General features: G+C 36.7%; 2 protein-coding genes and 1 long non-coding RNA gene across 7 annotated transcripts; 1 reads left to right on the top strand and 2 right to left on the bottom strand.

The window, feature by feature from the left end:
• Nucleotides 1-32,908: 32,908 nt before the first annotated feature.
• LOC103716658 lies at nt 32,909-45,321 on the top strand. Of its 2 annotated transcripts, none has more exons than XR_005512052.1 (5): nt 32,909-33,084; nt 33,223-33,276; nt 35,447-35,516; nt 35,617-35,697; nt 43,472-43,970. It is a non-coding gene; the product is annotated as an uncharacterized LOC103716658 (long non-coding RNA). The 2 variants fall into 2 exon arrangements; XR_005512053.1 differs by lacking the exon at nt 43,472-43,970 and adding an exon at nt 44,971-45,321 and having other exon boundaries at nt 32,921-33,084.
• A 45-nt stretch (nt 45,322-45,366) lies between these two features.
• LOC103716670 lies at nt 45,367-55,158 on the bottom strand. Of its 3 annotated transcripts, none has more exons than XM_039126951.1 (5): nt 54,759-55,155; nt 51,589-51,684; nt 51,449-51,497; nt 50,798-50,920; nt 45,367-48,493 (listed from the first exon to the last, which is right to left on the bottom strand). In XM_039126951.1, the coding sequence occupies exons 1-4, from the start codon at nt 55,089-55,091 to the stop codon at nt 50,826-50,828; spliced, it is 573 nt and encodes a 190-aa protein (XP_038982879.1). In that variant the 5' UTR covers nt 55,092-55,155; the 3' UTR covers nt 45,367-48,493; nt 50,798-50,825. The 3 variants fall into 3 exon arrangements, with proteins under 3 accessions (XP_038982879.1, XP_026664093.1, XP_008802989.1); XM_008804767.3 differs by having other exon boundaries at nt 48,123-48,493; nt 50,811-50,920; XM_026808292.2 differs by lacking the exons at nt 51,449-51,497; nt 51,589-51,684 and having other exon boundaries at nt 50,811-50,920; nt 54,759-55,158.
• Nucleotides 55,159-59,607: 4,449 nt separating this feature from the next.
• Nucleotides 59,608-64,809, bottom strand: LOC103716657 (growth-regulating factor 5-like). Of its 2 annotated transcripts, none has more exons than XM_008804749.4 (5): nt 64,675-64,809; nt 64,279-64,535; nt 63,183-63,567; nt 60,181-60,551; nt 59,608-59,991 (listed from the first exon to the last, which is right to left on the bottom strand). In XM_008804749.4, the coding sequence occupies exons 1-5, from the start codon at nt 64,752-64,754 to the stop codon at nt 59,954-59,956; spliced, it is 1,131 nt and encodes a 376-aa protein (XP_008802971.1). In that variant the 5' UTR covers nt 64,755-64,809; the 3' UTR covers nt 59,608-59,953. The 2 variants fall into 2 exon arrangements, with proteins under 2 accessions (XP_008802971.1, XP_008802970.1); XM_008804748.3 differs by having other exon boundaries at nt 59,655-59,991; nt 60,079-60,551.
• Nucleotides 64,810-72,089: the final 7,280 nt, after the last annotated feature.

Here is a 72,089-nt window from a genome sequence, read left to right as displayed (position 1 = left end):
TTGAAAAAACTGTTAATACATCTCGGAAGGATTGGTCTCTTAGGCTAACAGATGCATTGTGGGCCATATCGGACGGCTCATAAAATACCAATGGAATGTCTCCATATAGAAACTGTCTATGGCAAGGCCTGCATTTACCTGTCGAGTTAGAGCACAAGGCCTATTGGGCGATTAAAAATTTAAATTTCGATCTTGACAAAGCGGGAGAATGATGAGAGCACAAAAGTGCGACCTAATGTTACTAAATTAGTGTTTTGTTAACCGATAATGATAAATTTACTGGATTAATATTATATTTGGGTTTAACATAGATTAGTATAAAATTAAGGATAAATGCACATTGAGTACAAATTTGACTTCAAATCGGGTTTGGGTCCGAATCAGGTCCATTTCTTTTGTGCTTTTAGAAAATAATTTTGGGCAAATCTAAATTGGCTATGTCATAACTATAAGGTGCTGGGTGACCCATGACTTGAAAGAATTGCACTTGACCTCCAGCCAGGATAGATGACCCGTCTACAAGCCAAATTTCATATCATACTATTTTTTTTATCTATATGACTAATTGGACAGAACTTGGTGTCTCCCAGCTCCCATCTTACGAGGGAAAGGAAAATCCAAGCCGCCTGCATGCATCACCGCCCTTCCCTTGCTCCCGATCCAAGCGCGCCTGTGATCCCCGTGCGAAAGAAGGGGAGAAGAAGGAATTCACCAGCCCGCGTCCCCACCTCCCGGAATCCCATCGTCCATGGATCACGCTTCATCATCAGTCCACCGTGCCAGCCACCGTGCCAGCAAGCATCCGTGATGCAAGCCGAGATCCAGTGCCAGCAACGCCCGCGCGTCTCTTTCCTCCAGCCGATCCGCACTGGATCCCTTCCACGATCGACTCCTCCCCGTCGATCCCGCTCCCAAACCAGCAACCAAAGAAAGAAGTCCTTCCGCGTGCCAGCCACCGTGCCAGCCACGCCCGAAATCCCAGCATCCAAAGAAGGAAGCCCCAGCCGTGATCCAATCTCCGGCGATCTCGAAACCGCATCTCACCGCTTCCCGAAATCAGCATCCACCGCATCTGTGTCAATCTCCTCCACGGATCATGCCAAGATCTCCTCCTCTGCCCAGCAGCCGTCCACGAAGCTTCCGCCCGTGATCACCGCATCCAGCTCCTCCCAGCGCCCGATCACGCCAAGATCGACCTCACCGCGTCTGCCATCTCCCTTCCACATCAGGCAACCGTCCGCGGCTATAAGAAGAGAAGGAGGAAGAGAAAGGGGGGTGTGCTCGGTGGAATCCAAGAAGGGATAGAGAAGAGAGAAAGAAAAACAGAGGAAGCTCTGTTTTGGGAAGAAGAGAGAATTAGTATTTTCCACCGTGGGAGAGAGAGAGAAGAGATTTGTTTTTGTTTTATTTTCTTTATTTTATTTGCAAAGTAGAAGGAGTATTAGGCCTCTAATCTCCATTTTTATTTGTAATCAGTTTTTCTTTTATGAAATCCATCAATTTTCTTTCATGCAATCCCTGTTCTAGATTCAAGTTAATTTCTATTTTTTTTTAATGCAATCTTTTATTTTTTTTTATGCAATACATGTTTAAGTTTTAATTTAATATTCTACAATTTATTATATGCATTCTAGAATTCTTAATTTTTAAGATAACCTTTGGAATGAATCTTTGCAGTTCGATTGACGATTTTAATTTATATTCTATCTTTAGAAATCGACTCCTACTCTGCATCAAATTTCAATTACAAGTTTTCTTTCTTTTCTTTGTTTATTTTCAAATAGAAAACATTCTCTAATAGACTGGAGAATCATTTAACATCCTCAAAATAATGTTTTTTCTCCCATCATTCCAAAATCAATTTCGAATCCAAGTGAACGTTTTAATTTTTATGCAACTCCAATCGCCTCCCTGTGGATCGACCTCTTACAACCGCTATTCTTCAAGTAGGAAAGGTAAGAGTAGAAATTTAATTTAACTTTTGTTCATCGGTTCTAACAACGATCGGTCCTAGCATATTTTTAGTTAGACAGAAAAATGACGAACAAAATTTTGGCGCCGTTGCCGGGGAGGCAAATCGAGAAGCAAGAACGATCACGAAGATCAAATTGGATTTTGGATGCCCGGAGTGAACGCACTCCGGTAGTAAGTTTTTATTTTTATTAATTTTCCTTATTTTGATTAGTTTAGTTAGTAATTCGTAGTTATTAAATTCTGAAATTTGAAATTCGTAATTAAAGTTTTCTAAAAAAAAAGTAAAAAAAATTTAAAAAAATTTAAAAAAAAATTTCAAGAATTCAAAAATTTAAATTCAAAATTTGAATTCTGTGATTCGAAATTTGAAATTTAAATTTAAAAAAAATAATTAAATTCAAAAAAAATATTATTTTTGCTAGTAATTGATAGGGTGCAATCCCCCGAGGTGATCATACCTCTATTGGGACTCCTCACGGAGTAATCTCCAGAGCTTATTCAACGGGCATTCGGAGATTGACTGACGCATAAGGATTAGTTTTAGTTTACATTCAAGTTATTCCTATATTAAAAATTAAAAAAAAACAACATAAAATTAAAATTAAAAATTAAGAAAAATAAAAAATAAAAAAAAATTGCTTGCTCATTTAATCAGTACAACCTAATGACATTGCATAAACTTTAAAAAAAAATATATTGATTATTTGCCGGCATTTAGTATTAAGCATTTGCATAAAGTAATTAAGCGCAAAACCCATTAAAAAGATAAGGTCGGAAAGTCATTACCTGTCCTTAGCCCAAAAATCACCACCTTGCATACTTATCCTAAGCCAAATTAAATTAAAATCAAATTAGACGTCGGCCTTAGGATTTTCGAGCTCAATTAGGCTCTTGGAAAGAAGCGGCTGAAAGCCACTCCAGTGAGAATTTAGTAATTGGTGATGTCTAGGAAAGTTTTACAACAGTGAAAACTGTTACGGGTATTGTGGTATCGGTGTATCCCTTCTGGCACCACTGCACACCCCGGGACTTTCCTGGTCACTGGTTACTGGATCACTTAACTGGTAAGCTCAAGCTTAATCTGAAAGGGAGATTAGGAGCTGTCTAATCTAGAGAGAATTTCAGGAACTTTTTTTAACCTGATAAGTCTCTATGCAACTAGATTTAAGAACCTACTAAACCTCACTTAGCTCTCAGACTAATAGGGTCAAATTGTTGTGTGGTGTTGATTGTGGTCATCTTGGTCTAGCCCTTCTTCTTATCTTTTAGGATTTCGTTTAAAAAAAAATTGAGTCTAATTAAGTTGTGGAAAATGTATGCATGGTAGAAGGTCATTAAGGGATAAGTTAACCCCATTTGATCCTAAGATTGACAGAACTTTTCATCATAACCTGCGAACTGTAAACCAACCGTCGATCTCTACAATGGGTGAACATATTAGAACCCTGAATGAATTATTCGCACCCGCATCTGCTAGTCCCCCTACTTGCATAGTATTACCAATCAATAATGCAGCCCAATTCGAGATTCGGGCTGCAACAATAAACATGTTACCCAAGTTTCATGGGTTCGAGAGTGAACAACCCTACATTCATCTGAGCAAATTTTTGACAATCTGTCAAACGTTTAGAAACCAAAACTTAGATGAATAGGGTATTAAATTAAGGTTGTTTCCCATGACTTTAGAGGATCGTGCTGCTGCATGGCTGTATTCCCTTGCTTCAAATTCCATCACATCATGGGAACAACTATCTAAGAAGTTCATGGCTAAGTTCTATCCTATGGTAAAGACTGAAAAAATTAAGGATGCCATAAGAACTTTTAGAGGCAAATCTGAGGAGGAATTTTTCCAACTTTGGGAAAGATTCCATGACTTGTTGGTCAAATGCCCACACCATAGGCTTGATAAGGCTGATCTGGTCCACTTCTTTTATAAAGGACTACCTCCAGCACATAGAAACATGATTGAGTCCATGCACAAGGGTAGGTTCATGAACCAAACCCCGGATCAAGCCTATGAATTTCTTGTTGACTTAGCTGAAAATGCCCAAAATTGGAGTAGCTATGGTGAGGAAGTAAATAGAGATGAGTTCGGGTCTAGAAAACCAGGTAATTATGAAATGAAAGCAGACCCAGAACTCAAAAATGTCATATCCAATCTGGTGACTGGAATGAACAACTTAAGTAAAAAGTTTGATGCTTTCACTGTTTCCACTAGTTCGAGTTCATACAAAGAGTCAAATCCCGTCATGAAAGTGGATCACGAGTCATATAGTTTGTGTGTTTTGTGTAACAGTCCTGAGCATCTAGTGGAGTGCTGCCCTAATCTGCCCACCATAAAGGCCGAGCAAGCAAATGCTCTAAATTCATATAGTGCCTTTAAGAAAGCCCACTCCCAAACTCGTTCAGCCCAGTTTATCACCCTGATAATAGGTTCCACCCAAATTTCTCATACAAGCAAAATGAACCTATTCAGCATCAAGGTGGTCCACCAGGTTTTCAGAACAACTTCTCCAGGATAGGTCTACCACAAATGAACCAACCTTTGGTTCCATCTGTACCGCCTTATAATGCCCCTATCCCACAGCAACCTTCACAATTAGAAACCATGATGGCTAATATGATGAAACAACAACAAGATTTTATCAAGCAACAACAACAGACCAATACAGCCCAAGCCCAGACTAACCAATTCCATGCGCAAGCAATTGCAAAACTTGAGGTTAGTCTGAGCCAAATAGCTAACTCTCTAGGGGATAGGAAGAAAGGTGAACTACCTAGTCAACCAGTGCCTAACCCTAGTAGACAACAAAATCAAGGTCAGATAGGTCAATATCAAATCAATTCTAATGGAAATCCGACCTATGAAGTCCAGAAAATTACCACTTTAAGGTCTGGCAAGCAAGTGGACAATAAAGTCCAACTTCCTGAACATGAAAAAGAAAATAAAACTGAATCCGATAAGAACCCTATTCAGAAGAGGGGTCAAGAACAGGACAAACCGGAAAAGAGGGAAGAACCCATAGAAACATACAAACCCAAGGTTCCCTTTCCCAGTAGACTTCAGGACTCCAAGAAACAATCTAACTTTGATGAAATCATGGAAGTCTTTAAAACTGTTCAAATAAATATACCTTTTCTCGATGCCATAAGACAAATTCCCTCCTATACAAAATTCTTGAAAGACCTCACCACGGTCAAAAGAAAAACCAGTATTCCTAGGCAAGCTGTTATGGCTGCACAAGCCTCATCTCTCATTCAACAACAGATTGCCCCGAAATTCAAAGACCCTGGTTGCCCAACTATTGAAATAAAAATAGGAGAGACGATCATTCCAGAGAGCTCTATTAGATTTAGGAGCCAGTGTAAACCTACTTCCCTACTATGTGTACCAAAAATTAGGTTTGGGGGAATTAAAGCCTACAAATATTACCCTTTCCTTAGCAGATAGGACAGTGAAGTACCCCAAGGGGATTGTAGAGGATGTAATAGTGAAAGTAAATGAGTTTTACTATCCTGTGGACTTCGTTATCCTTGAGACTGAACCTGCAATACATCCAGACAGTCACACACCTATAATTTTAGGTAGACCTTTCTTAGCCATAGCAAATGCTGTGATCAACTGTCAAAATGGGATGCTGAAGTTATCTTTTGGCAACATGAAAGTCGAGCTTAATGTCTTCAATATAAGTAAACAACCACCAGACGACAAAGAAATCAATGAAGTTGACATGATTGAAAGTCTGGTTCAGGAGACTTTCTTACAAACTTATAATAAGGACCCTTTAGAAGCTTACCTTGCCCATTCCGAGGAAAGGGTCAAGCATGCGCCTCTTAGTTCTGTTCCCCTTATGAGCATAGATCGTCATCAGCCGACTGTTCTTCATCGGACTCTTCCAAAACCATTCTTAGATAATGGTTGAAAAAAGGAGGATTTACATTTTGTCTGGCTGAAGACATAAAACTTAGCGCTCTTTGGGAGGCAACCCAACATGTAAGTTTCTTTTATTAAAAAAAAAAATCATCAATAAATTACTAACATGCAGGTTTGGGGGATTTTGCCCCAACTTTCAATTTACCCACCCATATCAGGTACTTCTCCTCTGTCCTCTTACTGCTTTAAATTTTCTTTAACATTGAGGACAATGTTAGATTTAGGTTTGGGGGTATTTTTAAGCATTTGAAATTTTATAAAAATTAAAAAAAAAGAATTTTTATAAAAATTAAAAAAAAAATTTAGGTAAAATTTTTGAAAAAAAAATTTACAACACACAAGGTATATAAAATCTAAGAGCCCAATGACTAGTTGGAAGTAGTGCAAAGTGAGTTCTTTTTATTAAGTTCCTTTTAGTGAGTTGTAAGCTAATTAGTGCTTTGAATTTCACAACACATCTGGCCTGCACTTTCTAAGGTATAGGTTCGACATTGTGTTGAGAATATGGTAGCAATCTCGAATCCTGATGAACCATCTTTTTCTGATCCAAAAAAAAAAAAAGAAAAAAAAAAGAATTTAGTCAGGTACATCGAAAAGGGCTACCTATTGTCAAAGATCAGCGGGCTTGTGATGAGGAACCCGAGCATAGGTCCGTAGGGGAGTCTTGATGCCCGACACCTCATGCCAACTGGTGTGAGAATTGTCGACTAATTGCTCGCTACATGGAGGAATCATCACAGGAGTAAAAGTGCACAATATATACATTATCATTTCTCTTTCAAAAAAAAAAAAAAGAGAGAAGAAAAAAAATGAAAAACAAAAAAATGTATATTGACCTTAAAAAAGACAATAGTGTGAAAGCCGTCGTTGTAAAAATTCGAGTAAACTGGAATATTACATATAAAGCCCATGAGGTATTAAAGTAAACATCCACAGCTCTCGAAATCCTGCAGAAAAGATGATTTTGAATCAGCAAATAGGTCTTGTCCGACCAATTCTTGGAAACTACTAATATTAGCGATATTTGGAGATCCAAAACCTTAGCTTGTGCATGGTCCAAACTTCACTGAGCACTCAAGTATAAATAAGTTTTACAACTCCCTAACGGAAAACTTAATGACTTCAACTTAAATTGCATACTAACCTAGAATTTGGGCTACTTAGTAATTAAAACCTTGTGTGCTTTTGAAATTCTTATCAGTTATGTACTTGAAATAAGACTTTCATTTCACAAACCAACTTTTGTTTTGGGATTGAAGTTTGTGGGTGACTTCACTGCAAACCCTCACGAGACAAGACTCGTCCACTAGGGTAACCTAGGGGTTTAACGGCTTATTGCACGTGCTAAGTGCAATCGTAATGCTCTACGAAAGTGAGTATTTATCTTAGGATATTTATATAATAAATAACACTTTTGCTCTCTCATTTTATCATTTTCATACTGAATTACTAGAGACTAGCAATAAGCTAGTTGGGGGTTGTGATGAGAGCACAAAAGTGCTACCTACATGTTACTAAAATTAGTGTTATTGTTAACCGATAATGATAAATTTACTGGATTAATATTATATTTGGGTTTAACATAGATTAGTATAAATTAAGGATAAAATGCACATTGAGTACAAATTTGACTTCAAATCGGGTTTGGGTCCGAATCAGGTCCATTTCTTTTGTGCTTTTGGAAAATAATTTTGGGCAAATCTAAATTGGTTATGTCATAACTATAAGGTGCTGGGTGACCCATGACTTGAAAGAATTGCACTTGACCTCCAGCCAGGATAGATGACCCGTCTACAAGCCAAATTTCATATCATACTATTTTTTTATCTATATGACTAATTGGATAGAACTTGGTGTCTCCCAGCTCCCATCTTACGAGGGAAAGGAAAATCCAAGCCGCCCGCAGTGCATCACCACCCTTCCCTTGCTCCCGATCCAAGCGCGCCTGTGATCCCGTGCGAAAGAAGGGGAGAAGAAGGAATTCACCAGCCCGCGTCCCCACCTCCCGGAATCCCATCGTCCACGGATCACGCTTCATCATCAGTCCACCGTGCCAGCCACCGTGCCAGCAAGCATCCCGTGATGCAAGCCGAGATCCAGTGCCAGCAACGCCCGCGCGTCTCTTTCCTCTAGCCGATCCGCACTGGATCCCTTCCACGATCGACTCCTCCCCGTCGATCCCGCTCCCAAACCAGCAACCAAAGAAGGAAGTCCTTTCGCGTGCCAGCCACCGTGCCAGCAACGCCCGAAATCCCAGCATCCAAAGAAGGAAGCCCCAGCCGTGATCCAATCTCCGGCGATCTCGAACCGCATCTCACCGCTTCCCGAATCAGCATCCACCGCATCCGTGTCAATCTCCTCCACGGATCACGCCAAGATCGCTCCTCCTCCGCCCAGCAGCCGTCCACGAAGCTTCCGCCCGTGATCACCGCATCCAGCTCCTCCCAGCGCCCGGATCACGCCAAGATCGACCTCACTGTGTCTGCCATCTCCCTTCCGCATCAGGCGACCGTCCACGGCTATAAGAAGAGAAGGAGGAAGAGAAAGGGGGGTGTGCTCGGTGGAATCCAAGAAGGGATAGAGAAGAGAGAAAGAAAAACAGAGGAAGCTCTGTTTTGGGAAGAAGAGAGAATTAGTATTTTCCACCGTGGGAGAGAGAGAGAAGAGATTTGTTTTTGTTTTATTTTCTTTATTTTATTTGCAAAGTAGAAGGAGTATTAGGCCTCTAATCTCCATTTTTATTTGTAATCAGTTTTTCTTTTTATGAAATCCATCAATTTTCTTTCATGCAATCCCTGTTCTAGATTCAAGTTAATTTCTATCTTTTTTAATGCAATCTTTTAATTTTTCTTTTATGCAATACATGTTTAAGTTTTAATTTAATATTCTACAATTTATTATATGCATTCTAGAATTCTTAATTTTAAGATAACCTTGGAATGAATCTTTGCAGTTCGATTGACGATTTTAATTTATATTCTGTCTTTAGAAATCGACTCCTACTCTGCATCAAATTTCAATTACAAGTTTTCTTTCTTTTCTTTGTTTATTTTCAAATAGAAAACATTCTCTAATAGACTGGAGAATCATTTAACATCCTCAAACTAATATTTTTCTCCCATCATTCCAAAATCAATTTCGAATCCAAGTGAACGTTTTAATTTTTATGCAACTCCAATCGCCTCCCTGTGGATCGACCTCTTACAACCGCTATTCTTCAAGTAGGAAAGGTAAGAGTAGAAATTTAATTTAACTTTTGTTCATCGGTTCTAACAACGATCGGTCTAGCATATTTTTAGTTAGACAGAAAAAGGACGAACAGAGAACATAGGAAGCTTCAACTCGATGAGCTTGAAGAAATTAGAAACGATGCTTACGAGTGTGCCAAGAAGTACAAAGATCGCATGAAGATCATGCATGATAAAATGATCATTCGTAAGGAATTTTACCAAGGACAAAAAGTCCTTCTATTTGATTCTCGATTACATCTATTCTCTGAAAAACTTAAATCTCGCTGGACTGGCCCATACACAGTAGAGAAAGTGCACCCGCATGGTGCAGTAGTAATATGCAATACCAAGGATGGTAGGTCCTTTCAAGTCAATAGACATCGTTTAAAATCATACCTTGAGTATCTGAGTCCAGAAGTCGAGGAGACACTTCTGACCGACCCTATCTATCATGAATGAATTAGAATTGTCTGGCTGAAGATATAAAACTTAACGCTCTTGGGAGACAACCCAACATGTAAATATTATAAAAAATAATAATAATAATAATTTCAATAAATTACTAACATGCAGGTTTGGGAGTTTTTGCCCCAATTGTCACTTTACCTACCCATATCAGGTAACTTCTCCTCTGTCCTATTACTGCTTTAAATTTTCTTTAACATTGAGGACAATGTTAGATTTAGGTATGGGGGTAAGAATATTTTTGATTTTTTATGCAATCAAAAAAAATGATTTCAAATTTTTAACTCAAATTCTAATCTTTTTGGCTGTACAAACTAGGAATTACTTTGACAATAGCTTTAAGTTAGGAATATGATAGCAGTTCTAGCTTGAGTTTTCGTCCCACCTATCTCCTGCTAATATGATGGAAGATGATTTAGCACCTACACGTAAGCACATGAATAGTGGGGTATGTAAACTTATAACTAATATGAATACTTTTAATCTTCTGGATAATTTAAAGTTATATGTGTGATGAACATCCTATAATAATAAAAAAAATAAAAAAAAAGAAAAAAAAAGAAGAAAATAAAATGAGTTTATTTTAAGTCTTCTTACTGAGTAACCGGGCCTCTTGCTTGGCAAGCAGCGAGTGTTCGTGTAAAAAGGTGAGGATGACTGAAATTAAACTCTGAATGACTAATTCGGCCTTGGAGCCTAGTTGACTTGAGTTATTAAGCCTGTTAGGGTGTCTTTACACCTAGTGCCCTGAGCCATCTGGATCGGAAGTCATTGGCCTAACACTCGCTACATGGGTTAGCTAGAAAGCTTAATAAGGCTAGATATTGCACAAGTCATTCTTCTTAGCATTCAGTCTGAAAAAAACTAAATAAATAAATAAATAAATCTGGGGTGTTCATTACCATTTAACTCTAGAAATTCTTAAAAATTGGAGCGATCATGTTGGAAGTAAGTGAAAGCTACTCATTTATATGATACTATCTTGCACCTCACTACATTCTTGACTTGTTAGCAGATAGATGGGGTGTAATGAAACTTAAGTTAGAGTCTACTTAAATATGATAGCAACAAGTCTCTATTGTCCTTGCAATTCTAGTTTCATACAATAATACTTGTTCAAATTTCAAGTTAAAAATTGGAAATCCCTGACTCATGAAGTTTGTGGGTAACTTCACTGTAAACCCTCACGAGACAACACTCGTCCGCTAGGGTAACCTAGGGGTTTAAAGGCTTATTGTACGTGCTAAGTGCAATCGTGATGCTCTACGAAAGTGGGTACGTATCTCAGTTTTATGTACTTAGCTTCAATAAAAAGTTGTGAGTTAGACTATATCTTTTGTGCCCTCATTTTATCGTTTGCTCGTTAATTGCTAGAGACTAGCAATAAGCTAGTTGGAAGGTGTGACGAGAGCACAAAAGTGCGATCTACATATCACCTAAATTAATGTTATTGCTAACTGATAATGATAAATTCACCGAGTTAATATTATATTTTTTTGTTTGGCACAGGTTAGTATAAATTAAAGTTTAAATACGCATTTGGTAGGGTTTAGAGGGATGCATCATGGCTCCAAACCGCGCGGGCCCAATCCTGCCATAATATGATCAAGCATAATTGCACCCAAACATCCGAGCCTGCATGCGATCTTCCAGTGATCCTCACGTTCCCTCCTTTTTGGATTAGCACCCGCACTCTTCCGGAATAGAGATTTCCACTCTCACTTCATCACAAAGAAAAAGAACTTTTTAACCTCCAATCCCATGAACAAAAGCTGAAATTACTATTTATTCCCAAAATTTCTATTCATGGCTGAAATCACTGTTCATATAAACAGTGTTCCGTGAAAACACTGTTCATATGAACAGTGTTTGAGATGAAACTGTTCATATGAATAGTGTTACATAAAAACACTGTTCATATGAACAATGTTTCAGAAATGCTCTTTTCTAATCAATGTTCTTCTTCCTCTCAGCTGCTTCTTTCGCCCGTTCCAGCCGTGTCCGAGCTGTCCGGATCCTGCATCCGAGTATCCCGCAGTGTTCTTCAGCCTCCCATGTCCATTTCGAGTCATGATCTCGCTTCCAATCTGGCATCCACGAAGCTCCAAGTGATCCCGCATCCAGCCATCATCCGGAACCACCGCTTCTTCCGCATCCATCCCAGGCATCCGTCTATAGCTCCTTCCCAAATCAGCGTATCACACATCGCGGCCAGCTCGTCCCCAACGCGTCTCCAGCCCCTCAACCGCGTGTCAACCGCGATCACAGCTCCATCCCAGCGTCTCTTCCGCGTCTCCTTCCTTACAAGATCAAAATCCCAGCTCTTCCGTGCCATGAACGTCCCAGCCGGCACATCCAAAGAAGGAAACCCACGGATCAGCCCATCCGCATTCATCTTCCGACCCAGCAATCTCCCAACAATCAAGCCATGATCAGCTCCATTCCGTGATCAACGTTCCCAGCTGTCTCCCGGAATCCCAGCGACTGCATTCTTCACACGGTGAAAATCCCAGCGCTCCGCAATCACGGTGCTGCCAGCTCGTCCCCAACGCGTCTCCAAGGGCTATAAGAAGAGTGGAAGAAGGCAGGAACAAAGGGGGGGTGCTCTCGACTGGGTGTTGAGCCAAAGAACAGGGGAGAGAGGGAGCTCGGTTCGGTGGGGAGAGAAGAAGAAACAGAGCATTGCTCTTTTCTTGAAAAGAAGAAAGAAAAAAATATATATATTCTATGTTGAAGTTCCATCGTGGGAGAGAGAAGGAGAAGAAAAGTGATTTGTTTTTCTTTGTTTTTCTTTGTTTTTCTTTATTTTATTTGCAAAAGAGAAGGAGTATTAGGCCTCTAATCTCCATTGTTATTTGTAATTGATTTTATTTTTATAAAATCTATCATTTCTTTTTCATGCAGTCATTGTTCTAGGTTCAGTTTAATTTTCCTTTTTTTTATGCAATCTTTTTAATATTTGCTTTATATACAATATATTAATTTTTTTTATGCAATCCGTGCTCTAGGTTTAGTTTAATCTCTGCAATTTATTCTGAAATTCTTAGTTTTAAAATAACTCTGAAATTAATCTTTGCTATTCGACTGGTGATTTTAATTCATATTCTGTCTTTAGAAATCGACCCCTACTCTGCATCCAATTTCAATTGCAAAGTTTTTTTTCTTCTCTTTGTTTATTTTCAATTAGAAAATATTCAACATCCCCGACGTAATTTTTTTCTTTTGTTTACAAAAATCGATTTTTGAATTTGAGTGAATGTTTAATTTTTTATGCAACTCCAACCGACTTCCTGTGGATCGACCTCTTACAACCACTATTCTTCGAGTAGAACAGGTAAGAGTAAAATTAATTTAAACTTTGTCTGTCGATTCTAACAACGATTTGTTTAGCATATTTTTAAGCAAACAGGAATCCGATAATAGTTTTTATTAATTACCATATATTTTCTCTTATTTCTACTGATTATTCTACAGACAAATAGCATACCTCGCTAGCTGCTAGTATGTTGGCCCAAATCAAGACAAATTTGTGTATTAGAGAAGGAAATTTGAATTTAATATAATAAAAATAGTAGTGAAATAGTAAATAGTATGCTGAGAAACTTAATGAGTAAAATTTGAATTCAATATAATTAATGAATCATAAAAGAGCTCTCTTCTCAAATTTTCTTTCCCAGTCTCATCTAGCAAACATAAAATGGTTTTGTGGTTACCACACATGAAATCGATAATATTGAAATACATAACTTGAATGTTAGAATCTTGCTAGAATGTTAGGGGCACAGCGCATCTTGCTTGAGGGAGATTCAGCTATCGTGATCGATTGGATTCGACTAGAAGAGCCGAGGAGGCGTGACAACCCTCTGTTGCATGACAACTGGAGGATGGCAGGCAATTGCAGGTTCTTTCAAGCCATACATGCATACTGTGAGGTGAACAGTACTGCGGATTGGGTCGCATCTTTTGCTACTTAGCATTCCAGCGAGGTCCTTTGGACACACCAGGGGGTCTCCACTCCATACTTCGTCATTTCTTGTCTCTTGGTTCTATTGATTCTAGTCAAGCTAGAGTAATGTAAGTAGCCGTTGTAAAAAAAAAAAAAGTTAGAATAATTGAGGCATTCAAATAGAGAGCTATTTTTTAATTTGATATGCTTGTTTAGTATTGCAATTCCAAAATAGTTTTATGGTCATTATAGAGCCGAATTAAATTTGGTCATAATATATTAATAATTAAAAAACAACCTATGAAAAAATTCATCTCCCATGGTTCAGATAATGACCATAGAATGGTTCTTTGGCCACAATAAGGAAAGCCACAAATTTTAACTATTAATATAATACAACTAATCTAGTAAATGTAAAATGGTCTTCGGGTTACTGCACATGCCACAACGTCCCTTATATGCCATGTCATCAAAATAAAAATATCTATTTGTTATGCTACGTCATCCCCTATATGCTGAGAGTAGTTCCGACAAAAAAAAAGAGGCCACATCATCACCAATCAACCATGTAGTCATCTATCTAAGTGGTTTATACATGTAGTCGGCTATGTAATAACTGGTTAATGCCAGCAGAAATTTTCGGTGAGAAAAAGTAACCGAAATCAGGAGGATGAACCATATTAAAATGGTGGCAAAATAATAGGAGACCAAATTTGAGTTTTTCGAAGTTTAGGAACTTGTTAAAAATCCAACCTAAACTTAGAGGGCTAAAAGCATAATTTATCCAATATAAAATTTAGATTTTACAACAATTAATAAACAAGAGGAACATGTTAGTGACTTTTACTTTTTACGGTTTACACTTTGATACCATAATAGTTTCATAATCACTAGATGGGAACATGAAATTTGGGTCACACTATAGTTAGCGAACTAGAAGGTGACCTCCCACAAAGAAAACAAAATTCTCATGCTTGATATAGGGACCGTTGAATGATAATATAAAGTTAAGGATGAAATTTAAATTTTAGCGTAGCTAATCATTTTTTTTTGCTTTCATATGGCAATCTTGGAATAGTCTCTTGGCCACCATATGTCGCAAATATATGACATGTAAAATTTATTAGAATAATTTGTGAACAAGAGGAAGATTATTTTTTAAATCAAATTTTTAATATTTTGCATTGTGATCTCAAAATAGTTCGAGGATCGTCTCATGATACTTGGCTGGAAATTTGGGAATGGTCGGTTAGTTATTTAATAGTTTTTTGCGTGACAATCCACAACGCAGGGTTCTAGTCGGCTGGTTAGCTCGTAGGCTTCATAGCTCTTTGAGTGATGCTCAGGTCAAGAGTTCGAGTTTCTTTGAACCCTAAAAAAAATCCGATGGTATTAATGGGCGATGAGGACAAACAACGCACCATGTGATGCAGGGCGCATCATGACTGTCAGATTATCATCTGACGATAACAGCGTATCTGAGCTCTTTCATTTTGAAGTTTTGTTTTAATTAATTACCATATATTTTCTCTTATTTCTACTGATTATTCTATAGACAAATAGCATAGCTTGCTAGCTGCTAGTATGTTGGCCCAAATCAAGACTAATTTGGGTGTCAGAGAAGGAAATTTGAATTTAATATAACGAAAATAGTAGTGAAATAGTAAATAGTATGCTGGAAAACTTAATCAATAAAATTTGAATTCAATATAATTAATGAAGCATAAAGAGCTCTCTTCTCAAATTTTCTTTCCCTATCTCATCTTGCAAACATAAAATGGTTTTGTGGTTACCATACATGAAATCGATAATATTGAAATACATAACTTGAATGTTAGAATCCTGCTAGAACGTTAGGGGCACAGCGCATCTTGCTTGAGGGAGATTCAGCTATCGTGATCGATTGGATTCGACTAGAAGAGCCGAGGAGGGGTGACAACCCTCTGTTGCATGACAACTGGAGGATGGAGGGCAATTGTAGGTTCTTTCAGGCCATACATGCTTACTGTGAGGCGAACAGAACTGCGGATTGGGTTGCATCTTTGCTGCTCAGTATTCCAGCGAGGTCTTTTGGACACACTAGGGGGTCTCCACTCCATTACTTCGTCATTTCTTGTCTCTTGGTTCTATTAATTGTAGTCAAGCTAGAGTAGTGTAAGCAGCCGTTATAAAAAAAAAAGTTAGAATAATTGAGGGATCAAATAGAGATCTATTTTTAAATATGATATGTTTGTTTAGTATTGCAATTCCAAAATAGTTTTATGGTCATTATAGAGCAAGATTAAATATGGTCATAATATATTAATAATTAAAAAACAACCTATGAAAAAATTCATCTCCCATACTTCAGATAATGACCATAGATTGGTTCTTTGGCCACAATAAGAAAAGCCACAAATTTTAACTATTAATATAATACAACTAATCCAGTAAATGTAAAATGGTCTTCAAGTTACTACACATGCCACAACGTCACTTGTATGCCACATCATCAAAATAAAAATTTCTATTTGTTATGCTACGTCATCACCTATATGCTGAGAGTAGTTCCGACAAAAAAAAGAGGCCACATCATCACCAATCGACCATGTAGTCATCTATCTAAGTGGTTTATACATGTAGTCGGCTATGTAATAACTGGTTAATGCCAGCAGAAATTTTCGATGAGAAAAAGTAACCGAAGTCAGCAGGACGAACCATATTAAAATAGTGGCAAAATAATAGGAGACCAAATTGAGTTTTTCGAAGTTTAGGAACTTGTTAAAAATCCAACCTAAACTTAGAGGGCTAAAAGCATAATTTATCCAATATAAAATTTAGATTTTACAACAATTAATAAACTAAAGGAACATGCTATTGACTTTTACTTTTTATGGTTTACACTTTGATACCATAATAGCTTTGTAATCACTAGATGGGAACATGAAATTTGGGTCATACTATAGTTAGCGAACTAGAAGGTGACCTCCCCCAAAGAAAACACATTTCTCATGCTTAATATGGGGACCGTTGAATGATAATACATGGTTAAGGATGAAATTTAAATTTTAACGTAGCTGATCATTTTTTTTCGCTTTCATACAGCAATCTTGGAATAGTCTCTTGGCCACCATATGTGTGGCAAATATATGTGAGAATGATAGTGTTATTTTGATGATTAACAAGCATTTAACAAGAGTATGTTATAAGTTAAATCGATACTTCATTTATAAGTTCATTACTCTCAGTATATTTGTATAAATTGATATAGATACATTTCATTGCTTATATGAATGAATCTAACCTTGAGATGCAGCAAAGTGTGGATTGAGTCGACCCAAAGGATGATTAGGTCGACCCCGGCACATCAAGAAATCATTTGGCACACTTTTGCAAAAATAGCACAGATGAACAGTGAGTTGGGTCGACCCAAGGAAAGCATGAGTCGACCCAAACATCAAGATCCTCAAACAACTCAGAAAATGGTTCTCTGGATTTACTGAGAGGGTCGACCCAAGAAGAAGTTGAGTCGACCCAAGTAAACCTTGAGTTGACCCAAAGAAAGGTTGAGTCGACCCAAGTGAAGAAAGGCTGAAATTCAAGATTCTGAATTTTCTGAAAGTTGGGTCGACCCAAGAAAAATTTGAGCTGACCCAAGGTTTGAGTCGACCCAAGAAAAGTTTGAGCTGACCCAAGGTTTGAGTCGACCCAAAGAAAGGTTGGGTCGACCCAAGGGAAGGAAGGCTGAATTTCAAGTTTCTGTATTTTCTGAGAGGGTCGACCCAAGGAATGTTTGAGTCGACCCAAGTGAAAGTTGGGTCGACCCAAGGACAGGTTGAGCCGACCCAAATACGGGCTGAAGCATAACGGCTAGTTCTGCAGATGTACTTTTTGTCCTTCCCAAGGTCAGTAACGGCTAGTTTTTCAAATCTAACCATTGGGGCTTGACCAAAGGATGTAGGAAGCTATTTAAAGGGGCACTATTCATCAGATAGAATAACTTTTGAAAGGAATATCAAAGAGTACACAAGAAAACAAAAGTGCCCTAATCTTCTTCATTCAAGAGCTTCATTCAAGAATCAAAGAAAGAGGTTGAGCAGATTCAAAGAGTCATCAAGAGCTCCATCCTCCCTTGAAGAGTGAAGCATCCTTGACAAAAAAGAGAGAAGCCACTTCAAAGCGATAAATATTTTCTAACTCTTCTTTGTAGTTAATATTGTTACATTTGCTCATTTAGGAGTTTGAATCTTTCTTTTTGTTTGTCAAACTATTTGTAAAGGTTGGTTGGTTAGCCCGCAAAACCAACGGGATAGGTTTTTGGTGAGCTCGGAAAACCAAAGTGTAAAGGTTCGTTGGTGAGCCCGTAAAACCAACAAAGATTCGTTGGTAAGCTTGTAAAACCAACAAAGGTTTTTGGTGAACCCGGAAAACCAAAGTGTAAAGGTTCGTTGGTGAGTCCGTAAAACCAACAAAGGTTTTTGGATTGTGAGCCCGGAAAATAATCCAACTGTAATCCGCGGGATTATAGTGAATTTCCAAGGGGTCGCTTGGGGAGTGGACGTAGGTGCTAAGGAGAGCACCGAACCACTATATATTGTTGTGTTTGTGTTGTGCATGTGCTTACGTTTATTCTTGCAATATCTTCCATCTTTGTTCTAGTTTAACTCATTCAAATAATTTAAGAAAGCATCCACCGCACTTAATTAAGAAAACTTTTAAAACACTAAAATTTAGAAGAAACCAATTCATCCCCCCCTCTTGGATTGTCACCTTGGGCAACAAGTGGTATCAGAGCAAGGTGCTCTAATAGTACTCATTGATCTCACAATCAAGAGTTAAAGATCATGACAACCCAAGTGGGATGTTCTATGAGTGAGGGACAATTAATTGATAGACCTCCACTATTTGATGGTATAAACTACACATATTGGAAAGCACGCATGCGCATTTTCATTCAAGCACATGACTACGATTTATGGAGTATCATAGTCAATGGGCTACACACAAACACTAATCATGATAAAGAAAGGGCTCAGCAAAATGCAAAAGCCATGAATATTCTATATTGTGCATTGGATGATAGTGAACTTAATAGCATATCTTTATGCATAACTGCTAAGGAAATATGGAATATGCTTGAAGTTAAATATGAATGCACTAACGTTTCTAGTGAATTTGAAACTAGTTCCGAAGAAGAAGAGTATCAAACTGAAACTGAAAATCTATGCTTTGTAGCACATGAAGATGAGGTATGTACTCGAACACAAAGTGATTTCTCATTCAAAAATCAAGTACATACTGAAGCTCAATCTGATTTTACATTTGATGAACTTCATGATGCTTTTTCTGATTTATACTTAGAATACAAGAAGCTTAATTTAAAAAATAAGAAGCTTAGTTTAAAGAATAAAAAGCTAAATCTGAAAATGTCAGAAGAAAGAAATTCTACCGTTGAAATGAAAGACAAATTAAATTTTGAGAATGAACATTTAAGGTTAAATTCAGAAGAATTAATTCAGAAAAATCAGAATTTAATTAAAGAAAATCAAAACTTAAGTAAAAAGGTTAACCAACTGAAATCTTTTATTAACAAATTCACTGTAAGTTCAGAAAGATTAAAAACAATGTTTGAAAGCCAACATGCTGATTTTGATAAATCAAAACTTGACTGGACTTCCTTACTTAACAATAAACCCCTAAATAAAAAGGTAATTAATTCACCAAGCAAACCATCAAATAAGATAACTTGTTTCAAATATGAAAAGAATAGGCATAAAAACTTTACCTATTGTTTCAATACAAGCAAATCAAATGATAAAATTATTACAATTAAACAGATTTGGATTCCAAAAGGAACCATATGCACTAACTCCCAAAGACCCAAGCAAGCTTGGGTACCTAAAATGAAAAACTGAGATTATCTTGCAAATGTGTCAAAGCAGCCCTTGAAGCTCATGTGAAACTCTTAATTGGGTGCCATGGCACGTGACTTATAAATAAATTTTATTTCATCATTTGTGAATGTAATTTAAATTGTCATTTTATGTCTTGATATGCTTAACTTTATAAATTCAGTTAGCCTATTGAATATTTATTAAATGCCTTGTATGTATGACAAATCTTATCTACACGATCCTAGCATGAAATTTTCTAGTGCTTGCATGATGATAAGAAAACAATGAATGAATATGTATAACTTTCTCCTTCAAGTTTTCAAAATCTAAATTTTCTCTCTAGTATAAATGATTGATGCTGATTTCATGCCTTCATGTTAAAACTTCATTGAGCATAATCATTGTATCCATGATTAATATCTTTCTCTAAAATTATCTCAAATTCTACTGATTAATTGTAACATGTCATGCTTAACTTGATCATAAAAATCTTTTAAAGCATGAATATTAATTCTTTTAAACTATCACTCATAAGTCAAAATAAAATCCTAATTGCTCTAAAAGAAGATTGCTCAACTCCCTGAAACATGATTATTAGTGTTGAAAACTAAATCATAATCAAAATTTTTGATAGAAACAACTGTTTAAGATAATTTGATTAAAACTCAACTTGTATATCTTATTGATAATTATCTTAAGCAAATAGAATCTAAGCTAAATTAATTCTGAAAATAAAAAAAAAAATTTGATTTGACCTTGATGAATCCTTCTATTGCCTCACATGCTTGTCCTTGAACCATTTTACTTAATGAAGTTATCTCTTTAGTTCAAGTGACTTGTGCTTGCTTATATTTAGGCAATCTCTTGAGTAAAGTGACTCAAATTCAATTATTATCATGTCTCATGTTGAGTCATCTAGTTAAGAAATATGTTGTATGAATGTTTTTGTATCCTAGAGAACCTAATGAATTGCCTTCAAGAAAAGAAAAAGATTTAGCTAATGATACAGGACTTATGAGCAAGAAATTTCAACTTGAAGGACACCTCGATGAAAGATACAATAAACATCCCCTTGCAAACAAAAAAAAGAGAGATTTTCTTCAGCCAAGGATGTAAAGAATTTAAAAGATATTTGGCTTGAAGAATGCTAAATGCATTGGTAATCTAAACCCTTCTCTTGTGAGTTAGTTGAGCAAAATTAATAGTCTGAAATTATATGGTAGCATGATTAAACATTTAATTGCTAACCTTCTTGATATCATGCTTCATTCTCATGCTAATGATAATTGTTTCATGGTATGATTAAATTGAAGTTCACTTTTGCCTGTATAATGCATAACCATGAAATACACAAATTTATGCCTCAAGTTTCTAATTCAAAATAACTTGTGATAAGCTATGAATCATTGGGCATAATGAAAATGCTGTTTGCATGATATATATTTATATGCAGCATATTAGATTAATTCTTTATTCTGCTCTTTCATGTAACTACTTGAAAATGACAAAAAGAGAGAGAGATAAAGAAAAAGAAAATGAACATTGCTCAGAAGAAGTAAAAGCTAAGTAAATACTCCAATCTTAAGTAAAAGCAGCGCAAGCATAATATATTCAGCATATTTGTGAGACTTGTGTGAACATTCTTTTGGAAGGGATAAAATCCGTAATTAATTATATTTAAATAGGGAGAGTTTGGAGTGAATATCTTGTTGCTAAAGAGAACAGTTTAACATTTCTACATTGCTCATTATAGGGATGGTGCCAATGGGGAGGCTAGTGGTAGTATCCGGCACTATTTGACCCAACTATTCGGTGTAGGGTATATTAGGGACGGCACAAGAGGGAGGCTAGTGGTAGTACCTCGTACCCCTTCCAACTCCACCGGATAGGGAGCAAATAGAGTATAGAGCATAAGAAGGTAAAAATGAAAGTATATAAGAAGAATCAAGTCAAATTTTTAATCACTTGAAAACACACTTTAAGGATGAAATCAGTACAAGATTATATTTAAATAGGAGGAGTTTATTTGAAAAGAATTGATTTTGATCATTGACATGCTTGCTCTTAATATTTTAATGCATGACTTAACACATAATATATTTTGCATATGGCATGATGTCTTGAATTATGGGTTCTCAATATTTTGTAATGCTCCATGCTTGGACAATTTGATTGAATGTTTGAAATACTACATAAAATTTTTATTTGGTATTATTGAAAAGAAATTTTAGAATTGTCGTTCACAATCATCTTTAAAATCTGAAAGTTGAATAAATTTGTAAAAAGGAGAAGAGAAGGATATCTCTATTTAGGCAAAATGAATTGATTTTGTTTTATCCTTCAACTTGCTTAACTTTGGTATATAATGTTCAAATTCATACCAAAACTCAACATAAATACAAATATTCTGAATATGCTCTTATATGTTTGAAATATGTGTTTTCAATCGTAATGATTTAAGATGAGCTACAATGTGAAGATACATATCTCAAATTACAACTTTGAAAGCCTCCTTGAGAATCTTTATGAAATTCAGAATCTGATTTTGTATAAAAGCTTAAACTCAATATGAATTTCTAGATAAAACTACAGCTTAAGAAAAATAGAATAATTCTGATGCCTTGATTGCTTGCCCTGATACGCATCTGAAACATATTATTTCTTATCTTCAAAGTGTACTAATATTAGTCTGAATGATGTGTCTTTCGATGATCTTGATTGCAAACAAATATTTTTAAATATGTGATTTTATTTTGATATTGAAAAGATTTATTGTGCTTCATATATACATTGCTGAAAAACTTTGATTAAGAAATTGAGTTCTATAAATATATATAATTCAATGATCATCTATATATTTTTTTTTTCCTCTCCTACATTATTAAAGACTTCTATCAAAATATATATGTATATATATATTATTAAAAGAGTGAATGATCTTAAGTTTAGAAATATTTCAGCTCACTCAAATGATTCTTAAAAGAAAGAAAATGTAAATGCTTTTGAAAGAATTTGAGCTTCAAATGAATTATTTTCTGATTAATATTTCAGTACATTTTCTCAAAGATTAAGAGGAAGCATAACTTGTTCTTAAAAGATTAAAAAGAGTGATTGCTATAAATTTTGAATAATTCTAGATCACTCTACATTCTTGATATCATAAAGTTTCAGTTTTATTCACGTTTATCATTAAAATCTGAAATTCAACAAAAGATAAGAATAATTAAAGAAGAATGCATCTTTTAAGGGAAAGCTTTAGATATTCAGTATCTTATCCTAAAGTTACTTTAATTTGATGCATACCTTGAATTTTATGGATTGATTTTGATGAATCTCCTTATATTGCAAGACTTGCTTTAATTATATAATAAGTTTATACCTTGAGATGAGTTCTATAAAGGTTGTCTTATCTCAAACCTTGAGTCTTATGAAAATAAAATATATTTTCGAGATTGACAATTTTATTGAACAAATTCTAAAACTCTCAAATGGAATGATTAATTAAGGGGGAGAAAGAAAATTTCAGAGGGAGAGATCATATAGAACTTAATCATGTAAATTCACAACTAAAGATGAGAGAAAGAATACTAAATGTAAAGTGGTATTAAACTTTGTGCCTCATTGAATATCTTTTGAAAGTTGGATTTTCATCTGTACTTAATTGGTAAATCACTTGTTTTGAAAACTAAGTGAAAAGGATTTCATTTGTCTTAGTATTGGAAATTTACTTTGGAATCTACTAATGAGCTCTTATTGGCTTGCACTTTAGTGTTTCAATCATGAGCCAATTCATTTTAATTGATTTTGATGATATGATCTTTAAAGGAGTAAAAGAAAGTCTTTAAGAGAGCTTTCAAAGAACTTTCAAAGCCCTGAATTTTATGTATCCTACATTGCATAAATTCATATTTTGGTATCTATGCTCCAATACTTTTATATTATGAAAGAACTTTGAAGTCATTAAGAATTAAGGATTCAACATAATCTTATGTTTTTCGAGTATATAAGTTTTGATCTTTATCTGCTCTTATACTATACTCTAAAAATTAATTAGATTGCTCTCATGTTGCTATATACTTAATATATTAAAAAAAAAAGGTATTGAAGTTTCATTCGTGCTTTCTTTGAATATTATTCTTGATACTCCTTGAAATAACTTGAAAAAGATTCCATCTACACTTGATTTCAAAACTATCTTTGGAATCTACATTTAGAGATCACTTCTGGCTTATATCCTAAATATCTCATTCCTAAAGCCAAACACATAGAAATAAGATATGATTTTATTAGGGATCATGTGCAAAATGGAAACATATGTATTGAGCATATATGCACTGAAAAACAATTAGCCGACATATTCACAAAACCCTTGAGTGAAGATAGATTCTGCACGCTAAGGAGAGAATTAGGTATATGTGATCCTTTTTATTGAAGAAATATAAAAGGGAGCAAGTAGTCTCATGATACATTCCTCCAATTTCTAAAAATCCATGAAACATGAGTCAAACTTGTTATCTATAGATTTCTTACTCATGTATCATTGTCCCAGAAAGAATTTATAAGGATTGGAAGCAAGGAAAATTTTTAGAAGCAAAAAGGAAGAGAAAAGAAAAATTCTGCACTTGGGTCAACCCAACCCAGAATAGGGTCGACCCAACGTTGAGTCGACCCAAGAAGTTTCTTGAGTCGACCCAACGTCGGGATCCCACTGTTAAAAGGGGGACCCGTGAGCTATCTAGGGCACTGTTTACCCTTTGTCCTCTTCCGAAAACCTTATTTTCCACTCTCAAATCTTCTCCAATCATCTCCAAACAGTAGATTACTTCAGATCTTGGAGAAATGGGACCCGAGAGAGCCGTAGCCAAGCGATCCGGGAGAGTCTCACGATCTTGTTTAGAGACTAGGATATGTATCTAGTTCTCATATGTATTTGGTGGTTATCATGCATCTTTAAACTTTGATTGAGGAATATTGTATTTGCTTTTGCTTTTGATATACTAAAATGTTCCTATTTTGATCAATGAAGTTTGAAGTTTGGTATTTATTGCATCTTTTCCCATGTACCTATTTGATGATAACAAAAAGGGGGAGAAGTAAAGAAAGAGTAATAGGGGAGAAGTAAAGATATCTTTAGAGTAAATAGAGTAACAAAAAGGGGGAGAAGTAAAGAAAGAGTAATAAGAGGAGAAGTAAAGAAAGAAAGAGAAATAATTTGTAAAACAAATAGAAAATCATATAGGAAAGCATATACATCCAAGGGGGAGCAATTTGCAACAATGAAAATGATCAACTCAAAAATTTATATCAAATTTCAGAATTTGGCACACATAATTTCAGAATTTGGCACGCACCTTTCACACCTCGATACATAATCTGAAACTCATGTTTTATCTCAAATTTTTGGAGTTTCATCTTTAATGAATTATAAATGAAAGGGGGAGTAACTCAAAAAGTCAAATTGGCAACATTTAAATGATATAGGGGGAGACTTCACTCTTATATATGAAAAGCTGAAATTCAGCAAGTTAAGCCCTTTTCAAAAACTGATTTTAAGATAAGTATCAATAGGCTCATACTCTTTATTTTGTAATCATCAAAAAGGGGGAGATTGAGAATGATAGTGTTATTTTGATGATTAACAAGCATTTAACAAGAGTATGTTATAAGTTAAATCGATACTTCATTTATAAGTTCATTACTCTCAGTATATTTGTATAAATTGATATAGATACATTTCATTGCTTATATGAATGAATCTAACCTTGAGATGCAGCAAAGTGTGGATTGAGTCGACCCAAAAGATGATTAGGTCGACCCCGGCACATCAAGAAATCATTTGGCACACTTTTGCAAAAATGGCACAGATGAACAGTGAGTTGGGTCGACCCAAGGAAAGCATGAGTCGACCCAAACATCAAGATCCTCAAACAACTCAGAAAATGGTTCTCTGGATTTACTGAGAGGGTCGACCCAAGAAGAAGTTGAGTCGACCCAAGTAAACCTTGAGTTGACCCAAAGAAAGGTTGAGTCGACCCAAGTGAAGAAAGGCTGAAATTCAAGATTCTGAATTTTCTGAAAGTTGGGTCGACCCAAGAAAAATTTGAGCTGACCCAAGGTTTGAGTCGACCCAAGAAAAGTTTGAGCTGACCCAAGGTTTGAGTCGACCCAAAGAAAGGTTGGGTCGACCCAAGGGAAGGAAGGCTGAATTTCAAGTTTCTGTGTTTTCTGAGAGGGTCGACCCAAGGAATGTTTGAGTCGACCCAAGTGAAAGTTGGGTCGACCCAAGGACAGGTTGAGCCGACCCAAACACGGGCTGAAGCATAACGGCTAGTTCTGCAGATGTACTTTTTGTCCTTCCCAAGGTCAGTAACGGCTAGTTTTTCAAATCTAACCATTGGGGCTTGACCAAAGGATGTAGGAAGCTATTTAAAGGGGCACTATTCATCAGATAGAATAACTTTTGAAAGAAATATCAAAGAGTACACAAGAAAACAAAAGTGCCCTAATCTTCTTCATTCAAGAGCTTCATTCAAGAATCAAAGAAAGAGGTTGAGCAGATTCAAAGAGTCATCAAGAGCTCCATCCTCCCTTGAAGAGTGAAGCATCCTTGACAAAGAAGAGAGAAGCCACTTCAAAGCGATAAATATTTTCTAACTCTTCTTTGTAGTTAATATTGTTACATTTGCTCATTTAGGAGTTTGAATCTTTCTTTTTGTTTGTCAAACTATTTGTAAAGGTTGGTTGGTTAGCCCGCAAAACCAACGGGATAGGTTTTTGGTGAGCCCGGAAAACCAAAGTGTAAAGGTTCGTTGGTGAGCCCGTAAAACCAACAAAGGTTCGTTGGTAAGCCCGTAAAACCAACAAAGGTTTTTGGTGAACCCGGAAAACCAAAGTGTAAAGGTTCGTTGGTGAGTCCGTAAAACCAACAAAGGTTTTTGGATTGTGAGCCCGGAAAATAATCCAACTGTAATCCGCGGGATTATAGTGAATTCTCAAGGGGTCGCTTGGGGAGTGGACGTAGGTGCTAAGGAGAGCACCGAACCACTATATATTGTTGTGTTTGTGTTGTGCATGTGCTTACGTTTATTCTTGCAATATCTTCCATCTTTGTTCTAGTTTAACTCATTCAAATAATTTAAGAAAGCATCCACCGCACTTAATTAAGAAAACTTTTAAAACACCAAAATTTAGAAGAAACCAATTCACCCCCCCCCCCCCCCCCTCTTGGATTGTCACCTTGGGCAACAATATGGCATGTAAAATTTATTAGAATAATTAGTGAACAAGGGGAAGATTATTTTTTAAATCAAATTTTCAATATTTTACATTGTGATCTCAAAATAGTTCGAGGATCGTCTCATGATATTTGGCTGAAAATTTGGGAATGGTCGGTTAGATATTTAATAGTTTTTTGCGTGACAATCCGCAACATGGGGTTGTGGCCAGCTGGTTAGCTCGTAGGTTTCATAGCTCTTTGAGTAATGCTCAGGTCGAGAGTTCGAGTTTCCTAGAACCCTTAAAAAAAATTCGGTGGTATTAATGAGCGATGAGGACGAACAACGCACCATGCGATGCAGGGCGCATCACGACTATCAGATTATCATCTGATGATAACAGTGTATCTGAGCTCTTTTATTTTGCAATTTTGTTTTTATTAATTACAATATATTTTCTCTTATTTATATTGATTATTCTACAGACAAATAGCATACCTCGCTTGCTGCTAGTATGTTGGCCCAAATCAAGACTAATTTGGGTGTCAGAGAAGGAAATTTGAATTTAATATAATGAAAATAGTAGTGAAATAGTAAATAGTACGCTAAAAAACTTAATCAGTAAAATTTGAATTCAATATAATTAATGAATCATAAAGAGCTCTCTTCTCAAATTTTCTTTTCCAGTCTCATCTAGCAAACATAAAATGGTTTTTTGGTTACCATACATGGAATTGATAATATTAAAATACATAACTTGAATGTTAGAATCCTGCCAGAATGCTAGGGGCACATCGCATCTTGCTTAAGGGAGATTCAGCTATCGTGATCGATTGGATTCGACTAGAAGAGCCGAGGAGGGGTGACAACCCTCTGTTGCATGACATCTGGAGGATTGCAGGCAACTGCAGGTTCTTTCAAGCCGTACATGCATACTGTGAGGCAAACAGAACTGCGGATTAGGTCGCCTTTTTTGCTGCTCAACATTCCAACAAGGCCCTTTGGACACACCAGGGGGTCTCCACACCATTACTTAGTCATTTCTTGTCTCTTGATTCTATTGGTTGTACTCAAGATAGAATAGTGTAAACAGCCATTGTAAAAAAAAAAGTTAGAATAATTGAGGGATCAAATAGAGATCTATTTTTAAATTTGATGTTCTTGTTTAGTATTACGATTCCAAATTAGTTTTATGCTCATTATAGAGCAAGATTAAATTTCGTCATAATTTATTAATAATTAAAAAACAACCTATGAAAAATTCATCTCCCATGCCTCAGATAATGACCATAGAATGGTTCTTTGGCCATAATAAGGAAAACCACAAATTTTAACTATTGATATAATTCAACTAATCCAGTAAACGTAAAATGGTATTCGGGTTACTACACATGCCACGTCGTCACTTATAGGCCACGTCATCAAAATAAAAATTTCTATTTGTTATGCTACGTCATCACCCATATGTTGAGAGTAGTTCCGACAAAAAAAAAAAAGATGCCACATCATCACCAATTGACCATGTAATCATCTATCTAAGTGGTTTATTGTACATGTAGCCGGCTACGTAATAACTGGTTAATGCTAACAGAAATTTTTAATGAGAAAAAGTAACCGAAATTAGGAGGACGAACCATATTAAAATAGTGGCGAAATAATAGAAGACCAAATTTGAGTTTTTTGAAGTTTAGGAACTTGTTAAAAATCCGACCTAAACTTAGTGGGCTAAAAGCATAATTTATTCAATATAAAATGTAGATTTTAGAACAATTAATAAACTAGAGGGAATATGTTATTGACTTTTACTTTTTATGGTTTACAGTTTGATACCATAATAGTTTCATAATCACTAGAAGGGAACATGAAATTTGGGTCGTACTTTAGTTAGCGAACTAGGAGGTGACCTCCCACAAAGAAAACACATTTCTCATGCTTAATATAGGGACCGTTGAATGATAATATACAGTTGAGGATGAAATTTAAATTTTTACGTAGTTGATCATTTTTTTTTTTCGCTTTCATATAGCAATTTTGGAATAGTCTCTTGGCCACCATATGTGTGGCAAATATATGGCATGTAAAATTTATTAGAATAATTAGTGAATAAGAGGAAGATTATTTTTTAAATCAAATTTTTAATATTTTACATTGTGATCTCAAAATAGTTCGAGGATCGTCTCATGATATTTGGCTGGAAATTTGGGAATCGTCAGTTAGATATTTAATAGTTTTTCGCATGACAATCCACAACACGGGGTTGTGGCTAGCTGGTTAACTCGTAGGTTTCATAGCTCTTTGTGTAATGCTCAGGTTGAGAGTTCGAGTTTCCTTGAACCCTAAACAAAATCCGGTGGTATTAATGGGCGATGAGGACGAACAATGCACCATGTGATGCAGGGCGCATCACGACTGTCAGATTATCATCTGACAATAACAGCATATCTGAGCTCTTTTATTTTGCAATTTTGTTTTAATTAATTGCAATACATTTTCTCTTGTTTTTACCGATTATTCTACAGACAAAAAGCATACCTCGCTTGCTTCTAGCACGTTGGCCCAAATCAAGACTAATTTGGGCGTCAGAGAATGAAATATGAATTTAATATAATGAAAATAGTAGTGAAATAGTAAATAGCATGCTGAAAAACTTAATCAGTAAAATTTGAATTAAATATAACTAATGAATCATAAAGAGCTCTCTTCTCAAATTTTCTTTCCCAGTCTCATCTAGCAAACATAAAATGGTTTTTTTGTTACCATAAATAGAATCGATAATATTGAAATACATAACTTGAATGTTAGAATCCTGCTAGAATGTTAGGGGCACAGCGCATCTTGCTTGAGGGAAATTTAGCTATCGTGATCGATTGGATTCGACTAGAAGAGCCGAGGAGGGGTGAGAACCCTCTGTTGCATGACAACTGGAGGATGGCAAGCAATTGCAGGTTCTTTCAGGCCATATATGCTTACTGTGAGACGAGCAGAATTGCGGATTAGGTCGCATCTTTTGCTGCTCAGCATTCCAGCGAGGTCCTTTGGACAAACCAGGGGGTCTCCACTCCATTAGTTCGTCATTTCTTGTCTCTTGGTTCTATTGATTGTAGTCAAGCTAGAATAGTATAAGCAGCCATTGTAAAAAAAAAAAGTTAGAATAATTGAGGGTTTAAATAGAGATCTATTTTTAAATTTGATATGCTTGTTTAGTATTGCAATTCCAAAATAGTTTTATGGTCATTATAGAGCAAGATTAAATTTGGTCATAATATATTAATAATTAAAAAACAACCTATGAAAAAATTCATCTCAAATGCTTCAGATAATGACCATAGAATGGTTGTTTGGCCACAATAAGGAAAACCATAAATTTTAACTATTAATATAATTCAACTAATCCAGTAAATGTAAAATGGTTTTCGGGTTACTACGCATGCCCCGTCGTCACTTGTATGCCATGTCTCAAAATAAAAATTTCTATTTGTTATCCTACGTCATCACCCATATGCTGAGAGTAATTCCGACAAAAAAAAAGGGATGCCACATCATCACCAATCGACCATGTAATCATCTATCTAAGTGGTTTATTATACATGTAGTCGGCTACGTAATAACTGGTTAATGCCAGCGAAAATTTTTGATGAGAAAAAATAACCGAAATTAGGAGGACGAACCATATTAAAATAGTGGCAAAATAATTGGAAACCAAATTTGAGTTTTTTGAAGTTTAAGAACTTGTTAAAAATCCGACCTGAGGGCTAAAAGCATAATTTATCCAATATAAAATTTAGATTTTAGAACAATTAATAAACTAGAGGGAACATGTTATTGACTTTTACTTTTTATGGTTTACACTTTGATACCATAATAGTTTCGTAATCACTAGATGGGAACATGAAATTTGGGTCATACTATAGTTAGTGAACTAGAAGGTGACCTCCCACAAAGAAAACACATTTCTCATGCTTAATATAGGGACCGTTGAATGATAATATATAGTTAAGGATGAAATTTAAATTTTAACGTAGCTGATCATTTTTTTCGCTTTCATATGGCAATCTTGGAATAGTCTCTTGGCCACCATATGTGTGGCAAATATATGGCATGTAAAATTTATTAGAATAATTAGTGAACAAGAGGATGATCATTTTTTAAATCAAATTTTTAATATTTGACATTGTGATCTCAAAATAGTTTGAGGATCGATATGCATGACGATCCATTTTGTGCATTGTTATAACTAATGAAATAAAGAGTGACCCGCAAAAACATATTTTTCGCATTTCATTTTGCGACCATCGAATGGTTTACTAATCACTACATAGAAGAATACAAGTTTTAAATCTTAATATGAATCATGAAGTAAAGAGTAATCTGTGATCAGAGTTCCTTTATATTCTCAGGTAGCAACCTTAGAATCATTTTTATAGTCACTATATTTGTAATTAAGTACAGAAATACAAAATATCATCCCAGGAGAGGAATATCAGCAATCTGGAAGGCCTTATGCGCTGCTTCAAAATGGGCATACCAGTCGGACAAATTGATGATGGTTTGAGAAGTAATGTATCACAAGACCAATTGATCTCAAAGTATTCCAGTTCTCTATCAGAAGGATTGGAAGGTTCCTCATCTGCTCGATAGGGATAAATCTTGGAACTGCGGCCAGCTGTATCAAATAATTCCAGAGGAGATTGCTATGCAAGTTATGTCCATTGCAATACCAAAGTATCCAAAGGAAGATAGGATATTTTGAAGCAGATGATGGGTTCGGACTGCATTATACTTGAGGGAGACTCGACCACAATGATAAAGTGGATCTAGGTCTGGGTTCTTGATGCGAGTTCGAGTTTGCTGCTACGTGATGTTCGCAATCTTTTAGACAAGGATAGCCTCTCGTGGGACACACACACGTCTACAGGGAGGCAAACAGTGCGGCCGACTGGGTGACCTCTTTTGCGGCTCACCACTCAGGATAATTCATCTAGGGTGACCATGCATCTGTGCCCTAATCTTTGCGTTATCTGCTATTTTCTGATTTTGTTGGTTGTACCCACGTCCGGCACGTATGAGCTGCCGCTGTACCAAAAAAAAAAAAAAGAAAAGAAAAAGGGGGGGAGGGGTAGGCTGATTTGGTAACATTGCCAAAGATAAAGCTAACATAGAAATTGTGTTGATTAGAGAACTCCCCTATAATGGCATGTTATCAATTTATCCCACCTAAGCTTTGTTTTGAGTGGTATATTTCCATTATGCAACGGTACAAAATAGATCTATGGGGGATCAATTTTTTTTTTATAGAATTTGCATGAGTTTTAAGAGTCATATGGTTACAAGCTTCTAATCCCTATATAATTATCAATAATGAAATAATTATATAGAAATTTAGCTCTAAATAGCTCGATATTGATAAAATTTGTTTGGAAGGAAATTCAGCAACTATGATCATATGGACCACTAGAAACTGCAAGACATCTTCAAATTTAGATACTCATGTTCACCCCTTGCTTTCAGCCTCGCATGTCTACAGAGAAGCGAATTAGCTGGTTAATCGTCTTGCAAGTCTGGGTTTGATTAAGAATGGAGATTTTGATTCTACTCCCGCACTGCTATAGCAAGCCATAAACTCAATTATGGCTGATGCTTCTTTTCATAGACTCTAGTTTTTATTTCTCCTATTTGCTTTCTTTTTCTTTTTCTTTTGGGGTCGAATAACCTTCTTTGTACTGCCCACTTCAAGCGCTCTCTGCCTCGAGTGCAATCTTTTGCTCTATTTCTAAACATTCCTTCCTACTATGGTTCCTTCAGAGAACCTTCCTTCGCTATTTTTTATAATCTCATATTGATATATAAGGGTTAAGAACTTACAAACAAATTAATATTGCAAGATAATGACTATAATTAATAAATTTTTATATTTTATTTTAGGAAAGATGGAGGTAGCTGGGCAGTTGGGGGATGATCCGTTGGATATTTAATAAATTTTCGCGTAAGCATCCACAACTCGGGGTGGTGGCGCAGCTGGCTAGCGCGTACGTCTCATACCTCTTCGAATAATCCTGAGCACTTGAGTTCGAAATTCAATCATCCCAAAAAAAAAATCAGTGATATTAATGGGCAATGAGGACAACAACGCTCCCTGTGATGCAGGGCGCATCACGACCATCAGATTATCATCATCTGATATCAGCGTTTCCGAGCCCTTTTGTTTTAATTAATTACACGTTTCTGAGCTCTTTTATTTGGCCCTTTTGTTTTAATTAATTACAATATATTTTCTCTTATTTTTACCGATTATTCCGCCGACAAATGCCTCGCTTGCTGCCGGTAAATGCACCTCGGGCAACCCTGCTCCTTCGCCTCCGGGTCGAACGGAATGGCTTCCTCGTCCTCGTCTTCGTCGCATCGGGCTGCCTCCGGGGCGGAGGACTCTAGACTCGAACTCGCCAAAAAGGTTTGCTTCGAAGCTTTCTTCTTTTCGATGGTGTCTCTCTTTGATAGTACTTTTCTCGCCCGATCGTGAGCAGTTTTGTTATCACCGTGGAATGGCATGCGCGGCGGCCGCTGATGCTTCTTCTCCCTCTTCTTGTAGATACGAAGCCATGAGGTCGCAATCGCGGAAATGAACAGCCTCGCGCCGTCTCGAGTGAGTCTCTCCAAATCCCCCCGTCGCCTTCTTTCTTTCCTCGAACTCTATCTTGAGAGTTTTGGTAGCGATGATTCTTGAACGATGGGTTGAATTATTGTCATGGATTAATCTATCAAGAAAACCCGAAAGCATGGATGGACGATCAAAAGGTACAAATCTTTTTGATGGGAATACTAGGGTTATTGAGTCACCCTAGGGTTTTAGATATCAGGATTCTGAGGTTATGGTATAGGTTTTAGCTCCGTCTGAGATAATTGAGGTTTTGATGTTATGGTATTTGGGATGTTGAGAGATATGGTGAGCAATACTAAGTTTTACCTTGACGTCCACCTTATTTCTGATGATAATCCCCTTGTATCCTGGTGCTTCCATCAACGGATGTTTGTACCTCTCGAGCTATCTGTATTTCATATGCCTAAAAAGATTCATGGTTTTTTAAAAATGTTATGAACCCTAAAATTTATCTTTTAGGTAATCTTCTGTTGGTACATGGAGAGAAAAAAAGATGCTTTTGTGATGTAAGATATTGTTGCTCAACATGTTTTCAGAATATGAAATCTATAATCCATTACCATAGATGTTTGATAGATTTGAAATTATCTTGATTCAATTACAAGAACCATCATATCTTCATGCAAATTGATTGTGTGTTCGGCAAATCTAGAACAGTGACCTGTAAGCCTATGGCAGCTTTATCTCACATCATCTCAGGTTAGTACCACCAGGAGCCTATTAGAGTTGTCGAGCCTGCCAAGCTATACATAATCCCAAAATAATTTTTCCCTTATTTCTCATGATCTAAAATACCGACCTTTTTTCTACCTATCATAAACTTTTCTCAGAGCCAGAATTCATTAACAAAAACATTTAAGTGCCTACTTGCATCGTCATCTCCATTCTTTGTGCAAGAAATCAATCTTGTTGGTCTACCTTTCTAGTATGAAACTTATAATTTTTGTCAGATAATTTCTTTCTGTTTCCTACTCTTCGTTAGCTGCATAAACTGACGCATCTGTTTTATTCCAGAACATATTGTGCATTTTTATGAATCACTTTTGTTGTTATAAGTTATTATAACTATTCCAAAATTCATTCGACATCCTCCTTGCCTTAAGAATTTAATGAATAGATTTGAACTTAATAAACCCCATATTCCCATATTTTCAAACTGTAATCATTATCCATTGGACATTGAACCTTAGGTCCATTTACTTTTTCTGACATCCTCTCTTTTGCTTTAACATCTGTTGAAGACATTTTTTTTTAAATCTCTCCAATAAGTTCAAACATCAGCTTCTGGTACAGCAAGTATCTTCTGCATCTTTGTATGCTGTATAATATGGGCATCGTTCATGAGTATTCTACCATTTCCACTTTTCATACAATATGTTACCCTAATTCCTTCTTTTATTATGTTTTCACTTTATAACACAAGAAGCGTTACTTCACCTAAAAAGAAACTTGAAACTGTTAACTAGAGTTCAAAATTTCAGTTTTTCTTTTGCCATGGTACCTTCCCTTTTCTGACCTTATATAAAATTCTGATTGAGGAAAATTGTATGAGAACAATTAATATATGGCTATGCCATGAACTTCTCCAATATACTGCCAGTATTTGTTGATATATTGGATATTGGGGTTTATATTGATTGAGAAATATGATGTATTCAGCAAAACATTGTCATGCCATAAGGGAGACCAAGGTAAAGAGGTATATCGGTTGAGTGACTGCTATTGGGTTTGTAAATTGACTAAACAACCACATTGTCGCATTTGAATGGAGCACCATTCACACACTTGATCATGACATGCAAATAATCTGCATGCATATTAGAAGATAATAAATCCTTGTGCTATGTTTCTTTATCCACCAATTATCTGCTTTAAGTGGCCATATCAATAAGATAACAAATGAAGCCAGATTGTACTGCAGACAAATCCACTTATATTAGTCATTGCTAAGGGCCCAGTTACCATGAGATGAGTTTATATCCAGTATCATTGTATTGCATTTTGATTAATTGCTAACAAAGTTCCTCTTTTTTCCAGTTGATATTATCAATCAATGAATAAAGAGTTCCATATATATTCTTCAATTTCATTTTTATTTCTGACGACAGCATATGTAAAATTTGGCTTGTTTCATCTGATGACTTTGTAACCACAGGCTGTATACCAGAAAAATGGCAATATCTTCTTCCGTAAAAATAACAAGACAGCAATAACTTTTGAACAGAGTAAGCATATCTGGATGCCTATTCATGATACTTCATTGTTCTCATATAGTCTTTCTGTTTCTCTTGCATTGTCTAACTATGTTAGTTATATGCTGGCCAGAACAACTTGACTTGGCCAAATCTCAGTTACAAAAACTGAATGCAGCTTGATGCCTTGGTGTTTGTAAGAAGTCTGACCAAGGTATGGTATTTTCTTGACTTCCTGATGTTTCTTATAAAAATTGTTGACGATGCATGTATCTGTTAGTGATTCCAAACATGATACATCACTAGTATTATTTATATAGTTGGTTGAGACACCTAGAAATGTAGGTGTCGGGCTCAGCTCAAACTGATTCAATTGTTTTATTTGGTGAAATTGAATTTTATTTTCATGGTCATATTTAATACAAATGTATACATACATATATACATCTACGTGTGTGCACGTGCTGGTGTGCATGTTCGCACATGGTCTGCAACTTATGCAGAATATGTTTATGGCACAGGACCTGGTTTCCTTGTTACAACTTAGAAGACCAAGGTTTAAATCTCATTCAAAGCAGAATCTTGCTCTATTTTAGTTTTTCTTTTATTAGTGTGTGTCCGTATGTCTAGAAAAATATTTTTCTGACCATTCCAACTTCTGATTTCTCCAACCAGCCAGTTGGAGTATTGCATGTATGTGTGTCCAGCCAGCGAACTTCTAATTGCTCTAACCAGCCAGTTATGTTGATTAGTTTGAAGCTGAACCTGTCAGGTCATATGAGTTTAGGAAATTACCCAGTTTGATGTTAGGCCATCTATAAACTCCATCCTGGTTCTAATAGACTTAATTTAACTGGATGATATGTTTAGTTATTAGCAACATTTGTTGTAGGATTAACAAATGTGTGCATACACTAAAGGCATAGAAAGCTGTATATGTTGTCGCACACTTTATGAATTTTTTATGTGTCGGACAATGACAACTTATGTGAGAAGGCCTAGAATTCTACTCGAGACGATGATAATGTATGCAAGAACCAACACAATATAATTTATAAACTAACTATTGTGGGTTTTTTGTACGATCACATAATATTTATATTGGACTTGCTATCAAGATGGATGATGTCATGGACTGGACTGAAATCTTCCTCTTATCTTGGTGAGCGAGATGGAAAGTAAAATACACCAATAGGGACTAACAATTTGAATTGTATGACTCCTAAATGATTATATGGCTCCTTATGAAGTCCTTGTGCAATGAGAACTTTAATAGCACCTAAGATTAGTAAGAGGCACCTGGATCCAACTAAATGAGGCTTTTAGCAATTTTCATGCATTTTTGCTTTATTTACCAGCCAAGACTAGTACTATTTTGACATTTGTTAATCCTCACTAAAAGATGCATAATCTAACATAGATCTACACTCATGTGCATGTGTTCTGTATGCTATGGGACCGTATCTATAACTTTCTTTAAAATCCATGGACAAAAGAGGGCCAGTGGGCCCTGCTTGTAATTTGGCAATCCACTCATGAGCTGACTGCCTAGGTCTCATCCTAATCTTGATCTTACCCCTCCTAAGGTTTTTAATTAATGGTCATTAATCTGCTATAGCCATTTTGGAGGCCTCCTATCATACTATGCTATACACAAGTATTGGAGCTATCTTACCCGCTTTCTCATCTTAATGGACTGTTTTACCTTTTCACTCTTGATTAGATCAAGTTGATACTTTTAATTTCAAATATTTACAATAAAATATATTATTTTGTGAACAGTGAGCTAATTGAATAATATTAATATTTCCCATTATTTTCTATTATGACAGATAATAGTGTTCATTATAACTTCAACTGTTATTTCTAAAAAAAATCAATGAAAGGCTTGATCACTTGAATGACAACAATTATTTATGGTAACAATTTTGAGTGGGCTTCTGGTTAAGGATATTAACATTGTCAAAACCTTGTTCTTTGCTCGTCTGTGTGGGCTGCTCTTCTACTTTTTGTTCTTCTGTTTCTTGGATAGCGGCAGTTATAACATGGAGGCCATTAGACAGCCATGAGAATTGGATTTGGATAAATGTGTAGGTATGTAAATCAATGTAAAGGAGTAAAAATAGATATCAGGACATGCAGGAAAAAAATTAACTCCATTATGTGTTTGGTATAATAGAAAACATTAATAAAATACTATTTTTAAGGTGTTTCAGTGCTCATGTTCCTTATCAAACTCCAAAAAAGTTGTGGTAGTAGCAACTTTGCAAAGTTAATTTAGTACCTGTACCAAGCTACAGAAGCAATATAAACCTACTGCTAATTTTGCTATGATGTGTCAATGTCATTGTTAGAAGGACCAACTATCCATCTGTCCCAAAAAAGTGCAGCCAAAGAATTTGATAAGTAATCTAAGGTTTGAGCATATGTCCGACTTGCAGATGCATATACAATGTCGATTCTTTGAGGTGGAGACAAGAATCTGTATAACATAGATGATGACTTTTGTAAGGGTCTTGGATATTCCTGGATGTGTTTCATGTACAAACGTGTAGACATATTATGTAAAGTACATGTATACATACATACACACATACATATGTATGTGCGTACAAACATAACATTAGATAATAGTCATTATTTAAAATTAATATTCTTTAAATTTGAATATCTATTTTAATGAAGATTCATGTTAAACAATTTAAAGATATCTATAAATCTTTCATCCTATGAGAAAATGTAACATGCATTCACATTTTTTTCACATTTTCCCATTTTCTTTTGTCTAAGATCACCATATTCCTGCTAAATTTGAACATTCTAATGTGGTCCTTGTTTCAAAGAATCAAAGTTGTTCCAGTTGAAGTCTCTCAGAATCATCTTTGAGCATCATGTTTTGAATATGAAACTTTGAGCCTAAAAGACCATTTCTAATAATTGATCTAAAATTTCCATATCATAATTATCGATAATTATGGTTTCTTTATTTTAATGTTTTTCCAAGCATAATCCTACGATCTCTTCTCAAGACTGCAATCCATATTTTTAGGGCAATATCTTGGAAGTTTCTCCATGATATTCCTAGAAAAAAATTTTATTTCACACAACCAAGCAATTCTGCTAGTACCCAGCTAGCATTAATTGATTTAGGCCCCATAGATCTAGGCTCTGGCCATCCTTTTAATAATCCATTGAAAGTCTAATCATGTTATTTTGGACTGAAATAACATTTTGATATAACACGATCTTTTTTAGGTGGATCACTTTTGAATATCAAGGTAACGAAGTTTCTTTATAATACTGATAATGCCTTGTCTATAATCTAAATTCATTAATTCTCGTTACGATTCTTCTATCAAGTAAGCAAGCATACTTATACAATTTCAACATCTGACTTCCCTGAAATTTTCATATGATTCCATTTATCAAATTCATCCAATATCTACTTTTGAAGTCAACTATGACTACTAGAGGCATCCCCATGGCTACTCAAATCAACAATTTCCTTGCATATTTGTCTTTTCACAGTCTTCAACACATGCATTGCAATTATGACTAGAATCATGTAGAATTTTTTCCATGTTTACAACCTAGTATGCAATTTAATAATAAAGTGGCATATAATTCATTAGAAGAAATCTAGATCTGATCTTCACCCCTGGGCTGAGTAGATATGTTATCCAACGGCGTATGAAGTAACTGTCCTCCACATGTTTGGGAAGGTATCGTTCTTGTTTAGTGCGCAAGGGTGTGGGTCGGAACTACCAAGGCTCATTGCTTCGGCAAGGTCGGTCTTAGATGTCCTGGCAAAAGTAGTGTTTGGTGAATGATTGCAGCTATAGTGATCCTCTAGCACAATACAAATTGGGTGCCATTAGTTGTGGAGAGGAAAGAAGGCTACAGAATACGTCTTTGCTAGTTTATCGAATACTATTCTCACTAGCAATGTCAGACCATCCTAGCCTTCACCCACCAAAAAAGAATAAGACAATTGACCAGTTCATATGGCCTTCGATGCATTCATGTCGATTTGTCCTTGTAAGATGGGATCAAACTTGGAGAGCAGCTATCCACATTTAATCCCATTGATATTATTGCTGTAGAGGAGGTGAATATCAATGTGAGAAGGGAACTACCATCACTGGGAGGATGAGGATTAGGATGAATTCAAGGCAACTTGCACTATGTTAAATCAAATCCAATCCAACCCCTAATTAGGGTTGTGTTGGGCCGATATATACCAAGGTTGGGGCTTGGGTTGGAAAAATAAAATTTCAAGATCATTCAAATAAAGGCCGAGAGCTTGGTTATAACCTACCAACCTCGAATTTTACAGTAAGGCGCCTAACCTAACCCAACATAGGCCTAATTTATTCTTTGTAGGGCTCCCGACCTGAGCAAAACAATACTTAATGCATTGTTAAAGCTAATCTTCCAATGGAATTTAGCTTCAACTTTGATTGGATACACCTGACACTACCCAAATTGTATTAAATTTGAAATATTGGAAGTTGGTCTTATTTAGTTTTGGGTGGTTCATTTCATCATCTAGTTGGGTTGGGTTCAAAATACTCTACTTTCTTAGTTGAGGTGGGCTTGGGTTGGCTCAACTTGAATTAGCCTGCTGTAGTTAAACCATTATTTCAAGGATGCAATGTCTTTCAAGTAGTTGTCAAAGGTGCTTTGGGTGCGCGCTTAGGTAGTCAGGCAAGGCAAGAAGCCGATGAGCGCCTCAACACCTAGGATAAGGTGAGAGGCATCTAGACTAGCATCTCTCTGATGTCTAGCGGTATTCTTCTATCCCTTTTTTGGCCATTCTTTTAGAGATTTGTTAGCTTCACTTTGGCGGTCATTTCGTTCTATTAGAGACCGTATAAATAAAGGGCCACTCTAGGGTGCTCAATGGTATATGTTATGAGAAGTGGTGTTTTTCTATTATGTTTTAATTTTGAAGCTACTAAAGGATGTTCAGTGGTTTATTTTTGCTGACTTTTGTTTAATTAACATTATATGGAAAGTGGTAGTTTGATGTGATGTTTTGAAAGATGTCAAACTCAACAAATGTACAAGACAATTATAATTTTTGATGTTGAAACTTGAACACTTATAATGCTTGTATAGTATTTATTTTCTAATACATATAGTATTTATTTCTAATACATTTATTGAACTTTTCCAAATTAGCGCCTTGCTTTCTTCAAGCAAGTGCTTTTTTGCACCTTAGGTGATATAGGGATCCTGCGCCTTAAGGATGCCCTTTGCTTTTGACAACCTTGCTTTCAAGAATCACTTTAAAGCAACCTATCATGGGAACAAAGATTAGAAAGAAGGGAGGGATAAATTAAGGATGCATGGTTAGATCAATTGGGCTGATTGTTATAACTTGAATGGCCAAATAATGGCCATATTTGGGAGCATCTTTAGAGGGATAGGGATGCTAATAACAGTGTTAGATATTGCTAATGAAAAGTTGAGGGTAACTGTTAAGATTGTGGAGATTTTTCTAACCAAGTTAAGGTCATGGTAATTATTTTTGCAGGACATGGAGTAGAAATACTATACGGTAAATATGTCACCTTGCTAAATGATGGAGCAGCAGGTTGAGCTAAAGTAAAGCTGATCATGGGCCGGGCTTGGGCACAAAAAATATCAATTTTTAAATAGACCCAGCCCAATGCCCGACCAAAAATGAATAGAGTTTAGGCCCGACACCCAGCCTATGATCAGCTCTAAGATAAAGTCTGATTAAATTGAAGGTGTATTAGAATATCAACCTAGGATTTTTTCTCATCATAATAAATTCCCTTCTTCTGTACTATTAATAGAGATGAGGGCATGATGATACGTTATCATGTTCTTAATTAATAGAATTATTTGATTTCTTCTAATAAAATTTGACAATAATTTGTGGCCTGTGTCACTCTGCTATTAAAGTTGCTTTATTGGTCAGTGCATCCTTAAAATTATCTTTTTTCTCTCTGTCAAAAAAACCGTGCTTTTGAAATATAGTCCACCGTTCAATCCATTTCCTTACATCTGAAGTTATTTCCACAACTAGATCGTATCTGAAACTTGAGGAAATTTATCTTCATTCCATCCTGACCAAACCCTGGATAACTGGTGGTGGGAGTATAGGAGCCTTCTCTTTTCCAGATCTTGAAGTGTCTGAGCTTTTATTAAAAGTATCTTCATAGTAGAATCTCTTAAGAATCTCGCTCTTGCACCCACTTCCTAGGAGCTTCCATTTTTTATTGTTATTTTTTTTAACTGCTTCCCCACACCTGCACTCAATTAGCTCCCACTTTTAGGTAATGAAGTTCATATTCATACCGTTTGAACTACCACTGTTGTCTGTTCCTTTGTCTCTACGCTCATCTCTTCTAGTAGAGGACTTATAATGTGTATCGCCTAGTATTGGGTATCAAGAAAAGCAAGAATGTCACCTTGGAATCTTGTGTTTTTAGGAATTTTCTCTTTGGAAAAAAAAAAAAAAAAAGAGAAACTCTAAGATAGCATTCTGTCTAGCATACAATGTTTAGTGTGACATTGAGATCCTCTCACCACTCATGTATTTGAAGGTGCTTCTGTTAGTTTGAAATTTTGGCCTAAGGTAATGCATTTGATTCAGAATCTCCCTGTAAATTTACCCCCGCACACGCTCCTAAAAGTTCCTTATTTCAAATATTTATAAGATTATCTGCTTCTGCACACTTGCAACTTGTTCCCACACTTGACCGATTCAGGTGAGTAGGGGTATTCTTTTATAAAGCAAAGATTTAGATAGCTTGATTTTACAAGATATAAAACTGGTGGTAGATATCAGAACGCTGGTTCACCAATTGAAAGAGTTATTTAGTAGGCTTACAAACAGTTAACATAAACATAGCAAGTTCTGTCCCAACCATGTGAAACTTGATCCCAAAACTCTAACAAGCATGATTTTTTTTTTTTTTTTTGCTAATCAAGAAGGGGTAGGGGGGAGGAAGGGACAAGCCCACCCTTGCATAGCAGCCCCTACTGGGCCTCCGCCTCGCCAGGAGAATGTTCAATGCAGGCAGAAATGGCCGTGTGTTGGCCACCCCGACCGGTTTTACTCATGCCTTCCCCACCCGTGGGCTCGGCTCAGCTACCCCTCTGGGCTCTGGCTCGAGTCCCACGTGTGAGTACGTCACATCTGGCACCACCCCAGCTACTAGCGGTCCAAGAGCGGTCCTAGACCTCATGTCCAAGCAATGGCCGAAGCCACATTTTAATCGTTGCCACAGCGACTCGAACTTGGGACCATGAGGTTAGAATCCCCGCCCAGTACCACTAGGCTACCACCTTGGTGGAAACAAGCATGACCTAACCAAACTATCTTTAGCCGGGTTCATGAGTCCTTCGCCCGTCAGTCCTATCAAGAAGTTGTTCCATAGTCTCTCAATGGAAGCTATCCTTCCCCCCTCTCTAGGCAAAGGCCAAAATAATGAAGAAGAAGAGGGACATCTAAGAAGAGCAACTTAATGATCAACAAAGCGAACTGATAAATATCAACATTATCCTCACTGATTTCCATAGACAGCTTGTGAGGCTGAGGATCAAATTGCATCTCAGAACTCTGGAGAAATTCCTAATCTTTAGAGTTCAAGAGCTTCTATTATTTGGTCTCTTCCACCAAATAACACTCGGCTTTGTCATATTTAAAATTTGTTTGTTTTTCATTTTCATTCTGCTTTCTAGTTCATGCTCCGGTCTTTCAATTGCCAAGGAGAATTGAAGTATTTGTGACTTTGGATCTTATTTATTTGCTACTGCAAACATTGGTACCGCATGAATCTATTTGAACTAGAGATTTGTAAGCTGTTACTGCCATCGTGATACCAGTCGGCAGTTTGTAGGAGAATTGCAAGGTTTAGGCTGATATGAGGATATTGCGAGCCTTTTTTAAATTTTGTACTCTATCCCGCACCGCAGACTTTACATTTTTTGCCTTAATCTATCAATTGCAGATTTGTGGCTAAAAACAACCAGAAGCAACAAGAGAAGCATGCAATGTCCTTTACCGCCAGATCTTGTACTAGGCAACCTCTTCTTATAGCAAAGAGTCCCTTCTAATATCATTAAAATTAGTGCCAGGTTTTAACTGGACGTCCTCAGAGAAAGAAAAAAAAAGTTTCCATGATTTGGCAAAGCTTCTGGTCCGCATGCAGCAGTCTGGTATCTTTGTAAGGTGTAAGGTTGCAAATATTTTTTGTTCTTGCATCTTTGTTGCTCACGCTGGAAATATTTTACCTTGATAGTAAGGGATTGCACGATACCATTTGATGATGTGGTGAGTTAGTATTATGGGCCTGGGAAGGATATGTTCACTGATTGTGGCCAAAAGTTTAGTAACTAGGGGATCTTTGTCACTAAGGTCGAGCTCTGGTGTAAGGTTACATTGAAACTATTGTCAGAATGAATTGAATAAATTATTAATTAAATAAATTTTTAGAATTTGTTTTGATATGATCTGTATCTTTGAACGTCTACATGGTTCGCCATACAGGCGTGTGTGGCGTCTGTGGTGCTCCAGGTTCGGGGTGTGACAGCTATCTTTCAACATATACTATCCGGATAACTATGAGGCCTGATATCAGTTAAAAGATTGTCCAGTAGAGAGCATTCTGGGTCAGCCTCTTCAGCTAGTGGCCTTTGGATCTTGATGGTCCAGACTCTTAATTTTTTTGCCAAATTGATAGTAAACTGTCACCCACTTCTTCCTGCAATAGAAGTATACGATCGGAGATGGCCACTCCAGCATCTCATTACCACGGCCAAGATTAAACCTGATTCTGTTCCACAGTAAAGGCAGCAGTCTCATGACTTCCTCCCAAACCACAGATAGATTCCTCTTCCGCCCTTGTTTGATGCTCATGAGTCGGCAGGCATGCCCATCTCTCTTTTAAGGTTTTCTAAGGGTAAATTCAGACTCACAATAAGCACATGAAATTTAAACCACATTTGTCCTGCGATGGAGGACAAAACCACTCTGGCGGCACTAGCTGAGAAAAAATGTCTATAATGCATGGTAATTAAAGAGAGGAAAACAATGAATGAATCTCGACTGAAAAGTGACTGCACAAAATTGAAAAGTTTAATAGTTTCTTATAAGGTTGCAGATACAATAGAGATGGATCACTGTGCTTCAGAAACATATAGGATGGTGAAAGCAATACCAAAGCATCAGCAAGTGTAAGAAGCCAGATTTCTCCAGTTTCAGGCTCCAGTCATATCGGGTAAAACAATTAGTGAAATCTGGACCTATCTGATTCACAATTCTCGAAATATGCATTATCGACAAGCACTACACGGTTTTGCTTGTCGATCTTTGATGACCAAACTCTCTCTCAAAAACAAGATTTTTGATGACTAAACTACAGGGTGTATTTGCAGCTCCACTTATAAATCGAAGAAAGTAGCATAGTTGAAGCATCTCATGCATGAAACCTAAAATTTGTTGTTGCAGAGAACAAGAGTGTTCAACTATTGATTTAGCTGAAGTTGGGCAAGATGAAGGTGCGTACCTTCATGCAAGCATGAACACGAGTCAATTTTTTTGGGACACTCCAGCTTTTGAAATGACCAAGGGCAAACTCAAGATGAAATAATTTTGGCGACAGACTCAAATCAACAGCAGAAATATTGTCTCCATTGATAAATGGACCCTGCTACTAACGAAGAACTGGTCATGACCCAAAAAGAGATGCCAAAACAGTTTCAATTGTGTAAAGTTACATCTTACGTGTGCATGTGTCTGTTGACTATTCCATTGGCTTCAGACATTAAGCAAGTTCAACTTTAGACTCGTACAGTTCAACAATAGACTCGTGCGAAAGAAAATGGATCTTGAATCGACCTTTGCATGGTTCAACGAAAAACGCATGCGGAGGAAAATGGATCTTGAATCGACCGTTGCATAGTTCAACGAAAAACTCATACGGAGGAAAATGGATCTTAAATCGACCGTTGTATAGTTCAACAATAGACTAGTATGAAGGAAAATAGATCTCGAATTGACTATTACATAGTTCAACAATAGACTCTTATGGAGGAAAATGGATCTCAAATCGACCGTTGCACAGCTCAACGATAGACACATTGGGAGGAAAATAGATTTCGAATTGACCATTGCACAGTTCAATGATAGACGCATGGGGAGGAAAATGGATCTCGAATAGACCATTGCATAGTTCAACAATAGACACCTGGGAAAAAAAAATAGATCCCAAATCGACCATTACATAATTCAACAGTAGACGTGGAGAGGAAAATGGATCTCGAATCAACCATTGCGCGGTTCAACGAAAGCTACAACAGCTATCCCACCCTCTACCCCCTTCTTTAAACTCCCCACTCCCAAAACTTCTCTCCCCTCTCCCATCCTATTGCAATCCTAGTCTTAGTGGCCAGCGTTTATCTAGTGATCGCAGATGGTTTACTCTGATCATGGATGACTCTTCAACAGCTTCCTACATTACAGATCATGAATTCAAAATATCTTTGTTACTAAAGTTGCTCCGTTGTCAATTACAGATCATGAATTCAAAAAATGAAAATAATCTCTCTATACAGAAGTAAGATTGCACACATCTAACCCTTCCCAAATCCCATAATGATAGGAGTTGTATGTACCAGACCACCCTATAGGTTCTCCATAACTAACCTGTATGGTAAACAATGAGGACCTCAGTTTGGCCCAATTCTCAGGATTATTGTTAACGGCCCTGTAGACTTAAATAAAACTTGCGAGGGTCTCGAGTGTCTCTAGTCAACGGGGTTTAAACATGGATTGAACGGGATTGTTTTCTTACCTTCAATTATCCAACTGTTCAAAGCTATGTAAAGTTTGCCTTGAGCTGTAAGCTATGCAGTTGAAGATAGTGTGTTTTGATAAATGGCAAACCTTTCATGCTCTGGTGAAAGCAGAATTGTGAAGGTAAGATATTTAGAATTGATGTACCTAGTGGTTTCGCCTTGGGACTGTATATTTACTGTTGAATTTGCTGCCGTGATGTCCAAATCATCAAGGTGAATTGCAGTGCAACCGGCACTGGCTACAGTTGAGGCTAATAGCAAGGCGTGTTTTCGATGTCCCATGAAATCAGCATACATCAGGTTACTAATTTCCACTGCATTTTTCTACGCAACAAAAATTGACAAAAGACATAGGAAAATACTACGTCAGAGAGAATTTTCAAGTATCCGTATAAGGAATGGAAATAATGAATACTTCAAAAACAGATGCACTCACTAGTAAAATATATGTTAGTGAATGCCAAGATGGTAGTATGTTTCCTTCTCTCTTTTTACTTCTTTAAGCAAATTATTACATCTAAAGCCCATTTTCTCATTCTTTGCTCTCTTTCCATTGAAAATGACAAAACTAGTAATACAAATATTCTATTATTATCTCTAGAGTTGAAAAATTGTTTCGCAAATAAACATATACTTATCACTTAGGCTATAGTGGGACTATAGCAAGGAAAAGAATATTCGTTGAAGTCGCATACCCCGGCAGCATAATTATTGTAAACATTGCAATAATATTGACCTATGATGATTGGATTTTCTACATCAGATAACATGCTCAAGTGAAATCATTTGCACATTCCATACCTCCTTGCAAGAAACAGTATTATAAATTAGTGACAAATGAGTGCAAATTGAAGGCAAAATGGTTACTCCATAGTGCCGAGTGGTTCACAAACTGCATTATCAGAAATAATTTGAGTCTCTACCCATCTTGATTGCACCTTGTTGGAAGAACCTTTGCGGACAAGAAAAGCCACCGTCAACTAAAAAGGAATTCAGCTTGTCATCATAGTTCCATGCTCAGTTTATACTTGGTCCCATTATACCTTACAGGTAGGATAGGCTAACCATTATCTCAGTTCATTTCACGATAAAATTTAAGGCACATTTTAACTTCATTATGGAAAATTTTTACAAACGTTGTATTTCAATGGGTCTTAGCTCTCTTATTTTTGTTAATAATCCTATCTCAACAAGTCCTATTATATTCTTGAAATTTTTAGCTCACTTCTTTCTTTTCCTTCCATAAGGAGTTTTTTTAAAAGTGTGAAGTGGGAAGGATTTGCTGGTGGCGCCTGATGCCGTCTCCATATGTTATTATGTTTGAAGGCTTCAGCCATATAACATACAGGATTGGCAAAAATTGACCATGATGGAAACCCAACCTGATAAATTTAAATTAAAAAAATAAATTAACAATGCATTAAACAAATACCCAAAAATTGCGTGCCTACTTTATGCTGCAGTCTTTTTGGACTTATACTAGTAAACTGGTACTGGAACTTACCAAAATGTTAAACACCTCGAAGTGACTCTGGAAACAATGTAAGGTCGAAGGGCGATGGACCCATTGAAATTCACTTAATTTTTGGCAGACTGCATTGCCTCAACACCTCTCATCCACCCTTTGTAGCACATACTGTTATAAGAACTTAAAAGGCCCACGCAATGGCTTCCATCACCAGATTATATATCTGACTCAAACAATGCTCTGATCCTGCTTGTACTCGCATCAGTTACCGTTTCTGTTCTGCTGACAAGAATTGGAGCTCATCGTCTGCAAACATCCAGCCAAGCCATTGTTCCAAAATCACTAATTTGTTCTTCGTTACAAAAGCAGTCGGTAACCAATACAGTCAACCGTCTTCCCCCTTGTTTGGTGGCAATGATGCACTATAATTTCTTAGAACTATTGAGAAATCAGCAATACGATATTGGAGATTACAAGTTACTTTTAATGCAAGACAACAACACCATGTTGGTATTTACACATGTATGACCACTAATCTTTAGTACCCATGGTAAGCAGTGCAATATGCTAAAGAAAATATAGTCCTGCAATATTTCTATGCAAGCAATCTGTTAAGATTTACGTACATCAATTCCTCATGGTCTATCATTGAAGTTTATAAGCAACACTTCGACAAAATGGGCTTCTTTAGTGCAGGTACGACGTCCTGAAAGATAAAAACCCATTCAGGTCATGATTCCAACTATGGATTAAACTAAGCGTACAGGTAGTTCCCTTGAGTATTCATAAGATAAATTAGGAGAGCTGTGTGTGGGAGACCACAGGCTACTTCACATCTAAGCTAACCGCAACAATTCTCAAAACAACAGGCATAGTGACTACTACCATAATTATCTACAACATCCTTCACAATCTACCTGCCCCCAACCCCTACCCGGCGTCCCCCTCCCCCTGCCCCTCCTTTTTTTGAGCAGAGTAACACTTCACAATTCTAATGATGAATGTAAACAGTTGTCTGCTCACATAAGTAATGAAACTTCACATGGGAAACGACTGCCATTCATATGATGTTACATTGCATATATAGGCATTTCAGATATGACAATTCTTCATATATCTGTTATCATTGGATGGTGCTTCCCCAATAACAATTATCACTTTTCTTCAAAAAATTCTTAATTGCAGGCATATTTCCTCGACTGAGCAAGAGGAAGTGTTTGAGAAGTAGACAATGGAAACACCTAGTTTTCATCAGTTTCATTTTGCTGGCATGCAGTCCATTTATGGGAATGAGTACACATTTCCATATCAATGTTACATTGCAAGCGTATAACAATTGAATTGGATAAAAACTCTCTCTGAGAAAGAAAATGAAATCAGCATCCATTGTTGACAAGAAAAGAATCAACTCACGCACATCAAAAAGAGGAAGCTTATGCCAACCCATCAACCTTTGGATATTGCTATGTTAGCTCTCCTACCAAGGTTCTTTTTAGCTGGTAGGATATTGGTATCAGACATGCGAACAACCATAAAAATGCAAATGCCTGTAGAATTCTTCTGGATTCTTGTGTATGAAGAATCCTGGCATTTACCCCAAAAATTTAATGAACCATAATACAAAGAGTACAATAATTTGCTCCATTCTTTTAATTTAATTAATACATCACATGACTGAAAAGAGACCAGTCATGAAATGTACATAAGAAAGAGTAAGGTGCCTATGGAATGTTCCATTATGAAAAGTCATTGGTGGGTTAAAATTTCTTCTCTTTTCTGTTCCAACATAAGCATAAATGATTTATAGATTGTGCATACCCATGTCTTGGTTTTCACTATCATGTTTCCTATGTATTGTATACCAACACTTATTGTTCTTCAAGTTTCAATAGAAACTAAATTATGCACACATTCATGCATTCAGAGAACCATATACTGGTGTTGTAACTCTATTCTTATAATTGTCAGAACTCATTATCGGAATGCAACTGCCAATTTTAGTACACCATCTTTTGTGCATCATAATGACTGGACTATTGTGGGGACAAAAACATGAAACATATGCATGTATTATGCCTGTATATACATATACAAGCATAGCACACACACACAAAACACGTCCATGCAATTTTAAAAAAAATTTCATCCACTAAATCAAGATGATCCTGCACTAAATTTGTGCCTTTGAAGATTACATTCCACAAAACCAGCGATCATGTATGCTCTCTTGGGAACTAATCACTCGGTCTGGTGTTGGTCTATCAGTTTGAATACTCAACTATAGTTAGAGATATATAGTTTGTGGCAGATGCAGCAAAACTTTTATGGATTTTCTTTTTTATCCATGTCTTTAACGATTGCAAAATGGCTGCCATCAATCACATTAAAATTTAAATGAAAAAAATGACAAATCTCTTCAGCTAATTATATGCTTGACTTTTTAATTATTGCTTAGCTTTGTCTAACCTCGGCTAAATAAGCCAAATACAGTAAAATATTTGTCAAATTGGAGAAGTACAATGAAGAGGTCCCTCTTGCTATAAAATTCCAAGATGATTGTCAAAGGTTTTAAGCTTAACCTATTCACGCATTGAGTTAGAATCTGTGCTAAAGCTTGTATAAAATATATAAGCCTCAATCTTCACAATTCTACTAAAAGGATCTAGCAGATGAAGCAGAAATGCGCTTCTCGGGATGAGATGAAAGAGCAAATTCAAAGATATCCATGTATCTCAGAGTGAAAAATTAGAATGTTCTCATAGAGGGTCCATGGGATGTAAAACTTAGAAATTTCAAAGTTACCGATGGTACTAAATCTGCTAGTTAACCTCTTCAGCTGTAAACTATACATCTGTAACATCATTAGGCTGTATAACAAATACAAAAGACAGCAATTAATAAACCAACTCCACATCTTGGAAATTATTAGGATGTTGAACAAATAAGACGCAACAACTGATGACTAAACAGTATAAATTAGCTAAGTATTATATATATGAGAAGTACTCACACAGAAAGCTCACCACATAAACTGTTGATTAAACTGGAGCTGCTGGAATCTTGTAACGGCTGCGCAAACCTTCAATAGCTTTCTCCATGGATTGTGCAAGCTCAGGGATGGATATTTTGCAAACTGGTCAATTTCAGTAAGCAAAAGGGATATTATAAAACAGATAACACTTCACTACTACATACTAATAACGAACTTTTGCTTGGCTTTGGTCCGCAGTTCTCATATCATGTTGGAGCTTCTTATACTATCAGTTTATCTATATATACTTCTTATGATATATCATTTGAAGTTCCCAAGATGCACCACTAAAACTTGTTTTACAAAAGGAATAGAGTTAACGGCAGCTATTGCCTGATGTTTCAACTGCAACTGAATAGGCCTAAATTATGGATTTTTTTACCCACTTCTGACTTGCTACTGCAAAATGCAAACAACCAAATAGCCTGATACTGTGATTAATCATTTTCCTGTTGTAAACAAACACCTATAATTCCCAGAATCAGTCAAAATTAAATATTAAAATTTTTTCAGTTTATCCTCGTGATCCGCATCATTAGCTCATTTGGTCTTTTTTTGCAAACAAATGGTCTTTGAGCACACAGCTCTGAAAAAGAAAGAAAAATTAAAATCAGTTCTTCATTTATGTACCGCGAGATGCAGTAGCCTGTACTTCTGTAATTAGTTCTGCATATGAAGCCTGCAAAATAGATTATCAGAACCAAATTATGCAACTGAAAAGGAAAATCAATAGGGGATTGTTTCAAATGCCTATGGTGTCCATTGCCTACCTTCATCAATTCCGTATTCTCATTGATCCTGTCAGATATCTTCTTATATTCCTTTTCTATTTCCTCTGACAACTGTAGGCAAGCTTGTGTCTGGATCTGAAGAGGGAGGAGGGAGGGGGACAGAGAGAGAGAGAGAGAGAGAGAATACCCACTATTTGGTTAATCACCACAAGACTTCAACTGCAACTAAATGGTTTTGCTTATGTAGCAAACTTGTCAACATTTTATAAAATTTGAAGCATAACTTTATTTTTTTCATCCACTAAAGGAATAAAAAGCATGTCTTTGTGTCAACTTGGACACATTTAAGTGACAAATAACTTCCTGCATTTATTTTTTCTGAATCAGAGCAAAAATGTTCCAGTCATATTCACCTCTAGATGACCAGAAAACAATATCACCCTATGATACAGTCATTTGCAATATTTTGTAGTTATTTTACATAATTTTATCATCATTCCCAACTTCACGTACACAGAGACCCCAAAGAAAGAACAGGTAGAAAAAAGTAGGAAAGAAAAAGAAAGAGATAAGAAAATCCTTGCTGAATTTTCTTGAATATGGTATAAAATAAGATAGTATTTTGTAATGGGATCTCTAGCCAGCACTCTAGATTGTTGGTCCTGGCAAAGCATTTCTGTTATGCTTAAACAGGGTCCTTTGTGTGGTTTTTTAGATGTCTTAAGATCTTATTGTCTCTCTCAGTGGAGAAATCTTGGGGTAGGTACTGTAGACAGATGATGATTGTTTGTATCCACTGGGACTGCCGCCATCTTTTGGAAGTCTAGAAAAGCTATTGGTGGAGTGGCTCAAGCTTCTAACAAATTAGACATTAGTGAAGAATGTATTCGGGCCCATCACACCATAGAGGTTTTAGCCACAAGAAACTGTTCTTTCTCTAAAATGGATTTAGCAATCCATTACCTCATGGTCAGAAAGTCTCATTTCTTGAAAAGCTTCACTAAAATTAGTTGCTTATTTGGAATATTAATTAATACTCACAACATTTAACCATCACATTTGCTTATTTTTAGCTTGGCTGGGCTAGGGATGCTTCAGCACTGACTGAGGCAATATTCTAATGGCCCATTAATACAATAATATCGATAGTGAAATATGTCCCCTGGGACATTCTTGATACTACAGAGAGGGAAAATAACCACCACCTTAAACAAGTGGAAAGGAAAACACAAAGTATTGAATCTTTCAATTTTGACCAAAGTATCAAAAACACAATACAAGAGGGTAAGGAAGTAGACTAACAAGCCTCAAATCATTAGGTTTGCTGATCACTCCCGCTTTTATCAGACTTTTATCTAATGCACTCCCCCTCCTCAATTCAACTCAAATCAACTAAAAGCATTAATCTCAAAATAGTTGGGGTCGGCTGAATGAATCTTTTCCCTTCATTCCGCTAGGTTTAGTGCCATATGTTTTTGAAAAATGTTGAGATAACACCCTAGTTTACCCTTTCCACTTTTTACCACACTTGGGGTTCGATGTAACACATCACTAGTAGAGAACGCCCCAACGATTCTCTTTAGGATTAATGTCCATAAGATGTGGCTATAGTTTTACATATTCACTTTTTACCACAAGCCTCCTTCTGGGCTTGGGACGAGCTACACATACACTAAGCACAGCATAGTCGGAGTTACAGCCTCCTCCAACAAAAAAAAAAAGCACCACCACCAAAGAAAGCACAAAAATGCATACAAAAAGATAAATATGTAAATGATGCAAAATTTATAGCCTCTTGTTTTATATTGCATGTATTGGATGAAGGAATTTTTTCTCATTATTTCATTTAATTTCATAAAGTCAATTAGAACATAACAAAGTGGTTGCTGTAGATAAATTACAAGCCAAGCAAGACAGACTAATGATGCTATACAAATCACTGCAGCATTTTATTTAATAGTATATCAAATAAGGGGCAAACTAATATTTATTCCTCTCTTCTCTAAACAGGACTAGGACCAGCATCAGCAGTGTAAAATATGATCACAACTAAATAAAATTAAAATCAAAAGGACCATGCATAACAATAACAGACAGTAAATGAAAAATCCTTAGTAATAGTTTATACAGGATACATTAGCATGTCTTGGTGAACAGTGTGCATTCATCAAATTCACTAATTCAATTCCATAGGATTTTCAGGTATCAGAAATCAAAACACGACTTGTCTTAAAGATGAGAAAAGAATATACATGTTTTGTATTTTCAGAATCTTTTGACTTGCATGCAAGGCAAAATGTGACATTAGTGAAAATGGGAAAACATATTTTAGGAATGAGAGACGAGATGAGGCTTAAAAAAACCCATAAGCCATTTCCCATCAAATAAGCAAGCTTGCTACAATCAACCAAGATTTCACAGATAAACCCTGAGATGAGTGCAGAGATCTCAGCAGAATAGCTTCCCTGAGGAATTAAAAGTTACAGGTTAACACTGAGCCTGTTGCAAGATGTAAATCCATAACCTCCTTTAACTGCATAATATTTGTAATTACCAAACAATTTAAACAAAACACAACAAAATTCCCTCCGAGAATTAAAACAGCACATACGAACAATATTTCCTGATCTAAGATGTAGCTATGGATGAACCAAAAGAAAGGGGTGGCAGTAGAAAGAAAGAGGAGATTGCTGCAACATTAAACAGATCACTCCAATCTAAAGAAATTAATCATAATCATCAAACAGTTTCTGCAGAGTAAAGCAGGATTGCCATAAAGATTTCAGATTAAGACATATTAAACCAGTTTCTGATCAAAGCCCTCATTATGAAGATGAAAGAAAGGACATCAGCATCATATACTGCATCAAATTTCTCAAAGCTAAACAAATTTAAACAATTTCTACAGAGCACAGCAAAATTCCATCCGAGAATCCAAATCTTGGAGGCATATTAAACCTAGTTTCTTATCTGAAACCTAATTATGGAACGAAAGAAAGGAGAACGTCAAAACAAATTCTATCAGATCGCTCCAATATAACAAGTTCCTAACACTTATCAAACAATTTGTTCAGAGCACAGAAAAAATTTAACCAGTATAATTCAAATCTTGGGGCCGTATCAAAAGAACTAGTTTCCGATGTAAAAACTGCAGCCATGGAAACGAGATCATCACCGCTCCAATCCAAGCGAAAGGAGCCGAGCTTTACCTTGAACCTTTTGGCGATTCGCGTGTGGGAGGAATCGAACTCCTTGAGGGTCTCGGAGTGGCCGAGATCGAGGTGCCGCTTGAGGGAGTCCGAGTGGGAGGAGGCCTGGCTCTTGAGATCGGAGATGGTGGCGAGGGTTTGGTGGGGAGCGGACGGGGAGGAGAGAAGGAAGGGGATCGGGGTGAGGGTTTTCTTGGAGGAAGTAGCGGCGAAGGTGAGATCGAAGTTGGCGAAGGGTTTGGAGGAAGAAGAAGGGAAAGGAGGCGGAGAGAGGAAGGATCTGGAGGCCGAGGTCGTGGCCGACGTTCCCTTCCACGATGCTCTCTTCCCCATTGAAGCTGCAGTCAGTCTGGGTGGAGAGCCGGAGGTTCCAGGCTACTTATAGTGGCGGGCTCGAACGACAGATTCCAATTTAAATGAATTGTACTATAAAACTAGAGCCAGCACTCGGCACGGACGCAAGATTTTTCTTCTTTTTTTTTTTTGCTCGGCCAGACAGATGCGCGGGAAACTGAAATTTTGGTTTTAGTATTTAGATGACAAATTGAAATACAAAATTTGGAGTTACGTCACATGACATGGAGTTTGAGATTAATATACACTCGATGATTTGCTGATACATATTTTGAACTTCTTTGATATATATCCGGTAGCAACTTAATGCACACTTTCAAGTAACCGGTACACAATTTCTAGAATATAGTATTCACTAGTACATGATATATAGCTAAGCAATATATATCTTGCATATTAGTCATCCAACGATCCAATACATATCTCGAAGTAAATCATATTCACCAATACCTAATACATGGTCATGTGATACACACTCGCAGCTTCCTGATACATACTGTAAGTTTTTTGGATATATACCCAGCAAAGACCTTGTACACATCTCTAGGCAAATCGATATATGGTTTATACAATATAGTATTCGCTAGTACATAGTTCACGGTCAAATGATACACACCTAGTAGATTAATCATCCAGCAACCTAATATATACCTCATGAAGAAGAAAAGCTTCATGGATAGATTGACAGAAGTTTGATGAGGAAAAAGAGGGGGCAAGTAGATGGCCTCAACTCTTCATGCATTTGTCGCAATATGGCTCTTAGACTTCTACGTTAAGATGCACACTATGGGAGATATAGTTAAAATGAAATCCTACTCTATACGATTTTCTCTAGTACGCGCACAAGAGGTTTTTTGTTTTGTAAAGTGAGTCTCAAGACTTTTCCATTATATATTAGTAGGAGTAGGGGGAGGGAAATAAGTTTTATTTCAAAAAATTAAAATATTTTTGTATTTAATTGGAGAGAGAGGTGCATAAAAATAAAGTGCATAAGCAACAATGTAAGTTTTATCATAAAAATGAAAGGAAAATTACTTTAGGATCCCATTGACTTTGCCCTCAATGTACTTATACACTCTTAATCAGATTCACCAATTTCTCATTGAACTAATGTACCCCCTCCCCTTATTTGCCCTGTAATGTTGTTAAGTACATTTTTGAAATGACCCAACTGCCATCACTTGCTGAAGATGGATTTGCAATTGCCTTGAAATCAAGATTAGGACAAACTAACTTCATTTCCGAACCTACACAGTCTCTTTTGTGCTGTGGAGAACCCCTTTTCACCTATTCAACCTCTATATAAAGGTAATGCATATACCTTACTGTGTTCCTTCATTCTTCGCTTATAATAATGATACTTTCTCACAATAATAACAATTTCTAGTCCGATCTCATGTTTTACGCACTTGTTTAAGTTGTTTTAGTGCAAGAATGCAAGAATACTAGGGTATTGTATCAGATATAAGATTGCAAGAATTTCTTTTCAATGTAGGTTTAAGGTGTTGATTAAGGTTTTTAATAAATCCTAGATCTAAGAAGACCATTTTATTACATCAACACACATCAGAGAGGGTGCCTTGATGTCTGAACTAGACTTAAGGATGAGTCTTATTCGACATTAACCAAAATTAATTCAAACTTATATAACTTCGACGAGTTTAGGTTCCAAGTTTGAGTCATGGGTGGTGCATCCTACAAATCTAGATTTAGGTAATAATATTACGGATAGGCCTCTCTCTCTTTCTCTTAAAGGAAAAACAAATGTAGTGGAAGAGATGGGTGACCCCTCTAACAACTAAGGGAGAGGAAGGGTGGCTTAATGGCTACGGACCTTATAGAGTCTCCATAAGATCTAATGCTTTAAGTGGATTCATGTGTCCATGTGTGATTACTTGACAGTGATGCCATGGATCAATTTAAAAAGCACAACCTAATATCAATTCTTAGAAAGCCAAAACCTAATCAAATGGCTAATTTAAAATTAGGCAGCTCAATAGGATAGGTGGCTACTTTTTTGGGCCATAAACTGGACCAGCATAGGAATGAATATAAACATATAATAAGTATGAAAGAGTGTTCGTTTTTAATCCGGGCTTGATTTGACTTAGTTTGACTAAAGGTGAAAACTAGTCAAACAAGATACCAAGTATAACTGGTTTAAGACCAATTTGACTAACAATGCTTGAGCTAGTATAATGCGAGCCAAATGAGTTGGAATTGATCATGAAAGATCTAATTTGTAGCAACCCATGACCTCACCCAGAAAGGCTAGCCAAAAGGTATTATTTGGGTTTCTTGATTCTGTGTAAGTATCCAAGATCTATCCGGCGAATAACCGATGTAGGATTAAACACACGCTTGCACGGGTCCTCACATACTCTTCTGTTTTAAGCCCTGATGTCCTCGTCAGGCTAAAGGTTCAAATCTATTTAAATTTAATCACAAGCACCACGATCGGGGTCCATAATCAACCCCAATAAATCTTTGCTGCAGTGTCCCCTAGTCTATATAGGTTATGGGTCAGGTCCGCTCTGATTCTATTGTAACAACTCAAGATCTCATCCAAAATCGCTAGTCGGAAGGTATTTTTTTGGCTCCTTAATCTTGTATAAGTACCCAAGATCTTTTTAGCGAATAATCAATATGGGACTAAACATACGCCCGCAAGAATTCTCACATACTCCCCTCGTTCAAGCTTCGACGTCCTCGTTAGGCTAAAAGTTCAAATATAATTACAAGCACTACGACCGGCCCGTGGTCAATCTTCATGAACCTGTGCTGCAGTGTCCCCAAATCCACATAGAATATGGGTCAAGTTCGCTCTGATACCATTTGTAACAACCGAAAACCTTACCCAAAAAGGCTAGCCAAAAAATATTACTTGGGTTCCTTGATCCCGTATAAGTACCCAAGATCTACCCAGCAAATAACCGATATGGGGCTAAATACACACTCACATGGGTCCTCACATAATTAGGCTTAAAGGATGAATTCAAGGATTTGACCATGGAAGGCTTTGAATTAACTTGATGTTGACCTAGACTTTTTATGATAATGGGTGTAGTGATTAGGAATGTAAAGGTAGGGCTGGGGTTCTTATGAATCCTAGAGCTAAGAAGACCATTTTTATTATGTAAGCAGCCATCAGAGGGGGAGCCTGGATGTCTAAACCAAATCCAAGACTGAGTTTAGTCTAACTCCAATCAAGATTGGAGTTAGACTAAACTCAATCAGGTCAAACTAACTTAATCAACATTAACCAAAATTAATTCAAACTCACAAACTTTGATAAGTTTAGGTTCCAAGTTTGAGTCATGGGTGGTGCATCCTACGAATTTAGATTTGGGTAATTATAATACAGATGGATCTCCCTTCCTTTCTCTAAATCAAAGCCATAACACTATAGGTTTTATGGGTATCTACATTGCATCACACAAATAAACCATAAATGGGCCAAAACAGGCTTGATCCAAACCAGCTTGAAATCACTTTCAGTCCCTCATAGTGCATGCTTCTTACAGTCGAACAACACCAGTCCATAAAAACAGCAAATCAACGGCTTAGCTTTGGCCATGCAACCCCCCGATGGGACACACCCTTGCATCATATACATGATGACACTACATATATCTAGATTCTGGACACAAAAACCAATTAAGAAAGAAATGGAACAGATCAGTTATGAAAGTCGCCAGACTGAGTTTAAGAGAGACAGTGTGGCCATATATACTTTTGGGGGAAAGAGAAGGTGTGCCAGTTTTCTCCTGGCATAAGAGTTCTGAAAAAAATATCACTGAACAAAGGAACAACACCCTTGAACTGTACCCAAATGCCAAAGATTGGATAAACAAGGACTATAAAGATCTAGGATATATCCAATGGCATGTTGGTTGCCCACCATTTATGATCAGATGTCCATCATACATGCCCCCTGCCTGGGACCCGTGAAGCAACATGCTTACACTCTATCCATCAGCACACAAGTGAAGTACACCACAAAGTCTGATGGACCCTCAGAAGCCTAAATGTCACACCCATAAAGTAGTGACATGCATGCCAGTGTTTGGAGAAGCAATGAGAAGGGGAGCAGCAAATACAGCTATTCCTTGCCACCCATGTTTGCTTTTGTTCCATTTCCTAAACTCTCAAGTTTCATCAATGTTGCTTCTGTGGTTCCCAGTTCAAGCTTTCAGAAGTTCCATAGCAATAAAGACCAATGGTCCCCATCAACAGGCATGGCCAAGGTCCATTAATCCCATCCAACACGCAGCATCTTAAAAGCAGTCAGGCCCATGGACACCCCTTTTTTGCATCGGCTTGTGGAGGTTGTTCCACTTTGGCCACACAAGTTTCAGTTGAAGGAAATAAAGAGGCAGGATACTAAATGGAGGATAGCAGCAAAAGCTGAAGGCAGAGACAAAACAATATAGTATTAAAGATCATATTTGTACAAAACTACAAATGCCTGAATTTGAGGAACAGAAGTTTTGAATACTCTAGTGCAGCCATGCAGTGAAGCAGAACAACTTGATTGCTGCCCAGGTTTCATTCACATGTTAAGACATGAACAAGATATTCCAGTAGCTTTTATATCTCCAGGCATCTGGATTCCAAAAAGAACTTATACAAAGTTTTCATAGACAGTACAAGCTATTTAAAAGACCACGCATGAATTTAAATGCCAAACCAATCAACACAACTCCCATGAAGGTAATCAATGTCAAACATAGGACCCCTCCACAAGAGTCAACAACAGAAAAGCATAAAGAGGATCTCAAAATTCTGTTGATTAAACCAGAAGAGGATCCCTGGCCATCAAGCAAGTCTCCCACCCCACATCATTGCTCCACATGCCCACAACAAGCCCTTGAGTCATCTGCAATGACCGATAAAGAAGATGAAATCAGCAAGCTTGCTAAATAAATACAGTTTGAGGGATGCTGCCTTTAGAATTAGGGCGTACCGTTAGGAGATCTGGAATTGGTAGTGGATAAGTCGGTGGATGACATTGGTACAGAGATTGAGAGTAGGGTTGTGGAGAAAGAATTTTGGTTGGACCTCTTACCTTCAAGGTCAGGCCACATATCCCTTGTCCCGGGCCACTCATCAAAGAAGGGTCGGAGTGAGTGGCTTTCATGCTTCACAGGCTCCGCTAACCCAAACTCGCTACCGGAGAAAGAATGCTGCTGCTGCTCTGGCTTTGACAGGGAGCTGATTGAAGCCTGCCCCAGTTCTTGCAGTGTTGTGAACTGAAGATAACTGCTCTGCAGAGAAGAGTTGCTCCTGGCTTTTGAAAGAGGAAACAAGGACGTCCGAGACGGCATCGGACGCCATGAGCTGTCGAGGGAAGAGTCAATTCCAAGGCCCCTTGAATTTCCAGAAGCTTCAGAAAAGAAACTATGCTCGTCCACCTCAGCTTTCATTCCATATGGGTACCTGAATTAAGGGATCAGATGAAAAAGGCTCAGTAGCAGTCGACATTTCTTTGACACGAGGCTAACAACCATTTAAAGTTGTAGAAATGTTTCAAGCAGAAAAGCTTTAGGAATTGAAACCGCAGAACTTTGTCTAAAGAGCGCTGCTGCAGAGCGCAATGTAATGATATGTCATGCGTAAATTGCCAGCATAAGCATTTCCTCTATAGAATTCAGAATTGAATTACAATTATCAGACAGGAATCCTTCATTTGTTATCTGAGGTGACGCACCGCACTAAATTCAACTAAGTACCTCAAGCATGATTTTAGCTGAACCGAAGTGAGCTTCTCTTACTGCTAAAGATACAGAGAAATTTGACAATGTGAAACACTTAAATATATCTAACCATGCAGTGGATGCTGCAAGCTTGGAAAGGATGTCATGTATTAGTTCAGGTTACAAATATGAGAGGGATCAGTGCCTCATGCAGAAGTCTGTATCTGAAAAATTTCATATGCAGTGATCACTAAATCCACACTAACAAAAACCTATCCAAGTTGAAAGATATTGATACAAATCTAAAACAATAGACTTCTTCGATGAATATGCTTAGCCAACATCTATATCAGACAGGATGCAAGTTGCAGTAATGGTTTTATCAACAAAACAATAAAGGCTTCTTGGATGCATTTGTAACAATAAGCTGACCACAATATGATATCAATTAAAGTTGAGATACTTTCAACTTACAAACAGAGACTAATGCAATTTACTAATACAATTAAATTGAGAAACCAAAGACCGAAGTAAGAGGAGATGAGATGATCATATATAAAAACCATGCCTCGAATAAAAACCGATAAGTTCACACAATGTAATATAAAACACCAAAAATGAATCCTGAATGAACCACATGAGGCTGCTTTGCAGTGAAATGATTGAGTAGTTGTTACTCACCCTTGCTAGTAGGCTGCAAATAGAAACATACAAGGAACTTAGATCACTACCTGAAAGTTAACAATGTAAAAGGTCCCTTATTTGAAGATGGTATTTGAAAAATACCATCATGTGCTTGGTTGTCATCATGTGCAAAACTAAGTTAAAAGGCTATGTGAAGTTATATCATAACAAGATGCTGCATGCAAGCACTTAGGATTTGTGCCCGCATAACACCAATAACTGCTTTGTTGAGGATGAGAAACCTTAAACTTGCATGAACAACTGAACACGATATGAAATATTAACAAAGAAAGCTTAAGCATGATTCTTTCTGGCAACTTATAACACAAGGTAGAAGAAACAGATGATTTCATTAAAAAATAGGAATTACTACCATGTGGTGGCCTACTGGTTAGCTTCTCCACTTAGTAAAGCCAATTATGCCATGATTCCAATGATTACTGTCTAAGATAAATTACTCTCCCAAGCAGTTCGAAAAGACTAAGAATCCTCAGGCAAATACATATGCAGTTATTACATTCTATAACAACCTCCACAAGAGTTTCCTATCTATCTCTAGTTCTTGCACAAGCATGTGAAGGAAAACCATAAAGCTTGAAAGCTAAGCCTATTCAAAGTCAGAGGTTGTCACAAACTTCATAGACCGAATGCCCCATAACAATTATATTTTACAGCCTAACCTATAGAATGAGTTGGCTTGAGGCCTTCCTTTGTAAAAACCCAATTCCACTCTAGCTTCTCTAAGAATGTCTTTGCAGATTAGAAAAAACTAAACTGTAAAACAAGTACAGGGCACGATAAAAAATATATATTTTTCAGCACTTTATTAGTCTTTTCAGGTGCTTTTGCAGATATACCGAAACCTGACTTTCTATATATAATATGCCATCAGATAGATTGACAAAGTATCCCACTGGTCAGACTGGGAGATTGACAAGTGGCAGATCTGAACTCTAAATTCCTCGCATCTCTACTGGAAGCATTTCAAAGTTGCCAAACAACCTGCTCCTACTCAGTAGCCAGAGCAGAAATTTTAGTCAAGCATGCAAGACGGCAGGAAAGCTTGTCAGCTAACAGTACTGCATCAATCTCTACAGACATACTGGATTCCATACAGAGCACCGAGAAGAGCCTTCTGCAAGTCATCCCCCGAACTCGATCTCCGACAACAGAAAGCCAGAAGTCTGATTCCATCTGCAACCGATTAGAACGTGATCTAAACGGCCATTGCCACCGAAAGAATCGAACATGGCATCTTATATCTTCCACTTCTAATCAGGAAGATCAGATAAGCTTACGTAATCTCGACATATAATTCCTGCAAAATAACAGCTACAACTAGGCCACATGGGCATTGCTTAATTCTGCAGAACACCCAAGATTGGAACTTTATATCAGTAACAGTACAATCACATGGATTTGAACCTTTCTAAGGTTCTTGTCGACCGCTTGCTTCCTATGTTGCCAATCACTCTTGCAGTGTTGTGTCGGGATTCCATCTCTGGGATCACTTGGGAGCTCCTAGATATCATTTATGTTGATGCTTGTGGTTGTATTTATACTAGGATGATATGACTCATTCGCTTGACCGACAAAAGAAAACAGAGTTTCTTCCCGATTAAGATTGTTAATTTTAAAGCAGAGACTGTTAGAGAATATTTCCGCAAAAGAAAACAGGGAAAGCAAGCACCTGAGCTCCTTCTCGGCCACGGTATAGGAACCAGGGTCAATCAGCAGCGGAGAGGAGGCGGCGGCGCCGCCGGGGAAAGGGCAAGCAGCAGTGCTGCCACCTGCAAGAGAGTGCAGGGGGATGCTCTGGAAGCTACCGCCGCCATTCCCGCTGCTCCCAGTCAGGGCGGGCGATGTGACGGTCGATGCACAAGGGGACCGAGACTGGGATTGTGGAGGGGCTTCCACAGGCTTTCTTGAACGGTTACGGCCCCGATGCATGTGGCGCTCGCAGTACTTGGAATCGGGGTAAGCCTCCTTGGAACACCGCCACTTCTTCCCATCCGTCCGCCGGCACCGGCCGGGCTCCGGGTCCAGCTTCTTTCCGAAGTAGGAGTAATAACCCACTGAAGGTGATCGAAACAGAAATTAGTAAATATGAGAGCTAAAACTGCTGCTCATCATCCATTCTACTGAAGGAAAAAAAAAACTTGGATTGAAAACCTCGATTCTTACTCGAAAAGAAGGTAGAGAAAAAACTGAATAAAGGCACATAAAATGTTGATAACAGGACGGCCGCTCGAAACAAACTACAATAAACCCCGGCAAAATAATGAAAGAAGCAGCCACAATAAATCCCAGTAATAATAGAAAGTCCTAGCCGCAGTATAAGTAGAAGAATTCTTAATGGAAAGCATTTAAGAAAACTCACTCTTTGAAACATGAATGAAGCAGAAGCAAGCATAACATCCCGCTTTGATATGGAACGGAAATAATAGAAATGCGATTCGAATTTCACCGAAAAGAAACCCAATCACAGGGAGCCATCGATTCGAAACAACGAGAAACTCACATAGATGGCGGAGAGCAAAGTAAACCGATAGCGAGATCACATTTTTAGCATAAAACAAGCCAACAAAACCCCCTCCAACGATCCCTGAAAACGTTCCCAAAGCCAATGCAAGCAACATTCTTCAACTAAGCTCCAACCAAAACCACCGAAAAGAAGCGAAAGAGAATAAAAGATCGGAACTTTCCAAACCAGCTTCACAAAACAGAGTGGAAAAGAACCAAAAAAAAAAAAAACAAACACGAGAAAAAGTTGGGAGCAAGCTCACAAGCAGCAGCAGCAGCAGCAGCGGGGTGGTGGCAGGAACGGGACGCCATGGACTCGAGGCTCTTTCGGAAGTATTCAACAAGATGGACCGGCACGGCTTCTCCGGTTGCTAGGTGCTTAAAGATTCGCGCCTGGAGCTCCAGCTCCTGCCACTGCGACACGGTGAAGAGCGGCCGCGCCGCCGCCGTACTGCTCATCTGTTCCCCTCCCGCAACTCCTCCTGTCTCAATCCCAACCCGCCGCTCCAGACTCTCCCCTCTGCAGCAGCAAGAAAAACAAAAAACACAAGAACAAAAACGAAAAAAAATGAAAAAAAAGGGGCTGGGGAAAGAGAAGTTTAGAAAGAGAAAGAGAGGAGGGGGGGGGGGGGGAGGGGCTCCCCAGAGGAGCGACATACCCCAGGGGGCGCCAGAAAAGGTTCGGGACGGGGGCGGTCGGGTCACTCGCCGGTGAGGGAGAGGTGAAGGGTTCCATCATTTCGAGCTCGTGGTAGCGGAGAAGGAAGACGATGACAACAGAGAGATGGACAGCCCGCCCCGTCGCAGGGACCGAGGCGAGCCTTTTATAGACCTCAGGCTCGGCCGCTCCTCGCTTTCTTCCCTGTTCTTTTTTTGGATCGACCAAAATAATTTATTATTAAAACTTTTACATCAATATTCTTTTAGATATTAAATTTTATACAAATATTTTTTAAAATTTAATAATTATATATATATATATTCTCAAAAAATACTTGCTATTTTTTTATTCTTATTTTTACATATATAAACATACCAACTACCGTTAAAAAATTAATAATTTTAAATTAAAATAACTAAAATATTTTTAATAGATAAATATATAAAAAAATACATGCCACTTGATCACGATAAAAAACAAAAAATATAATTTTAATTAATGGAACTATCAAAAACATTTATAAAAAATAGTATTTTATAAAAACATAAAAATAAATATAAATTTAAAAAAATTATTTAAACAAATTTAAATTTAAATTTATGCAAAAAAAAAATGCTTGTTATTTTAAAGTCCAAACCTCGACGCAAACCAAACCCTTATTATCCAAACCCGGGGGCCCGCACCCAGCTGCTCCTGCTTTACCTGACAACCAGCGCACGTGACGGGCAGCACGGAGACATCCCCAAGACCGCCCCGGTTTTTTTCTTTTTCTTTTTTTAAATTTTGGCGGCCGGTCCGGACCGGGACCACCGGCTGTCGGTGATCGAGAAACCGATGCATTAGGGAGGGTTTAGTATTGGGTTCGGCGTGGTCCAGATGTCTTGAGGAGGGGAGGGGGTCCTTCCAACGGACGGTCATGATTGAAAGATGGTGTTTGCCGTGCGTCTGAACTGCAGTAACTAGATTTTTTACGAGTGGGGAGATATTTTAGTACTGTGGCCTCGTGTTTTGTGGGCTCAGCTTTTTTTTTTTTTTTGTGGTCCATATCATCAGGCCTCAAAGTACTGTACCGATGACTCACCCAAGGTATCAACTTAATGCTTGTATATGTTACATCTAAAGAAAAAGACCAAGTAGAAAATTATAGTTATCATCATAATGAAAATAGATGATATACTAGGTTTTATTTAGGGATAAAAAATTTAACATTTTAACTATGTTAATTGTTATTATAGTTTGTTTAACAAAAAAAAAAATTATTACAATTTCAAATAAGGATGTTATTTGTTAAAGGCATGCATTGGTCAAGGGGAGAAAAGTATTATTTCATTTTAGATAAATAGGTGGAGATGTCAACCGGCGATCGATTGTTGCATGCAATTTAGTATTACAATTCGTACTATTATTTTTTATTTTTTAAAAAAGATTATATATTACAATTACTTCAATTATGTAATTTATTTACTTAAAAGATTGAGAAAATTATATTACCGTGCCGACACTTATTCATATCATTACGACCAGATATAAATAGCGTGATGTATTTGAAGGACAAAGATGGTGATGCATGCTTGTATACAGGACTGTTCATAAAATAGCATTATTTATAGAATAATTGTTAAACATCAATGGCTGATAGCTTGATCAATTGGCACCGATCTTTTCAAGTGAGAGATCTCAAGTAAAATTATAATAAATCAAAAATATTTCTAAAATGATAATATTTCATAATAATTGTGGAAAATTATAATATTTCTAAAATCAAATAAAATGCCTGTTAACAATAGCAAGGCCAATGGTCCTGATTATTTGTTTATACAAATATAACATGTAATTTTCAAAATCATTATAACGGCCGTTACTATGTTACAACGGACGTTTTCTAAAAAACCAGCTGGTACTTGAGTGACATTGCCGGGGTCCGGGTGCCTTTTAATAGGTACGACGCCACAAATTTTCTAGGCCCACACTGTGAGCCAATAGATAGCCAACACGTAAGCTGAAATCACGAGAATCATGCTTTACCGCATATGTGGAGGTCGACAGAGGTGTCCAGTTGCTAACTTTTCATTGGGTCTCGGGTGCCAATCGGATCAGATCGAAATAAATACGGATTGAATGCAGATCAAGTTAAAATTTCATCGACCTAAATCTAACTTATTCATTAAACAGATCAAAAATTTAAATTTAAATCCTATCTATGTTGCACATCACTCCAGAAAGATTCTCTGAACACATCCGGAGGTCCCTCTTTCACTCTTATGCCAGGTTGTCGCTATTGATTCTTCTGACTGCACTTGCACTAGAGTAGAATGAGCAGCCATTGTACCAAAAAAAAAAAAACCTTTACCACATACCAACAACATAAAAATCATTACAGAATTCAAAACTTTGAAATTGTAGCTGGATTTATCTTACTCAATGCCAATAGCTATTAGCTTAGCAGGTTGATGTAGGCTCTCTTATATAAGAGATCTTGGAAACCTGGGCGGTGATGATGAATAATCACCATACCTTTTTTGAGAGGAAGCACACATGTTACAACTAAAGACTGCTATTTAAGACACACACTCAAAAAAAAAAACTATAATATTTAACTTGATGGATGAACTCTTACTTTTACCTAGTCCTTTATCTTTCATCAATCTTGTTTCTTGGAAAACTATAAATCCATAGAAAATGGAGTGCTGGAAAGTCATTTCAGCTAAGAAGTTTAGCATTGAAATAATCAAAAAAAATAGTCAACAATTATCAGCTCAATTGCTTGGCACCCATCACTTTATAGCCAAGGTCTCATGCTCAAACTTGTATGTATTTCCTCAAAAATAATACTTAATTTTTTGACTTTCATTCATTACAATAAAATGATGATTTCACCATAGCTTGTTTAGTCTAATTTTTGGAGTATATGGAACAAAACATTGATTATCATGATGGTTCTTGTAAGTTATGTTAATTAAAAAAAAAAAAAAGGAGATTTTTCAGAGTCATTATATGGCTGTCTCCTGCCACCCAGTGTTTTAACTACTTCCCGGGAGGCGGGAGGCGGCATTTAATTGGAGTGGCGGGAAAACAGGTGACATGCATGGAGTGAGGTAAGTCCCATCAATCATCCATCATTTCTTCAGATGAAATCCCATGAGAGATGGGAGAGAGGAGAGAGAGATGATAGGAACGAAAATCAGCCCAATTCAAATTTTGTGGAAAGAAAAAATCCCCATCAAAACAGAACTTATTTGGATGATTATTAGGCTACAAAATTTATAAAATTTATAAATTGGACCACTACAACCAATAAAATTATAAAATTATAAGTTGGACTAGACTTATATTAATAAATATGCAAAAATAACTTTAAAGTGGCTTAATATGTAATTATAAATATAGATCTAGTTCGGTCCGTAATTCTATGATTTTGTTGGTTGTACTGGTCTAATCTACAAATTCTACAGAATTTTTAGTCAATCACTCAGATAGGCCATAAGTCTTTTTTCTTCCTCCAGACCAAAAGTTAAGATTTGGACAGGCTATTAGAAAATACAAGATGGATAAGCAAATATATTCGATTCCTGTAAAATTTAGGACTCATCTTATAAGAATATCTAAACAAACCCTAAGTCGAATCCACACGAAGAAAGTTCGCAACCCCATAATGCTCCAATATTACAACTAGCATGATTTGCTCTCTTGTTACTTCTCCCTTCACGCCTTCACACTTCTCGCACTTATCTTCTGGGTTAGTTATTTTGACATAGTTTTCAAAATGTTGTGGGTAGGGGCCCTTGCTCTAGAAGAAGATTAAAGGATCTTTGATAGTTGACACATATCCTTTTCTCCTTCTGGTTTTAGAGGACATCTATCATAGATCAGGGATCAAGGTTTATATTAGTGACAAATGGATACAATCCATGGATGGATGCTGCAATCTTGGGTGTACGGACCTATAGCCTTTGTGTGGATGCTTCATCAGCTTTAGGAGCTAGGTCTTTTTGAGTTGGATCCAATCAAATCAATCTGAACTTGGTTTCTTTCATATATAGAGGTGGTCCAAATGAGGCTTTTGCAGTGCTATGTGGTCCAAACCTTCATGACCAAAGTAGATAGCCCTATACATGGACTTAACTATCAATTTTTTAAAAATAATACTCCGCTATACTCAATGCAGTAGAATTGCATTGCACAAAGATACAATAGCAAGATAGCTTGACTATTTAATTTAAAATGCTCATATTAAGCTTGGTTGTTACGTCAAGTATAACATTATATATTTTTTTTATAGAAAAATACATTAAGTCTAGAATTTTCAACTCTAAATTTGCTCCACTTCTACTCCCCATACAAGGATTAGGTTCTTCAGGGATTGTTTTGTTGCAGGATATCCTCAAAAGTTGGAATAGGGTGGCTTCTTCCCAATCTTTGGGAAGCTTGGTAGAGGAATGAATTCCTTATCCGGGGCCTAAAGTTATCGTTAGGTGCAAAAGTGAAGTAAAATAGCTCAACAAAAAGTGAGAGAGTAATTGCTCGTCCATTTCTTCTTTTTCTCCATTTTCTTCTTTCCAGATTATTCTACCAATTCCAAACCAAACTACTTTTCCTTAACCCAGTAATAAAGGAATCTTGGAGGGCTGGCAAAGTCTAGCTGTAGCCATCCATGGATTTCTTTTTATCATGTAATCAAATGCAGTGTTAAAGGATTTATGACTGGTTTGTAGAATAATTTTGCTATTTTAAGAAGCTGTTGAATTTGAGTCATGTTAACTTATTGCTAAAGTTGTGCAGAATTGTAGGGTTTGGCATATATAGTTCTCACTTGATTGCAACATGGTTGGCATTGTCGAACTTTATCTTATCTTGCTTTACAAGCAAATTAAGGGAGAAGGCTAAACCTTATTGTGAAGTCAAAATTTGCCTTTAGGCCTTTCAATAAAGGAAAAAGAACAGAGAGACTAAATCTAGTGCAAGGTCCACATGAAAAGCTAAAGCATGCATTACCATTTGCAAGCACTGATCTTAATTAGTTAGTCAATTAGGATGAAAAAGAAAGCAGCAATCACATCATTTTTATGTATTTTCGCAAATGCATTGCATAATGCTTATTTCAATCTTGATTACATATCGTATCTTGGTTATGAATGTTCCTTATGAAATTTGTTCATTATGAATACTTAATATACCTTGCAAGTGCCGACAAGCGATAAGGGTTGCAATCAGCACGACAGGCTTCCGAATTTATGCGAGATGCGATCGAACATGGTTGCAGTCTTGTTTGGCACAACTCTCCTTGATGTTTCTTTAAAGAGAGATTTCAAGTTGTCTTCACACCAACATCCTGCAAATAGTATTAATTACATTGTGGAGTATACATTGATTCTTGTCTTAGTCTGTAAAAAAATATAAAATATATAAATAAATCTATTTCATCCTATCAGCTTAAGCTTTTGAGACAAGTAGTGAATTCAATATAGTATCAGAGAGAGATCCTAAGTTCCCCATTATTAAAAATTTCACATGTTGGGCTTACCTATTAAAAGAAAAGTCTGACCTACATGTGAGGAAAAGTATAAGAAAATATAAAATATATAAATAAATCTATCTTATCCGCGTGATAAGGTGCAAGGTAGCATGCAGGATTTCTCTTTGCGAAAGCAGAATCAAAGTAACGTTCTCCTCAACGTGATTAAAATGGCCTGCGTGCTCGCGGATGACGAAGGAAACGAGGGAGGCGAGTAGAAGGAGAGGGATACGTAAAGCGGGGAGTGCCTTCCGGGAGGATTGAGACACGTGAAAGTTTTGGGCACGTGATAGAAAAAGGGGTAGAAAAGAGGCGATTTTTGAAGATATTGTCGCTGTACTTGGATCCCTTCGGTAGCCTCGAAGGAAGAAGTGATGATGGAGAGAGCTTTTTCTATTTTTTTAATTTTTAGCTTAGAGCACAAAATGCCATTTTAACCAGGGTTTTATTTCAGGTTAAGAAAATTTGTAACTCGAGTCCAATCTAGTGTGGTAATGAATCTAAGCACCCAAATTTCAAAACCTGCAAGTTGATATGACTATAAAAAATTTGAGTAAATTTTAAAATTTTCTTCAAAATTAAGAATAAATTATAACCTACAATTTAACGCATGACTTAACATGACATTAGTCAAATTGTTAATCTTAAAAAAATTCAAATACCACATTAGAAGAAAATTCAAAATTGATCAAAATAATTTTAAGTAATATAACAGTTGTCCAAGGATATAAAAAAAATATGTACATCCTCTACCTAAGAGCAATTTTGATTTTTGACATGAGATAAACGATTACACTAACGCTATTAATTTAACTAAATATAAATATAGGGTTTATGTACATGTAATAAATACAAGCATTAAGAGATTTTTGTAATTTATTCAATAAAATTTTATTGTAGACATAATTCGGGTTAAATCGGATTGAGTTATGCAAGGCTCAAGCTATATTAGCTCTGAAGCTTAATTTTAGAACTAAGTGTGGGTCTAGTCATGTTAGATGCCCTCGGAAGAACATAGATTAGGTTTTGGATGGATTGCTTTAAGTGTCTTGATATAAAATTTAAAAAAAAAAAAATCAAGATGAGGTTTGTCTTGATTCTATTATTTAAAGTCCTTAATCCAGACCTGACATTGATATTGGGCATTTTGAAATTAAATTGATAGCCAAGTTAGTAATGTATTCGCCTGACTTGGTCCATATTATAGGTTGGTTTGAGCCACCTGCCCAAGTTGCACAAAGGTGTTCCGCAGCATTTATGGATTGTAGGCTTCAATTTAGGATCCAATAGTTGGAGGTGTCCTTAAAAAGGAATCTGATGGTTGGAGAGATATTCTGAAAAAAAAAATGGAGAGGTATAGAAGATTTGGACTATTAGACATATCTCACCCGAGCTAGATTTTTTTCCATATTATCCTCACAAAATATATTTGGGATTAACATCCCGCATGCTTAATTCCATCAGGGTATCGCGAACTTAAGGGATATTGTGTCGTAACATTTTTTGGGTACCATGATTCTTAATTTGTTTTGAAAAAATAATCCAAGAGAGACCAACAATACTTCTTTCAAGAGAAGAGAATATCTGCTTCTTTCGAGTTTGAAATTAATAATCAAATATTTAAATTATTGATCATAATCTATATCACTAAAAATATTTGAAATCAAAAATCATGTATTTTGGTACTCTCCAATCTATATAAAAACTGGGTGCAGAAATAAGACGTTAAAATAATGTGTGACCATATTTTGCTGTGATCTAAGTATTTTTTTTTTTATTTTTTTATATTTTAGTATATGTAGATCATGATTTATAAGGTAGGTTTTTAATTTAAATATTTTATCATGTATTTAAGTATATTAGTAAAATGGACGTTGTTCATTTTTATGTCCGTATGATAT

This window comes from Phoenix dactylifera, chromosome 5 (assembly GCF_009389715.1).
Source record: "Phoenix dactylifera cultivar Barhee BC4 chromosome 5, palm_55x_up_171113_PBpolish2nd_filt_p, whole genome shotgun sequence".
In the NCBI taxonomy this organism is placed as follows: Eukaryota; Viridiplantae; Streptophyta; class Magnoliopsida; order Arecales; family Arecaceae; genus Phoenix; species Phoenix dactylifera.
The sequence above is the reverse complement of the archived record's forward strand: the minus strand, read 5'-3'. Positions and strand labels throughout refer to the sequence as shown.

What these genes read in the sequence shown, in the direction of transcription:
- LOC103716670 (XM_039126951.1), bottom strand. Translation starts at nt 55,091, where the DNA reads ATGGGGAAGAGAGCATCGTGGAAGGGAACGTCGGCCACGACCTCGGCC. An exon ending in GAATCGCCAAAAGGTTCAAG is followed by an intron (nt 51,685 to 54,758) that starts GTAAAGCTCGGC and finishes CTCCCTCTTCAG; the next exon opens with ATCCAGACACAAGCTTGCCT. An exon ending in ACAGGCTACTGCATCTCGCG is followed by an intron (nt 50,921 to 51,448) that starts GTACATAAATGA and finishes GAAATTGACCAG; the next exon opens with TTTGCAAAATATCCATCCCT.
- LOC103716657 (XM_008804748.3), bottom strand. Translation starts at nt 64,754, where the DNA reads ATGATGGAACCCTTCACCTCTCCCTCACCGGCGAGTGACCCGACCGCC. An exon ending in CTTTTCTGGCGCCCCCTGGG is followed by an intron (nt 64,536 to 64,674) that starts GTATGTCGCTCC and finishes TTGCTGCTGCAG; the next exon opens with AGGGGAGAGTCTGGAGCGGC. An exon ending in TGCTGCTGCTGCTGCTGCTT is followed by an intron (nt 63,568 to 64,278) that starts GTGAGCTTGCTC and finishes GATCACCTTCAG; the next exon opens with TGGGTTATTACTCCTACTTC.